Genomic DNA, 72089 nt, shown 5'->3' with positions numbered 1-72089 from the left:
CTAGCTTCTCAAAACGAATTGCCCCTAGAGGGATTAATACAGTTGTTTGATGTTGAAGTTGATGTTGTAGAAAGAAAGGCTCAAGCTGGCGGTAGGCAGAATGAGCTTCTGCACCTTGAACAATAAGCTGCAAAAAGTGAGGACGTTTCCAAGGGCACTAGTATGACAGGTGACCTCAGAGACACGTTTCTTTTAGATTGTGTATAGCTTATTAAATCATACCTGTCCCGTGGGGTGGTGTCATGGGGTCCAGAGTTAGCTTCCCTACCTTTACCTTACATCAGTGGTTCTCAACCTTTTCAGGCCGCGACCCCTCAAAATAATCATATTTGAACTGGGGGCCCTCCACCCTGACAAGCACTTGGAATTGTAGAAGTTGAAGCATAACATTTTGTTTGACTCGGTTCCACAGATACATATTTGACAATTTGGCCAATGTTTGACCAGTTTTTATAGTATAGTGTGTTGATTTATTTTGATGCAGTAATGGTCTTTTTTCATTTCATGTCTTTTTTTTTTTTTTGGTATTAAAAAGGTCTGAAAAGTCCTTACGTTATCACTTTACTATCCCCCCCCCCCACCATGTGGGGTCCAAACCCACAGGTTGAGAGCCACTGCCAATATTGGACAGGTTTCTATCTTGTTATGATAGAGACAATTGTTTTATGTCAGTGTTCTTTGGGTATCATGTATTGGTTCAGTACTGCAGACATAAGGGCAAAGAGTCACTGCACAGGCTTACAGCATTCCTTCAGTGCAAATCCTTGGCAAACAGTCAATTCAGGTCAGATATACTGTAGGCTACGTAGCCTAAAGCGAAGTTGCCAAACAAACGCAAAGTTGTGCTGAGTTTATGACCGAAAGTGGTGAGCTTATGAGCTGTTTATTTTTAAATCTAAGAAATGAATGTATAAATCAATCAATCAATCAATCAATCATTTGTGACTAATAAAGTATTCAATCAATCAAAAAATATTGATTCTAAAACGAACAGACATCCAATGTAGGCATCTGTGCATTACAGAGTAGGCGAAAACGTTCAGAAATGGTCTGGAACATCTGCCAGCTCAGAGTGCACATTGTGAACTTGTAGATCAGCTATAGATCGCACTACAGTACAATGCGACACATTGTGAACTTGTAGATCAGCTATTTTAAGCATTTTCATACGACCCAATATATAATGGGCGGCCGTAGCTCAGTGGGTAGAGGGGCCACCTGGGAAACAGAAGGGTCCCTGGTTCGCGTCCCAGCCTCAGTCTACTGTACTGTATGTGTCGAAGTGTCCCTGAGCAAAACACATACTGTAACCCTTAACTCCTCCACCAGCACGCTGTACTAATGGCGCTCACTGCTGCTAATGTAGTTATAGGATGGGTAAATAAATGCAGACACTTTTCACATATATGCATATACACAGTGACCCAAAAAAACACCTAAAGGAGTGGGGGACCTTATTGTGACACTGCCACATAAATGTGTGAAATAATGTATTTCCTGTCCAGGTATGATGAGTATTGAAAGAAAAATATACACAAGAAACATAACATACTTGGTGATAACAGGGGAATATATTGGTTAAAATATGGTTGAATATTTAACACCTAAATGTAGTGTACGGAAGAAAACAAATGTTTTGTGTAAGGTGATTATGGCCATTATGATTCATTTTCTGTTGACGTGGTTCACTCTTTGGGGGAGCTGTGGGGAAAAAGCAGCACATGTAAGAAAAGTTCCACAGGGAGTGAGGTATCAGGAACAGCTATAAAAGGACAGGAAGTGAGGCGGCCGGGGGTTCCATTTTAGATATTAAAAAAGAGTGTTTGGTGGTGTTTGAGAAAGAGACTCTTGTAAGCCTAAACTAAACCAAAATGGAATTAATTAATAAACCACTGAGTAGAGGGGCCGGAGAACTTTGGGAGCTGGAAGGAGAGAAGTTTGGTCGAGGAACATTTCTGAGGGTTTAACTCTGAAGCCAGTCAGCTTTTGGACACAGGAACCCACGCGGCCTCCTGACTTGAAGGTTGGGTGAGGAATATATATATTTTTTATGCAATGCATTGCCTTTTCATTTGATGACTTTGGGATTTACTTGATTTTCGGCAAATAGAAGATCGGCAATATCTGTTGGATTACTTTTGGATTACAATACTCATTGGAGACATTTAAAAGAACTTTGCGTTTGCGGGACTAAAGAACTGAGTTTGATCGTTTTCATTTGTATTTTTGAAGAGTACTGATCGTTTACTTGAATTGAATTATTTTGTTTGATTAAGAGCGGGTCAGATAAAGTACTACATTTAATTTCAAAAGCAACAGCTTTGTGTTTTCCTTTTGGACTGCAATACAGTTTGTTTACAGTATAAATAATTACTGCCGCATATAACTCAGACATATAACTCAGACATACAACTTTTGCAAGTGCTGACATTTTTACCATTGAGCTCTCTCCTGCCTGCTTGCTCAGGGGATGGATAGAATCTTGACCTTCAGGTGAAATCCTGTGTCTAGAGACATGACCTTTGACATGTGAAATTCCTTTCATGGGTTCATGTCCTATCTGTCTCTTGTTGGTGAAGTGGAGGATGAAACCCAGTGTCTATTGTACTGCCCATTTTTTATCATTATTTAAAAATAAACTCTCTTTGACAAAGTACATTAAGGTATACATTCGCAATTTCAACTTTTATCCATAAAGCCTGGAACAGAAAAAAAAACATGCAATTTACACATAGTGGCACTGTGATGGATCATACCAACTTGTTCTTACTGCTAAGCTTTGAGTTATTTGTATTGTATATGTTTATCACCTTGTCTCAATAGAAGAGCAGGGAGACAAAATACAACCACCCCAATTGTATCGGTTATATTGCATTAACATGCTCTACCATACAGATTGGACAAAATTACATTTTATTCATTAAAAAAAGTTACATAGTGAGGCTTTAAGTGGTCATGTCTTCAAGGATTACCCACTGTCGTATACCCTTGTCACATAAAGCTCTGATGACGTACCCTTTTGTCAGCTGTTTTCTCTCATGATTCTTTCATCCAGCGCCTCTTCAAAGCACTTAAAACCAAAAGCCGAATTCATCCTCCTTCCTCCTTCCCTGCTCCCTGTGGTAAAGTGCAGAGGAATCACAGAGTCACTAACAGGACATGTTGGTCACTTACAACGATTTTGTACTTGGCATCGTGGCATCACTCTGTCTCTATCTCAGTGGTGCTGACAATGCAACACAGGAAAAGTGAGTGCTCTGCTCCCTCCCTCTCTCTCTCTCTCTCTGTTCCTTTGAACACGGTGACCCGAAGGCTATTAAGTCCCATTCATCAATCCCGGTATTACAGTTATTGCTGTCACAGTAATGATGTGTTGTATCTGTCAGTGCGAATGCTTGGAGCAGACATAGGCAACAGACAGGTGCACATTGATTTCAGCCAGAGGATGTTCTGGAGGCAAACCTGCTGGTCTCAACTGGCACCAAAGGAAAAATGGGAGGCGCTGCTGTGCTGTGGAAATAATAATGCTCTGTAGTTGGGAGATAAAAAAGGTACCCTGCGCGTGGGCCTTTCTCTGGCACATTACTGTTCCCTACCCTCTGTACTACCCATGTTCCAAAGTCGCTTTCTCTCATGTGGAAATAATACGCTCCGTCAATTAAAGCGCATTGTACTCACCCAGCATGCAATTTACAGTGAGCACCTCCTCTGAGGTTGAAATTACAGAGGTGTGACGCCACCATCTTCTTATTCAGACGGATAAGGGTTGAATGGCGTGAACACAAACAATGGCTGTGTGCGCGGAGAGAGAGAGAGAGAGCGCTACTCCTGCAGCAGAGGAGCCTAAACAGCATTGATTGCCACGAGTCGCTCTGAGTGGTTTTGATAACATTTCAATAAATATTGAAATGAGAGTGACTCTCTGAGGGCCCTCTGGCTCTCTTGGATTGACAACGGCATGGTGTGGCATGGAGATGGCTGGGTGTGTGTTGCTTAATGATAGAACAAATCTACTGCTGGAGCAGAAAAAGTGGTTTGAATGGGAGCTTCGCCATGTGCACAGCAATCACAACACACACGCTATACACACACAGGCCTTTGCACAATTTTGTCACCCCAAGCGCTGCCTTTAGATGAGTTCAAATTTGAATGCCAAGCATCGGCCATATTGTCGCTGTCGGGCAGAAACCAGCTATATCCATTGTTCAACTTTTTCTTTTTCTTTTTTAATACATCAGTGCAATTGAGTATTGAACACCCTTTACGTTTAAATGAAAAGTATTAAAAAGGGCTTCGGACTAAACCTTCTAACTCCATTGGATCCTCAAACTGTCGTTCAAACCACCTACGTTTTTTTCTTTTTTCTTTTTGTCTGACTTCGTCATTCTAATCAATGATGTACATAACAACTATCTCCACATTAATGGTCAAAAACCTCCTAACCTAAAGCTGTATTTGGGTGAAGTGATGATAATATTAGGACACATTCTGACAAATTGTATAAAGTCACCATACAAACTTTCATGAGGCAGTATTGTGGTGCAGTTCGTTTTCACTTCCTGAAAAGTTAATATTTTGGACATAGTTGGTTTCTGCCCGACAGCAGAGACATATAAGGAACATAGAGTAATCAATTGGGGGCAGGAGAAAAATAATATGACCACTGGCAGTGAACAGGCCTTTGTGTGGATGCTTATTTGTTTCCTTGCAGCACCTACACACAGCACAGATCTGCCCGGCAGATCCAACAAGTCTGGCCTCCTCTCGGGTCATTGCTAGCTACTGAACTGTGAGCCTCACCACCGAGTAATGGAAATAAACTCCCCCCCCCCCCCAATCCATTCACGTATACATTTGTAGCTGATGCATCAGCGCAAAGTTCTCAGGCATTGTGTGTGTGTGTGTGTGTGCGCACGTGTGCGTGTGTGTGTGCGCGAGTGTGTGTGTGTGTGCGCGTGCATGCCAGAAACTGTCTGTTTTTTCCTCAATAAATTCTTTACTGGCTTATTATGGCAAGCCTGTCTGCAACCCTGTGCTTCGGCACTGATCAAATAGCTTCTCTAATGGCACTGGATGATGCCATGGAATGAAATCGCTATATTTTTTGCCACTGACACTGCTGGGGCAACATCAGTTTGTGCTTGTTTGTTTTATGGCCAACCTTTTTTGTTCCTTTGGCGATCGAGTGGATAATGGCAGAGCAAATTTAGGTAAAAGATTCAGAGGTTTTATTGTTGTACTCCGGCCATTCCTCTGGCTCTTGATGTGACAGGTTACAATTAGCCAATGTCTGTACGATCGATTTGCAACCCGCCTCTCTGAGGCAGTGTGGCTGCATTTGTGAGGCAGGTGTTTGGGTTGTCGCACCGCCTGAAGAGGTTGGCAAATAGAGTGATCAATGATTAATGGTAGTGGAGGACCAACCTTTGACAAGGAACTGGGGCTAACGTACAGTGATGAATCAAAGATTACAGGTTTTGACCTGTAGTGATTGGAAGACCGATCTGGAGACTGTTCAACCAACTTTGTGATGCGGCAAAATGTATTTATTTATTGATTTGCTCTTATGTAACCTCCTCACTCAGGTCTAAAGACTGCACTGAAAGCCTATGGCGAGTGATAGAATAAATGAAACAAAAACATATATATATATATATATATATATATATATATATATATATATATATATACACACGATACAAACATCATAATCATTTGCACCATAACATGGTGTTTTCAAAATGGCAGGTGCCTCTGGTCCTCAACAACCCATGCTTTATCATTATATCCTCAGTTAAAGATGGTTGCTCCTGACCTGGCCGATTTTAGACATGTTGTGTTATTGTTTGATATTGTATTGGTTTGTTTTTATATTTTATATTTGTTTTCTCTATTATTTAAATGTAACTACAATTCATGAGCAGCTTGTACAAATTCACCCAATCTTTTACACCTGCAAAAGTGGATTAAATCACTTTCAATGCCATTTTTTCACCAGTAAGTTTGTTTTCCAAAATCCAATCCAAATGAGTGACCTCGTCCTTGCTTGTGACTACATTGTAACCGACGCCGACTCTATAATCGTGAAGCCTGGGGACTTTTACTGAGGTTGATATTTCACCCAAGGATTCTGCTTTTCCCAAGTGTATATGTACTATTTGTTATCATAAAACCAAAGACAAATATTGCTGAGCTCAGTGCTAATTCTTTCGACCTGCAACGTGTCCTTGTCTGAAACTAGGAGTGCAGAGTTATCCACGAGTCATCCACGAACAAGAGTCAGTTACATTCTGGTTCCATGTCGTTGACATATATAAAACAATAAGAATAGCAACGGCCCCAGGATACTCCCCCGTGGGACCCCACAGTTCACTCACTGGGAGGAAGTATCTATCTGCTCGTATATTAGCCTCTCTATAACCTTTGAGATGGAACTTAGGCAGTGTTGTCAGGTTTTCTGAGAAACCAGGTCTACGAAAACAAGCCCCAAAAGAAGCAACTAGGCTACATGAGCACTTTAAACCTATTATGCATCGGATATTTGAAAAAAGGACGGGAACAGGGCGGTAGATGCCGAGGTCTATACTTTGCTTACTTCTTTTATACAGAGGGATTACTCTCGCAAGCTTACATTCTCGAGGGATGTGACACTTACTGATGGACAAATTGGTTATGTGGGCAACAATATGAGTCTGCTGTTTATTAACATTTTTCTTTGTATAACCTATACAGAATTAGGACAAGCAGTCCAGTAAATCTAATGCAATCTCGCAGCATTTTATTCTTCAAATTTTTTTAATTGCATTTCCATCTTGCCCACTCTTACCCCATTACCATTATGCTTTGTGTGGTGCAGCACTCCAATTATATTTTTTGGTCATATTTTCCTTTCACTACCGTATCTTTAGAGACATTTTAATGCATTTTAATTACATCCAAAATCCTATTAATGTCAAATGAACACTTTAACATTGTTGTGCCTGTCACTTTTAATGAGTAAAATTGCTAATCTATTATCAAGCTGAACATTTTCATGTGAACCTATTTAAGCCTCACCTTCTGAAAGTAATCCATGGCCTGAGTGTAGGGAGTATCTCTGATGTCTGCATTAATTTAGTCTTAACAGAGGTAGGCTAGTTGATTCTGCAGCATTCATCTAGTCATAGTAGTAGATTCTTCATCATTCATTTAGTCCTTACAGATTGATTCTGTAGCATTAATTTAGTCCTTACAGAGGGAGTACTAGATGCTGTATCATTCATTTAGTCATTACAGGTTGATTCTGTAGAATTAATGAGAGGCTCTGTAATCATTCTGCACTCTTATGGGTGGAAAAGGTTTGAGATAACTTCTGTGATGATGTGCTGTATTCCCCAGCATACACAGACACCATCATATCAGCGAGGCAGTTTGTTTAGTGCAGCAATGGCTGAAGGGACAAAACTCCTGCTAAAAATAACTATTTGCCATTTCAAAGTTCCATATCTTCGTCCAGATGGCATGAGTGGGAAGTGACGATGTAGGGGATGATCAGTGTCATTTGCGAGTTCTAAACGTGGAATACAGTCCAATGTCATACAGTCTTGCACATCAGTGGGTGCATGCACAATGGCTGGATGGAGTTTGCTGTAGATTTAAAATGACCTTCCCGGCAGCAGAAATAGACTTTTCAACCAGAAAACAAAGGCCACATGATGACGAATCAAACAACTAAAACAGAGGCGTGTTTATTTTGCCACTGCTACATACTTCTTATACACTATTATTACTGCATACTGTGCTCTGCCTTTGCCATTCTCCGCCCGCCTGGGACTGGGAGGCTAGCGTCCTTAAACGACTGCATCTGATGGGAGTGAGAGACTCTGGGGGAGAGATGTCCTCAACTTCACCTCCAATGCATTTCTTAATATGGAGGAGGCGTGTTCAAGATAAAAATGGGGGGAAGTTCCCAATAGCTCCTCTTGGGGGAAAACTGCTGCAGTAGTTCAACTATGACTATTGTTATTTCCTTTAATTTAATCCTTGACTCAAAATAGCATCTTACTCCTCAGACAGAATATCGCCCTACATGATTGTGCTACAGCGTCACACAAAAACATCAAAAGTAGCAGATTCGCAAGCTCGAAACGCGGTGCGGAACGACGCGTTTTGAGCTTGTAGATCTGCTACTTTGGCCATTTTTGAATTTGAATCCTGAAAAGTAACAGTTTTGGAGGTTTCCACCCGACAGAGACGATATACTTTAATTGCTAGGTTCATCTGAAAGTCATGTAGCCTACATGTACTGTACATAAATATAAAAAAAAAGGACAGACGTGGGACATTAAAACCACATAATTGGGTCGAATATTGATTCCTGTAAGAGATTTCGTTCTTCTGACTATACAGGGGCCACAGATGGCCCGTGACGTCTCATTTTACAGCGGTCCCATATGGCTGTGTATAACTGTATACCTTCCATCGGAAAAGCAATAGAGTGATTGAACTGTTTAGAGAAGGAGGACGCCACAGGAAGGGATCGGTTGCATTCATGCAGCATTCCCTGATGTGACCCTTTTCTGACTCTGCTTAAAGTCTGAACAATGTAGAGAGATGGACCATTAGAGTCACTGTAATCAGACCTTACTGTCAACAGCAAGCCATAATGTAAAGAAATGGCTATAGCCCTTTGGACCAATGAGAAGGGGAAAAAAAGCTGCAGTGTAGCCTACTATTTCACCTCAGAAATGGATGCTGCCACCAGGGCTGAACCGGGCAGATGTGTTCCCTGTGGTAAGCCAAGTGTGACCCACTAGCCTGGATGGCAAAGGATGGCATCTGAATTATCCAGAATAATGGAATATTTTGTCAGGCCTAATGGGATTATGAGGACAAACACTCAACCGCCTGACAGGATAAACAGCGATGGTTAAACCCCTGTTTTAAAAGCGAGGTCTGGTATTATAAGCTAATCCGTCAAGGAGTGTGCATGTGGGCACAGGTTCAGTTTGAGGGTGGCGGCGCTTTGGAAAACGTTTCCTTCTCTTTCCACGTGTCCTTGTATCGCGCCGATAAATTGTGCTAACAAATTGAACAAGACACATAACAGTGCATCCGCGCAGCATGCATTCCACCTCGCACACTCCATACAACGAGTGTAACCACTGCGACATGTCCTCTTTTTTCCTCTCCTGAGCTGTTTCTTTATTTTCTTTCCCCCCACATCAGACTCATTCGACGCCGATGGCCTTGGCACTGTCCCCAGGTGCTGGGGATTGCTGTAGCACCCACTGAGGGTTCCCCGCTTTGCCGAAAATACCCAACTAAGCTTGTGGAAAATTACAAACACACACAAGGTCACGGTGGAGCCGCGCCAGGCTCCCGCAGAGCCCATCTGATCCTGCCTGAAACGCTAGCAATTACCAGCCCCGCCCCCCTGCCCGTGTTTCCTCCATGTGGGGCGACAGCTCTTTCATTATTTATTTGAACAAACAGGATTACGGTTGGTCTGCGGTGGATTGATTGTGACGAGGGGATGAGAGGCTCCAGAGAGACCTGGATGCCGTGGCCGGTCATGCTGGTCGGGCTGTTTTTGATCCCCCTCCTAGCCTTGGTTTCAGAACGCTCCTGTGAAGTGCGTCTCTCCTCCTCCTCTTCCCCTCTGCAGTGGAGCGGCACTGTGCTGACTTAGAGTCTAGTTGTGTAAAAAGTACTCACACCAAACCTGCATTAAACACTAAACTGAAATTGAAGACATGAAGTCAAAATGAAACTAGAAAAAGTGCTCCTGGGAGCACAGGTTTACGCCAGGTCAGGTAGTTTATTGTGGCCTCCTGGTGGCGCTATGATAGGCCAATGTGAAAAAGGGTGCCATTTGTTCTTAGGCCTTTCACAGCAATCGGACACTGCATTCATGATTCGAGGCATTTTGTTCCAAAACTGTGTTTTGCTTAATTAGACCTGCTGGTGGCGCTATAACAGGCCAATGTGAAAGGGTTAGTGCGAACGTGCATGCAAAATTTCACGGTAATCGCATGTTCCGTTCATGATTTGAGGCATTTTGTTCAAAACGCGGACGGACAGGGTGCAAAACATAGTTTCTGCCTTTTGGCCTGGCGGAGACAATAAAAATAAAAACTAATGACATTTTCAAAACTAACATACAGTAACCTTGTTTTGCACTGAAAATAAAAGTTATGTTTGGCTGGGTAATGCAAATGTGTGTCATGAATATGAATATGTATTTTCAGACAGTTAACCACTAAATCCCTCAATTCTTAGAACACTTGTACTTGATCTGCTCTTTTTCCCCCCTACACCAAACCTCTTTGCCGAAAATAGCCGATCTACAAGCTCACTATTTTTCGGCTAATGTTCCCCTCAGAAAAGGAATTCTAGGGTTCACGTGTTTAATGTAAAGAAAACATGATCCTATCGCACAAATATTTGGTGGCCCCCCTGTAGTAACTCTGAGGACCCCCTAGGGGTCCCGGGCCCCGTGTTGAAGACCTCTAGACGAGTGGATGATTACAACATGACCTGTTAGACACATTAACTGTAAACTGTCAGACATGGTTGTTATGTGGACTTATCATTTCATACGGTATATGGAATCAATAGTGCATGACTTAACAAGGGGATGTGCAATAGACCTATAGGAATAAACAAGGATCTTGATGTATTGGGAAGTGTTACGGTGGTCGATGGTACTTCTCATTCAATACAGTACACGTTGTGTGCTTTTCCTAATTGCCTGGCCCAACTGAGACCAGTGTTGCCATGTGTGCTTTGGGCTTGATTTTCTGTACAAGTCCCTTGTAAATGTTGGTAGTTGCAGGTTGCAGGCTTGTTTTTAAAGTGTAGTTGCTTATTTGGGCTTGTTTCCTAATGTTGTTTACACCAGTGGTTCTTAAACATTATCATGTCAAGGACCCCCAAATTAATGTATTTGTCCGCAGACCTCCCCATCTGAAAATATGTTGTGCCAGGGACCCCATGCAAGATTTGGGTTGTTAAAATGTTTCCAAAAAAATTTGAAAATAGCAGATCTACAATCTCACACCGCGGCACACCGCGACGCGTTGTGAGCTTGTAGATCGGCTATTTTCGAATAGCCGTAGCCTAGTCGGTTCTTTTGGGCTTGTTTTCATAGACCTGGATGCTTATTTCTCTCGCAAAATCTGGCAACGCTTGCAGAGATTTGACCTGGCAGCTCCCTAAACCACCATCCTTTGAAGTGATGAACATCTAACTCTCTTGGGTATTGATAGTGATTCTGGAGATTGATCAAAAGTATTTTTTTTACCCAGAGAAACTCTGGAAGGAATGTGATAGATAGCTCGGTCCCCATATTTCCCTTATGGCCAATATTAGTCTTGATTAAGATGAATGGGCCTTTTCTGTCTAACCATGCAAATACTTACCACTCTTGCAATTTATCCAAGAGAGTGGAAATTAGGAAACCATGTTTTTTTACACACAATAGATCTTTGGCTGCAAAGTATTCTTGCTGAGATAAATCACCCTATACTCTCAAACCATTGCCACTGTAAACTGTCCAGAAGTTTTATGTCGAGACCGCAATAATGGAGATAAGAAAAAAGAAATACATGAAAGCGTCATTAACATACTGTTATATATGCTAAACAAGGCATTTAGCAAAGCTGTCTCTGATGACTGACCTAAGCTGCTCTAAGTGATGCTGATTAGTTAGTAGGGAGGGCAGGGAAGACCTCATCAAGCAGGGTCCGTCTCCTTTTGCTGCGTTCACACAAAAGATGCAAAGCCACACAGCATATTTCTAGCCTTGTATCTCTTTCTTTATCTGAAGTTGAAGCCAGCAAAAAAAAATGTGTGGCTTTGTAGCTGTTGTAGCAGCTACTATACACAGTACACACGTTGGATGTATCTTTGTATCTTCATGTCGCTGGCTTCCATTGAAAAATAATTGTAGCCTGTATCTTTGTAGCGCAAACGCAGCATTAGTGTCAAACTCCACTAATGGATATAATATATGCTGCTATAGCATAAACATAAATTGCATAGGCCAGTGGTTCTCAAACTTGTTCATGTCGAGGACCCCCAAATTGATATTTATTTGGTCGCGGTCCCCTATCTGAAAAGGTTTCGTGCCATGATTTCGTGCCATGATTTGTGTTAAAATAATTCAAAATTATTCAAAAATAGCAGATGTACAAGCTTGTACATCTGCTATTTTTGAATAGCCAACGTATAAATTATGGTTAAAGTGGTTAAAATGATTGTGACGCTAGATTAACACATTTAGCCGGGGACCCCCTGGTACCCCCTCAAGGACCCCTGGGGATCCCCGGACCCCTCTTTGAGAACCAATGGTATAGGCTACATTGTAGCCACTAGCCACATGGCGACTATAACTATAAATTGTGAACTTGATGTTATGAAATGAAATGGCTGTTAATAAACACATCCAGTAGCGTCAGGATTGATGACAATCAATAATGCATGTCCTGTTAAGACATATTCCACATTATAACTGCATGGCCACACGAGTAAGTTAAAGTCATACAGTGCTGTGTAACTTTGCGGTTCCAAAGCACATCCTGTGAGTGCCTGCATCATTTTGGCAGGAGTGTAGGGGGCAGACACTGACAGACACTTACGTTGCAGCTAAAAAGTAATATTTAGAGAAGTGGTCCCACTGACATATTTCTGTGGAATAGTTGTATAGAGCAGTGGAAAATGATATAAAAAAAATAACTAGTTTTTATGATTGACAAAGTGACACAGTATGATTTACTCAAAATATAGTAGATACACAGCAATGCAAAAAATGTTTTTTTGTGGAATAGCATACTTAAAGAACTCAAGTATTTCATTTGCAATTTATACACACTGTATATTATACAGTATTATATAGCTTTACATATTATTGTCGAATAGGTAGGCCAGTCGTTCTCCTTGATCGAGGGGTTCCAGGGGGTCCCCAGCAGGCTGCATGTTGGCAATTTAAAAATAGCTATAGACCAATTATTTGTTTACCAACATTGAGACTGGATGCACAGGTGATTGTTTCACGCAATCAATTCTCAACCTGTTGTTTTGGGCACCCCAACCCCCTCTTGTGTGTTGGCTAGTGAGGCGCGTCCTAGCGAGACCTGATAGAATGGGTTTCATTGCGCACATACTGGTTGCACGCATACTGGTTCTTATCAGTGTGACGTCGTCTGTTAAGGGGTCTATAGCAATTGCTTTTAGTTTTTTTTAAAGATATTGAAAATGTTAGGAACATTTTGAATAATTTTCTTTGACACAAATCTTCTATTCTGGGGGTCCCTGACACAAAACGTTTTCATATGGGCGTCCGCGGCCAAATGAATATCAATTTGGGGATCCTTGACATGTAGGAGTTTGAGAACCACTGATGTACAGTAGGCTACACTTGTGATATGATTATTTCAACCTTCTAAATGACTCTTATTCCCTGGTGAGTCAGGTCATTTTTTTCTCTAATGCTTTGCTCAGTAACGTACTGCATAAACCTGAACCTGACCACACATATATATATATATATATGTATATATATATATTTGTATTATTTTCTCAACTATCCACTACAGTCTGACGAGCTCAATCAGTTTGATATTTCACATTACTCTGCAGAGAGCAATACAGAACATGTCAGTCAAAAGGCAAGAAGGGCTCAAAACTAATCAATTCAAGCAGCCACACTATGATTTGTTAAGGGTTAACGTGGCTGTCGCCATCGGCCTGTTTGACAACGAGCTTTTGCCGGTCTCCTGTGGCCTGTGTAAATCATAGAGCTATTATAAACATGTGGATATGCTGCACGCAGGCCCCTCTGTAAAATGCCTGTGTTGCTTCTGATAAGGGAAGTAAACTTAACAACTCTGTCAGTTTCAATTGGAAGATTTCCCCCTGATATACGGATGATAATTTGATCCATTCAGACTATGGCAGTATGGTATGCTCCAGTGAACGCATGGTATTGTTGTAAAAAAAAAAAAGGCAAAGGGTTGACAAGGTGGCTCACACACACGCCCTGAACATGAATAGGGAGTCACTGGACTGGGAGGAATGCTTCAGTATGAATGTACAATGGTCTTCCTGCATAACGCACACACTCAAACCTCTCTCACACACGTTATGTCACAACTATCTCACATTACGGTTATATATTTTAAAAGAGAGGATGCTGTAGGGCCTCGTGATAAAAACAAGATGCTCAACAATCTCAATTGTGGACTCGTGAGTCATGAATATTTAAACATAATACCGTAATGTCACCACAGAGTTGGTTGTACCATCATTATATCTCTCCCATCAGGATACAATTCCTTATAAATTAAATCATGATGGTGCATTCACTCATTTTTTTCCTGCAATGGAAGCGATGCCTTCCAATCAGCAGTAATCCACTAGCAGTCGCTCAGTGGGAAGCATGGAGACAATGCCCGGGTTTTCTCATTAACCAGATGTGATTCAAAGCAAAGTGTTCGCTGGGGGTTCTGAACTTCTGTCTGACTGCAACCATATCTGACACAGCTATATCTGGTGCCATCATTATAAAGATGCATGATGATCCAGATGATTGCTTCAAATCACTATGTAAGAAGCGATTAGCATTCGCCCCCGCCGCCACTTCAAGGATGAGTGGACCAATACTGTGCCAGGAAAAAGGCCTGTCATGATTTACCATATACAGGAAATTATTTATGCTGTAACACCCTTACAAAGTTACATTTACTCAAGTTCTGTACTTTTTACTTTAGTGGAGTATTTCCATTTTTCAATACTTTTACTTATTCACTTACTTTTACTCCACTACATCTCAGAGGCAAATATTGTGCTTTTACTCCACTACAATTATTTGAAAACTTTAGTTACTATTTACTTACTTATAAAACATACATTAACCACTTCAGCCCTATTTTTTTACATACTGTAGGCTATATTTGAAAATAGCAGATCTACAAGCTCACAACAGTTGTGAGCTTGTACATCTGCAATTTCAAACATTTTAGTACTTTTACTTTTGGTACTCGGAAGTATATTTTGATGCCAATACCTTTGTACTTTTACTCAAGTAACATTTTGAACACAGGCCTTTTACTTGTGATAGAGTATTTTTATATTGTAGTATTGCTACTTTTACTTACTCAAAATGTCTGAGTACTTCTTCCACCACTGCCTTTTAGTATATTCATATACGCCACATATAGATTGCCAGCCAGCCAGCTTTACCTTTCATTTCATATGTTCAGCTTTGAACTTGACGCCCAAGCGGTGGAAACATCTTTCAGGTTTGAATTACCGCAGAAACCATTTCAATTGATTCAACGCTCCTTTTGCGATGAAATTAGGAGATGCCCTTCAAAGTCACACCAGTCCATCAAAGGGACATTTTTCTCTCCCCTTTTTTCCCCATAACACTTCCGAATTAATTAACCCATTAAGACCTGAGGCCAATTCTAAAAAATGTCTTCTAAATCCTAACAGTTTTCTGAAAAACTTATGTTGCTTTATCAGTGGTGCTTGAACTTTTTCATGTCAAGGACCCCCAAAATTATATGTATTTGGCCACAGACCCCCCCCCCCATCTCAAAATATTTTGTTCCAGGGACCCCTAGTAGCAAAGATTTGAGTAAAAAATCTTCGCTTTAAAATAATATATATATTCAAAGATTTGCACAAATTGTCACGATTTTTGAAAAATAGCAGATCTGCAAGCTCGGCTACGAGCTTGTAGATCTGCTATTTTTGAATAGCCAAAGTATAAAATAATCATTTTTTAGCTCAAATCTAAAATGACACAGATGCTTTCCCGGTTTTAACGGCTTAAAATCTAATTAAAAATCAGGAGATGTCAAGGGATTTTCTTCAAGGCTGGATCAGGGAAGTCAGCCCTTGTCTGGTGTGAAAGGCATCCTTCACTGAGGACAAGCCCTGTGTTCACAATTCAATTTTTCATCAAAAAATAGTTTTAATCTCAGTTATACTCAGTACACAGTGAACCCATCTTAGCAGGGAATCCATAGCCCGTATCATCCATTCCCTTCCCTTTTTGGTCTTGCCTAAGCAATTTTAGATTGGAAAATGCTGTGTGTGATTATGTGTTTGTGTTTTTTCTGCATCTCATGTATTTTTATGATTTAGGGGTGCGGCTTGTCCTGTTGCTATGGGGTTCAAACTGTAGCCTGGCTGTATATGATGCTTGATGATTGATATGGTTGGAAGAAGTACTTTTTTAAACTTAAGTAAAAGTAGCAATACCACCATAGGCCTACTTACAAGTTACAAGTAATGTTAAAGGCTGTATTCAAGTAAAAGGCATGTATTCAAAGTTTTACTTGAGTAAAAGTAAAAAAGTATTGGCACCAACATATACTTAAAATACCAAAGTAAAAGTACTTAAAAAAAAAAAGTCAAACCTTTTTGAAAATAGCACATTTACAAGCAATGCGATGTGTTGTGAGCTTGTAGTTCCGGTATTTTCAAATATCCAAAGGATCAAATAGGGCTTAAGTGGTAATGCATTGTTTGTAATAATAATCAAAATCTGCAGTGTAAGCTGCCAAATTATTGTAGTGGAGTGAAATATACAATATTCACCTCTGAGATGTAGTGGATTTTTTTTACACAAATCTTTTCTTCTGGAGGTCCCTGGCACAAAACGTTTTCAGATGGGGGTCTGCGGCCAAAATATATATCAATTTGGGGGTCCTTGAGTTGAAAAATAACTACTGTTTAGGCCATTCCTCCAGGTACCGTCAATGTCAGAGGAGTCTGGAAATGAAGTAATGATAAAAATAAAACTGAAAAGAACAATAAATCTCTATGACTGGCCAGATTATCCTTTATATTTATGAACTATAATGTTCATAAGCCAGTGCCTGAGAAAATGCATGGAGAGACAACATGCAAGGTTAAACTAAATGATAGGGATGGAACAAACATCAAGGTTAAATTATATTATATAGGGATGGGGGCATTCATTGCATGTGGAAGCTACGCCTTTGTCCTGTTTAATCTGTTATGAATTCAAATGAGTCAGAGCTCAGTAATTTGCATCAACAAAATAGACAGAAACAGACATTATTATAATGACTGCTTTACTGAAAATAGTAATTTGACAGAAACACAACAGCACACTTGGAAATGGATAAATGCAAATGGTGTGATAAGAATATGCAAAGAGAGAATGAATGAATAAATGAATGACTGGATACATCAACAAACTAACCGAATAGATGACCATAAGAAGGAAGAAATAAATGAATTTATAAAGCAACAGTAAATGAGTTTGCATGCCATGATTGAGGACAAAGCACCAAACTGTGCACAGCAATTTTGACTGTTGTCACAGCTAGGGATATAGCGTAGTAAAACTTAAAACAATAAGCCTTTCCACAAATTACGGTCTGGGAAATTATGCTTGTACAGGAACAGATAAGCAATTGTAACAGAATTGAACCGGAAATAAATAAACACATAATAATAAGCAATAGGCAGACAGATAATAACTGGGACTACGAAGAACAAAACAAAAACAAAAAAAAATATGACCTTACAGTTGACCTGTTGTGTAACGATGTCTGGATGTATGTTAGGGAAGCTGGGTATGATTGTCGTTCTTGTGGCAGTAGATTCAGTGGAGATGGAACCAAGTTCTCTGGTTCTTTAGGAGCACATCAAGTTTGTTTGGAGGTGAAATCTATTCGATGCGTTTCACCAGAAATCGATGTGCTCTAAAAGCATACAGTATACTCACTGTGCCGACTTCAGGCTTCTGATTTTAACATCATCGTAATACGGAGAGAGGAAATGTGGCTCAACTATACCCTGTTTGTAATTACACACAGGAAAGCAGCATGTCCTAATTCCTCTACTACAGCTACGGTACGCGGCGGGAGAAGTGACTCATGATTGTCATTCCAGAATAGGCTTTCCTGTGATAATGAAAAATTTACCACACACGCTGCATTGATACCTGCCCCGTTCCGAGGAGATGTGCAATACAATCGAGCTCTTAAACCAAGCTATGAATATTTCAGGACTCTAATTTCAGACGTCCCTGAAGGTGATTTGGTTGTTTAAACGGATCCACCTCAAGGACAGATGGAGAAAACAGACGAAGATAGTTAAAAAACAAAGCGAGAAGCAAATAAACAACTGAGATCTATAAAGCTTTAGCTCACAAAATATTCCCTGTCATTGATGAAACAGTCACTGAACAATGCCTCCCCTACACTACAACAGTTGTTCCATTTGATGCATACTGCTATGCAGACCCTGGACTGGGAAAACATGACCTATTTACTCTGAAGAGAATAAACAGCCTTCGAATGTAATTTCAATCCTAAACACTGTTGGTTTGCTGCTCCCACGGTGCCAAAGAAAACATCTCATTGTTACAGATACATCGGCTCCTATCAGTGCATTGGTTTCACTGTTTGTATGTTGAGATTACAGCTCGGCTTTTGTTATATAGGGACTCTTTCCGCCCGTGAACTTTCTACACCCCCAATACTCTATGCGAGACTGGGGTTTCATTTGACAGAGTCAGGCATGTACGCTTCACAGCAACACACATCAAAGAGCCTATAGGCAAAAAATAATCTGTGTTCTCTGAGGTGTACATTATTCAAATGGAATAAGTTCCTCCCTTTACACCGTCCTCCATACTCTACAGTACAGTACATCTCCTCTGTGTCTGCAGCTGATGGTGCTCCTGTGAAGAAGCAACAGAGCAGGAGATGTGTTTCCCTGCGTCACTCACTGCTGGCTCCGTGGTGGAAGCTGTCGTGTCCCCAAAAAGGGACAGAGAGATGAGAAGTTAATGCTCATGTACTGCAACCCTTCCTCCCCCATTGCACTGCAGAGAGAGTTCTGGCATGAGAGCACAGACTGTCTGTCAGCCAGCAGCACCAGTCACTGCTCTGTCCCTATTCACCAGTCCATGATGTGACATACTGGTCTGTCCCTATTCACCAGTCCATGCTGTGACATACTGGTCTGTCCCTCCCTATTCACCAGTCCATGCTGTGACATACCGGTCTGTCCCTATTAACCAGTACCATGACATACTAGTGTGCCTTGCATGAGATTATCACAGAAATCCACAAGGCTATTTGGCCCCCTAATTAAAATCTGTGTATTAAACACTTGGAATTGTAAGTTCATGAACAGTTCACAGTGAAAGTGTCTCATTGATTTATTTTCCGCTGCCCACGTGAAACAGATATGATTATTATTTAAAAAGGAGGAAAGCTGGGGGGAGGGGGGATGGGGGGGGCAACAGTTTCTAAAAACTTTGATAAAAAGAGCATTTTAGAGATGGGCGAGAAATCATTAAAGGAATACTACTCATCCCTAAAATGAGTAAATCAGTTACTCACCCTCTGATGCCTTAAATTCATGGAAATGTTGGCATGCATTCACGGTGAATGAAGACAAAGAAAAACTGCGAAAATACTTGATGAGTTTAAGTTAATAGGAGGCCAAGTTTAACAGCAGCAAAACTATTACAGTATAGCCTCTACGCAAAGTGTCATGTACAGTATCCAGTCGAATGCTCAGTACTTTCAAAACATGCATTTTCACGAAAACTTAAAACATTTCCAAATGAACAGCCTGGTAAAGCATGCCTGGGCGAGCAGCACGTACAGTACATTTGAACTTGGCTCCAGTTGAAACTCGCTGTTGTTAAACTTGGCCTCCTGTTAACTGCAATTCACCAATTATTTTATATTCGTATTTTCTGTAACACAATATACAGTGAGCCTTGCATGAGAGCATCACATAAATCCACAAGGCCATTAGGCCCTAATTAAAATCAGTGTATTCGACACAAGTTCATCACGAGTTCACGGCACAAAATACGTCTCATTGATTTGGTCCTCCTATTTGTACCAGAGATGAACGCCTGAGCGATGGCTAAACAAGGCAGTTTGCACAGTTTACAAATGATCCTCCTCCGCTAGAAAATCTTTAAATCATTCTCCAAAGTCATGTTTATCCCACATCCTCTCTAGTTGCAGCGCACACATTGATGCATCACACAAACATATTTACTCTCCATCTCTCTCTCTCTCTCTCTCTCTCTCTCTCTCTCTCTCTCTGAGGACTGCTTAAGCCTGATCAATGATAATCATGTAATAACTACATCAACTACTTTAAGTACTGTACCGACCAAATGGTCTTTCATCTATTACACCCATGGACAGTCTTTACTGTAATCCTATGAGGAGGCGGTCTCTCTTTACCCAGAACCACTTACAGGAATATTGCAGCTCTGGACTCGGCAATTAAAAATGCCAGCTCTCACCTGGGAAAACAACAGAACTTTTTTCGTGTTGTTTTTTGAGAATGTGCTGTAAAAAAAAGAAGAAAAAAAGATTATGTATTCTTGGAGTTGTAAATATGAAGTCCAATTGCACAAAATGCTAAATTTTGGACATGTCATTATAGGTGAACATTATTTTAACACATTTTCACAAATAGCGAAAATAGCAGCATCTACAAGATCACAGCGTGAGCTTGTAGACGCCTCATTAGAGCATATTTATTTACAACATAAAGGGTTAAAGTAAAAAGGGTTTTAACTTTCAATATACATGTACACTCCTTATGGTGTTGTAGGATATTTAGCGTAGCATATTCATAATTCGTATTCAGGGTGCTTGTTCCATCGCCAGAGGAAGGAAGGGCTTTGGTTCCACCTCCAAACAAACGTTATACTGTAGGTGCTGCTCATAACCAGAGAGCTTGGTTCATACAGTACACAATGCTATTGAACTTCCAACTCCCAGGCCTTCATTGCATTACATCTAAGTTGGGAATTATTACCGTCTGACCCCAAAATAGTTTTCAGAACTGGCTGAATAGTAGCTGGACCTATTCATCAATTAGTGAAGTAGTTCCATTACATTACATTGTTCTTATGCTATTTTAGTTAGTCTTAATATTATCTAGTACTTTGAAAGTACTTTGTATTGATTGTATTTTTCTGTGCTAGCATAGTAGATATGAAGATACCTTTATTTTTGGTTATTTCGCTAATTCAACTTATGAACGGTCACGTACAGAAGGTGCTGAAACCCATCTTTTCCAACTTGAATCAGTTGCAGCCAATCAGCTCTCATTCATCTCCATGCAGAGAAACTCAGGCATGCTGAGCAACCCAAGGCTCTGCTGGAGGAATTGGAATTCTCAGTGGGGAGTCTTTCATGGGCCTGGTTCACTCCTGCCTTTACTCCCAGCATGACACCTTTTTAATATGGACACGGACTGTCATATATATATGCGCATGACCATGTATGGGCAATGCAGTCGGATCTGCGGTTCTGCACAACCGCCTATCTGACCGACTCGACGGCGGGATTCTCAACTCCCTTGGGTCGAGTTTGAAGTCGGTCGAGATACGTGAACTACAAACGGACAGACGTACGTACAGAGATCTTTGAACAAAAATCTGAAAGCGTGTTGCGATGCGAAATGTGAGCTTGTAGATCGTCTATTTATTTATTTTAGAAAATATTTATTTTCAGTTAATTGTTTCACGTGGTTCACTCAGCAGGGACACAGCTAGCCCCATTTAGAACCTCTCCCTCCGCTATGTAGCTCCGCTATGTAGCTCCGAGATGAGGTCCTACGTGGCCCGGTGCCGTTTGAGCAGGACATTTTCGAATATTTTCCACTTTACATGTTTCTTACCCCTTTCTGCACATCGTATCCAAAAAGTAAAGGTTTTCTGAAATGCTCTCAGATGTTTTAACTTCTAGCGCGCAATAAAATATATCCAACGAGTTGAAAAAAGCGTTTAAATAGCTTCTCTCCTCACCCGGTTCCATAATATTATGCATTAGAAGATGCAATTCAACATTTGACCAGTAGGGGAATCCGTAATGTCGCCTCTGCGGGCGCAACTTCCGGGTAGGCCTATGTCTTTAAAACATTTAGGAGAGAAGCTATTTAAACGCTTTTTTCAACTCGTTGGATAGATTTTATTGCGTGCTAGAAGTTAAAACATCTGAGAGCATTTCAGAAAACCTTTACTTTTTGGATACGATGTGCAAGAAAGGGGTAAGAAACATGTAAAGTGGAAAATATTCGAAAATGTCCTGCTAAAACGGCACCGACAAACGTGGAACCTCATATCGGAGCTATACAGCGGAGGGAGAGGTTCCGATTGGAGCTAGGACACAGCCAAAGCTTTGCAACAGTTCAAACAACCAATCTGAACAGCAGGAGAAGTAAAGTCATGATGAGGGCACCCACTGCCACCTGTCAATCAACACTGTAAGAAGTCTGTGTTTGACACATCTCTGGCGGTCTAGCCTTCATCATCATCATCATCTTCCTCATCATTCAGCCTCTCTGTTGTTGAGACGTCTCTCAAGGCAACAACCTAAAGACCTCCATGCTCAGCCTGAGGCTCAAACAGCACAACAGTGATTAGAAACGTATACTGTAAGCTTACTCTAGCCGACATCATTCAGCCTTTTCATTGAGCCCTGACGTCCTCTAATTACAACGCCGGGATCGGAAACCTCATTCTTTTCCAGCACAAGTTTGACGGGAAGGGAAATGAGATGGCTGTGTTTTTGGCACACAAAGCTATTAGAAGTTATGCTTGAGCACAACTCAGAGGAGAGAGAGGGGGGGCGGATGAAAGCCTGCAGAAGAAAGGACAAACCGTGCAGGTTTGTCTGTTTACCGCCCATTTGGAAGGAATTCTCCTGTAAAGAGGAGAAATAATATGCTTACAGGAAGGGTCCAGATGAGGTACTTCAGATTTGTCATTGAGCCTACTGTTATCTATATACTGTTTGAGGAATATAGGCTGCTATGAAGCTGGAACAAATGGACAATTAATGGAAGGGGATATTTCACTTTCAAAAAAACTTTTGGTCATTTTATCGTCTACTCAGGCCTTTGTGAGCCCCCCAGACAGTTTTTAAGTTGCTTAGATATTTGATATTCATTTTATCAGACACGCCCCCTTCCTATACAAACCCATTGTAACTTCAAACTCCATTTTAACCATGTTAGATTCATCGAAAACACCCGTCCTTGGTTCTGGTGACTCACCCTGCCCACCTAATGCGTGTTTTTCTGATTCGCGTTCTCATTTATTTAATTTTATTATTGTATTTTTTTTTTCATTTTCCCCCAAAAATATGAAAAAATATGAAGTATCAAAAATATGAAAAAATAAATGAAAAAAGTAACTGAAAAAACAAGGCCCCTCGCGTATTAGGGGGGCGGTATGGTGTTTTTGATTAATCTAACATGGTTAAAATGGAGTTTGAAGTTACGATGGGTTTGTATAGGAAGGGGGCGTGTCTGAAAGGCCTGAGTAGACGATAAAATGACCAAAAGTTTTTTTCTAAAGAGAAATATCCCATTAAATGCTGGGTGGTTGTGGTGGGTAGGCTGCTATGCTCACTGCAACAACAAAAAAAGACAGTTCCAACAATGAACGTGATAAGGAAGTGAGTTAAAGACTCACTTTGAGTCCAAGCTGTCCTTAAAACTAGTAAATAAGAAACAATGGTGATTCTCTAAACCAGGGGTTTTCAAAGTTTTTTAGGCTAAGGACCCCTTGGCTGAGAGAGAAGCAGGGACCCCCACTACATATTGTATAAAATTGTGTTGCAGAAACCTTTCATAGATTTCATAGATAGATGCATAGAATTGTTTGACAGCACTGTCATCATCAGTGCTGTGTTGGATTCATGTTAATGTGTATTTTCAGATATTTAACCACTTAAACTGTCAATACTTGACCTTTGGCTCTGTACTTGGTCTGCTCTTTCTTCCCTCTACACCAAACCTCTTTGCCGAAAATAGACGATCTACAAGCTCACAACGCCTCGCAGCGCGAGGCGTTGTGAGCTTGTAGATCTGCTATTGTTGGCTAAAGTTCTCCTCAGAATAGGGATGGTAGGGTTCAAGTGGTTAATGTAAAAAAAAGGAAATCCTATCACACAAAGATTTGGAGGCCCCCCTAATAACTCTGAGGACCCCTAAGGGGTCCCGGACCCCATGTTGAAGACCCCTGCTCTAGGCATTATGTTGGAATACGTTGAATCACGTACAGTATTTTGCAGCGAGACATTTTGCAGTGTCTCCCAGTCCTCTTTTCCATGGTGTGTGTGTTTAGCCCTCGAGGGACTCCAAAATTCATGCGTTCCCTGCCTGGGACTCTGTGTGTGTGTGTGTGTGTGTGCATCAGAAGTGGTGCAACATTACATGAAACAGCGGTCCCTGTGGGATAGCATGTGGATTGTGGTGCATGCATGTGAATTAGCTATACAGGCTTTAAGGAGCTATCCATCATGAGACACGAACCCACAATCCCTTTGTGAATATCCCACTTACATAACTTTTCTTTCTTATTCTTTTTTGCTGTGTTATAGTTATAATGTGACCCATGCATGTGAAAGACATATTCAGCAAATTCCTTATACGTGTAATAAATGAACTCACACAATGAGACTTGTGCTCTGGCGAATATTAAAGAAGGGAACTGGCTAAGCCTTCTTCAGAGACCAATTCAGAATGTCTGATTGCTGTCTGGAGAAGTCAGGGATAAAGACCCTTGATGAAAGGTCAGATTGGAGCCTGAATAGGGTTGGTTGTTTTGAAGACATTCTTAATGAGCCATATCTTGTATTAAATACAAACTGCCAGAATAATGACTAACACTAAGCTGGATATAATGGATCAAATGGACTATTTATTTTAAATATTTGGCTCCCTAGTCAAAAAGGGGATGTTGCAGCATGCAGCTACATATCTAATCAGTTTACCCAACTATAAAAACTGTCTGGTACGATATAGTAACATTATCTTAAGGTAGCCTATAATAAAATCATTTAGCATATTGGGTTTAATCAGCTAGGCCTATGGCCAGGCCACCTGAACACAGACAATATGAAAATATGCTGATCAGAAGGCTACGTAAGCACTTGTGTGATTATAGGCTTCTACAGGTTTTTCATATAATTGGTATATATCAGTGGTAATTAAAAAGCCCCCACCCCCCCCCCCCCCCCCCCCCCAACACTCACACCCTACCACACAGACACACACCCTACAACCCCCCCCACCCCCACACACCCCCACCCACACACACCCCCCCCCCACACACCCACACACACCCCCACTCACCCTGTACATACTATAGGCTATATAATATACACTTTTTTTGCAGCCCATTAGGCTAAAATAACTTTACTTTAATATGTTCACGCATAACTGAGTTGAGTTAGATTTCTTATTATCCTCAGTGGTGGAAAGTACATTTACTTCAGTACTGTACAATTTTGAGGTATTTTTTTCTTTACTTAAGTATTTCCAATTTTCATTCGTTTTACATCTACTCCACATCTCTGATCTCAGAAGCAAATATTATACTTCAGTACTTTTCATACTCCACTACAATTATTTGAAAACTTTAGTTAATAGTTACTTTGTAGATTTTGATTATTACAAAGCATACATTAACCACTTCAGCCATATGAAAATAGCCAATCTACAAGCTCACAACGTGTCGCGATGCAACGCGTTGTGAACTTGTGAAATTGGGACATTCTACATAATGAGTACTTTTACTTGTTTTACTTTATGTAAATTGTGATGCCAATAGCCTACTTTTGTACTTGAACACAGGACTTTTACTTGTAACAGAGTATTCCTACATTGCGGTATTGATACTTGTACTTGAGTAAATAAATGTGAGTTATTTTGCCACCTGTATGTATGTATGTATGTATATATATATATATATATATATATATATATATATATATATATATATATATATATATATATATATATATATATATATATATATATATATATATATATATATATATATATATATACACATACACATACATATATACATATACAGTACATATACACACACACACACACACACACACACACACACACACACACACACACACACACACACACACACACACACACACACACACACACACACACACACACACACACACACACACACAGGCCTAGCTGATTAAACCCAGTTAGCTGTATTATTTTATTATAGGCTACCTTAAGATAATATTACTACATCATGCCAGACAGTTTTTATACAGTAGTTGGGTAAACTGAGTTATGATTATTATGTAACATCCCCTTTTTGACTAGGGAGCCAAATATTTAAAATGAAAAACAGCCCATTAGGCTAAAATAACTTTACTTTTGCATGTCCACGCATAACTGAGTTGATTTTGATTTCTTATTATCCTATTAATGATTTTAAAATCTATCTATTTCTCTCTCTGTGGCTTGGCTCTTAGTGGTATGAGGTCTTCTGAAGCCACAGCGACCTCTACAGTTGATACAGTGTAACATCAACAATCAAAGAGCAGTGTTGCCATGTCGGGTTAATTATAAGCGACCTTGGGCTTGTTTTTCTGTACATTTGCTTGTAAATATTGGCAGTTATAGGTTGCAGGTTTTTGGCCTTGCTTACATTTTTTTTAGATTATTATTTAATCCAGTGGCTCTCGAATATTTTCATGAACATGTTTTGTGTCCACTGCCCAGGGAGCATTTGTGTTGTTAGAATGTTATGAAAAATATTCCACATTTTATTTCAATTTTTTTTTAAATAGCAGATCTACAAGCTCACAACGTGTCACATCTCAACGTGAGCTTGTAGATCGACTATTTTCAAATAATCGATGTATCCCGTATTAATTGGGTTTAAGTGCTCATGAGGCATGTCGCTTCATTTGGGCTTTTTTCCCCCAGACCTGGTTTCTTGTTTCTCTCGCATAACGTGGCAACACCGTCAAAGAGTCTGTGGCGGCGTTCCAGTCGAGAGAAGGAGTACGCACACTTCAGACGCGCCTGGACACAACGTGTAAAACACGGGGATAGTTGTGTGTAGTGTCTGTGGTGCAATATGTCCTATAGGAGACATAACGGCTGCGTTGAGAGTCTGATCACACGGATTTTACCCACTGAGCATCTCCGAGGGTTTGGAGGAGGATCATTATAACGTTCACTGCGTTCTTTCTGCAGACAGCTGGACTGTACAATAATAAGGTCTCATTCTCGGAATACTTGAGGAGTGACGGAATACTTGAGGAGTGACGACAACTTTCCCTTTTTTTTTCTCCCTTCTGACTTCTTCTAACAGCTGTAACAGCTGGGAATTTTTAGAGCGAAACATTATAAGGACTCATAATAACACCGAGCGACAATGGAAAATGATTAATTTCCTTATTAATAAGAGCCACATAATTCTTAATCACAGGATCGGAGGGTGTCTTCTGCAGCAGGACTATTAGTGGTGGAGATGATGCGTTGTGCACCGTGGTTGATGTTCATGGATGATGGGGGGACAGCAGTGGTCGGACCACCGGACACTGACTGGGGCTGATGGACTGATGTGTGTCTAGGAGGAGAAATGTTTTGGGCAGGAGATGAATGTGAGGTACTACTGCTGCTCACAGCGGGGGGCTGCACACACACAGGCACACGCACAAACACACACACACACACACACACACATTACTGTGAGGAGGATGGCAGCGGCAGAGAAGGCAGCAGCACCGCTTATGATTATCTGATGAATTCTTCTGCATAAATATATTTTCTCCCTCCGGAAGATGCACCATCGTGTCTTTTTTTGTTTTACTCTGGTGCACAGCACGAGCACAACAACAATTCATTTGCATGTTTTGTAAACTGTTCTGATACTGTTGTGAGAGGATATGGATAGTCGTATTTTTAATATATGACCGGGGAGAACTATTGACAAGTGTCTTTTTTTAATCTTTTTTTGTGGACTGGCTAATTTTGCATCATATTGAAATATAGACTATCCAATATAGACTAATGGACTATAATACTGCCAACCAATATACACCATCCGGACTATTATCATCATACAGACTGTTATCTCCAGATGCCACATCTGAGGTTAACAATGCAAAATCTGCATAATAAAATGCAACTGTAACCTGCCAGGAATATGCATTTAAAAACACCTCGCATAATGGCTAATAATAACTGGACTGTATACCCTGTGATCTTGCTGTCAGTATTTGCAGCAGGTGCTGCTTTTTCCGGGGTGTTCAACACTTCGGATAAAGACATTTTCACTGAGGACCTGCTGCAAGTCAAGCTCGCTCCAGACAAAACGAGACTCCAGCCCACAAATTCCCACCCAAACCTGTATTTTAACCAAGTGGACGTGCTGCTATTGAGGCAAAGGTCCTCCACCACCCACAGCCACATATTTAAAGTCATCCGGACAGCCGTACTTACCATGTTATCTAACGTACCCATTTACATGCCACCTGTAAAACATGAGGAGTTTACTTGCAAGTGGAATGAGATTTATGGGAACAACCTGCCACCTCTGGCACTCTACTGCCTGCTGTGCCCAGAGGACTCTGGTGCCCTGCAGTTTCTGATTAAGTTTATGGACAGGATGGCAGACTACCCAGATTGGAAGGTAACCACTGCTCCTAACGACGAGGTGCCCATGGCACATTCCCTCACCGGGTTCGCCACCGCTTATGACTTTATTCACTCTCATCTACGAGTTGTCTAAGTACAGGGGCTGGGGGAAACAGTATCTGCAGAACCACCAGACCACTAACATTTTAGCCATCTTGACCGGAGCGATAGTGGTGGGTTCCCACGACGACCCAGAGTCAATGATCTGGAAACAGGTAGCAGTGAACTATATGGAGAAAACTATGTTTCTTTTAAACCATGTCGTTGACGGGTCCCTCGACGAGGGTGTAGCCTATGGGAGTTACACAGCCAAGTCTGTCACACAGTATGTCTTCTTAGCCCAGCGGCATTTCAACATCGACAACATGCACAACAACTGGCTCAAGGGACACTTTTGGTTTTATTACGCCACACTGTTGCCCGGGTTTCAGAGAACTGTCGGCATAGCCGACTCGAACTACAACTGGTTTTACGGCCCGGAGAGCCAACTTGTTTTTCTAGACACATTTGTTATGCGGAATGGAACCGGCAACTGGCTGGCGCAGCACATAAGAAAGCACCGGCCCAAGGACGGGCCCATGGGCCAGTCGTCCGCCCAGCGCTGGACGACGCTGCACACAGAATATATCTGGTACAACGCTCACCTCACGCCACAGCCTCCCCGTGGCTTCGGCAAGGCCCAGATGCACATCTTCTCAAACTGGGGCGTGGTGACCTACGGAGCGGGCCTGCCCAACGGCCAGGGCAACACGTTTGTCTCCTTTAAATCGGGGAAGCTGGGGGGCCGCGCCGTCTACGACATCGTTCACGACAAGCCCTACTCCTGGATAGACGGCTGGAACAGCTTCAACCCGGGCCACGAGCACCCGGATCAGAACTCGTTCACGTTCGCCCCCAACGGACAGGTGTTTGTGTCCGAAGCGCTTTACGGGCCCAAGTATAGCTACCTGAACAACGTGCTGGTGTTCGGGCCCTCTCCCACGAGCCAGTGCAACGGGCCGTGGGAGGGGCAGCTGGGGGAGTGCGCCAAGTGGCTGCGCTGGACCGACGAAGGGGTGGGCGACACCGCGGGCGAGGTGATCGCCGCCTCCGCGCACAAGGACACCATGTTTGTGAGCGGGGAAGCGGCGGGCGCCTACTCCCCCGCCATGCGGCTCAAGAGCGTGTACAGGTAGGCCTACTGTCTTATCTCAGGTGCTATGTGTAAATATGTAGATCGGGGCTCTTCAACAGGGCGTCCGGGACCCCTAGGGGGTCCTCAGAGATACTGCAGGGGGGCCGCCAAATCTTTGTGTGATAGGGACTTTATTTTTCCATTTTTCCATTAACCACTTGAACCCTCGCATTGCCTATTCTGGGCTTGTAGATCGGCAAAGAGGTTTGGCGTACAGGGAAAAAAGAGCAGACCAAGTACCGGGCCAAAGGTCAAGTTTTGAGGGTTCAAGTCGTTAAATGTCTGAAAATACACATTTAACATGAATCCAATATGTAGTGGGGGTCCCTGCTTCATCTCTCTCTCAGCTAAGGGGTCCTTTGCCTGAAAAAACGTTGAAGACCCCTGTAGATAATTTGTTTGTTTTCTTAGATTGATCTCTCTTCCCCCTTCCCCCCCCCCCCCCCTCTTCTTCTTCCCTTTCTTTTTTCTCTATGGAAATAACAAAACGATAGAATTTCACCCACTGTTTTACTTGTAAACCTGTGATTTGACAATAAAGCTGATTCTGAATCTGATTCTGATTCAGGGCGCTGGTTCTGCTCGACTCGCAGACGCTGCTGGTGCTGGACCACGTGGAGAAGTGGGCCGATTCGCCCGTCACCTCGCTCAGCGCCTTTTTCCACAACCTCGACATTGACTTCAAGTACGTCCCCCATAAATTCATGGATAAGTACAACGGGGCGCTGATGGATGTGTGGGACGCCCACTATAAAATGTTCTGGTTTGACGCGCAGGGCCGCAGCCCCGACGCCAGGATACAGGAGGCAGAGCAGGCGGCCGAGTTTAAAAAAAGATGGACCCAGTACGTCAATGTCACTTTCCCGATGACAGGCGCGGTCAGCAGGGTGGCTTATGTGATGCACGGGCCGTATGTCAAAGTGTCCAACTGCAGATTCATGGACAGTAGCAAAAATGGGGTGAGGCTCTCTTTAATCATAAACAACACGGAGAAAATAGTTTCCATTGCCACAAACTACAAAGACATTGGAGCCAGGTTAGGTTATCTGGGGTTTGGAGGTCATGCCAAAGTTGAGGACAGACATCAAACCACCAGATATGGCCTGGGGACGCAGCTCATTCCCAAGCAAATCAGCAACGATAATCAGCTGTTTGATTTTGGATTCACAGTGAATGTTATTGCAGGGGTCGTCCTCTGTGTGGCCATTGGATTTCTGACCATGCAGAGGAGGTTTTACGTGTGCTTCAGCAGGCTGATGCGCTATGCCCTCCTCTCGGTGCTGCTTCTGTGGATCGCTGAGCTGCTGTTTGTGTCCAACAGCTGTGATCAGCTGCTCTGTGGGGTGAAGTGGAAGGGTGTCAGCAGCGATGATGCTGATGCAAGCAAGCGCGTCCGCCTGTATGATCAGCATCAATTCCCCCTCCCCACGGTCGTCATAACGACGCTGCCGGGCTCCGGCTCAGAGATACTCAAGCACCTTTTCCACAACACCTCCGACTTCCTCTACGTCAGGGTGCCCACGGAGCACCTGGACGTGCCCGAGACGGAGTTCGAGTTCGACTCGCTGGTGGACGCCTGCGAGTGGTCGCGCTCCGACGCCGCGGGCGGGCGTTTTAAGATCATCCAGGGCTGGCTGCACTCGCTGGTCCACAACACCAAGCTGCACCTGCAGAACGTCCAGCTGGCCGAGGGCGGCCGGGTCAGGCAGCCCCTCAGAGCCTTCTCCTCCTCCCGAGACAGGAGGAAGAGGACGGGGGGAAGGAGGGAGCCGACGGCCCAGCTGAAGGGCAAGCTGAGAGCCAGCCTGGACCGAGACGCCGAGTACGTCCGGGAGATGAGGCGCCACGTCGCCGAGTACCCCAACACGCGCGTCGTCCTCAGCATGCGGAGCGGGAGCTGGGCGCTTAAGCTGCCCTTCATCCAGGAGGTGGTGGGACCTTCCCTGAGGTCCATCTATGTGGTCAGAGATCCCCGGGCGTGGATCTACCTCATGGTGTACAACAGTAAGCCCAGCCTTTACACGCTTAAGAACATCCCCCAGCACCTGTCCTTGATATTCAAGGAGGACGCCGCGAGGGGCGGATGCCCGACTCTGGCGCCAGAGTTCAAAACGATACCCAAGCTCCTCCTGGCCTCCCGCTCGGAGGCCAACGCCGTCCTGCTGCTCGCCCACCTGTGGCTGGCGCACACGGCGGCCACGCTGCGGGTCGGCAGCACTCTGCCCGCGGAGTCCCACCTCCGGCTGAGGTTCGAGGACGTGGTCGTCGACCCGCAGGAGACGGCCGAGAGGATACACGCCTTCCTGGGGGTGCCGGTCTCGCCGGCGGCCCTCAACCAGCTCTTGTTCACCACCTCCACTAACCTGTACAACCTCATGTACGAGGGGGACATCTCACCGGCCAACATTAACATATGGAGGGAGAACATGCCCCGAAAGGACATACGGTTGATAGAGGACACGTGTGGGAGCGTGATGGGGAGGCTGGGTTATGCCAGGTTGGCCAGTTAACAACATTACTGCTGCTGCAGGTCAGCTGCCAGACACCGAGTTGTCTTGTTTACTGTAGCTCCCCATCTCTACTGAGTTCCGTAAAAAGTCGTAAAAAAAGAAAAGAAATAAATTATATATATACGTATATATATATATATATATATGGTTATGGAAAAACAAAAAGGGTAGCTTTATTGTCTCTGTGTTCAACCTCTGTATCTTATATTGTATTTGTTTGGTTGTACATGAGCTCTTACAACCCTATCTTGCATGCCACCTTACCCCTTATGCCAGATTTTTTACTATTTTGAAAAACATTTTAAAATGGTTCAAATAGCCGATCGACACGTTGCTTGTTGATAGGCATAAGGGGTAAGGCGGCAAGCAAGATAGGGCCCTTATATTATTCTCATTAGGGCAAACCTTTGTTTGCAAAGGGAGAAATGTTTTACATTAAAATGATTCAACGGGAGTTTTAATATAATTACACTTTTTATTTATTTAACTTAGAGAAAGTTGTTTGTGTATAAAAGTGCTGATTAGGTTGTCAATGAATAATAAATGATGTGCATTCTTTGAGTGCTCCTCCCCTTTATTATGGGATCTACTAAAAGTCTGCAGTGTCTATTTTTAGCAAATCTGTTTGGCAGACGATAAAAGATGGTGGTCGTGCTTCATTGCTCAAGTGTGGATGTATGAATCACGTTGACTGTATTTTCATATAAATGTATCCTAATTAATGTGCCATGGAGTTATTTAGTTTGAAGCATTCAAAGGTACCTACCAGATGTCATGAAATTTCAGTGATTTTAGCTTTAGCCTGATTTATCTTAAATGCTTAGTTGCTTACCAGTGTCGCTCGTCAAAATAGCAGGTCTACATGCTCACAAGGTGTTGCCATGCAATGCGTCGGGAGCTTGTAGAGCTGCTATTTTTGGCACGACGACACACAACCAAGTTTAAATCAGGCATGACACAGCAAATGCTCTTGACTGTATGTTGGATATGTGTGCATTTCATAGCCTGCGATATCAATGTCACTGTATGCCACTTATAAATTAGCTTGGAAGCATGAGCCTCTGAAAGAGACTATTTCTAGAAGGGAAGAAAAGTTGGAAGTATTTATGTGGTGCACAAAAGGCAGACATCTGAGAGGATCAGAGTTGAATATGATTATTTTAACTCCCGTTGGCGTTTTATTGAGTTAGATCAGAGGGAAAGTGCTCAATAGGGATCAAACTACTGAAAACTGACAGCCTTGACACATTTCCAGTCAAAGCAATTTCCAAAGCATTCCCTTCAGCGACCCATATTAATCTGAAAGGAGAAGAAGAAGCAGCCATAACTGAGGCTTATAGGCTGTGTTTTATTGCTCTGCAATCTTCACCAGGGCCTGGAGAAAATGCAAACAGCACAAGTTTCCTATTTTCTGTCGTGCTCAATCAGATATCCAATGATCTCTTGGGCCTTTGTCTTGAAAGGGTTCAGCAGGCAGCAGACTGGGCATGCATATTAAGCACGGAAAAAGAAAATCAAAGACTGTCTACTCTGTAATGCCATGTTTTTTTTGTTTTTGTGCCAATATTGTGAGCAAAATCTATGCGCCTCGGCGACCTTTGACGCCGTCTGGCTAAACAGTTAAACCATCCTGTAAATTAATATATCATTCACAGATGATGCACGCTTATGGGCTTTCAATGTGTCTGTAGAAAATGAAAAACCAAAACATATTGCCATTTTAAAATATCCCTAATTTCTCTGCAAGAAACTCTGTTCTTTTCTTTTCTTTCTATTCCTCCTTTGTCTTTTTTGTTGTCCCTCTGAACATTGAAGAAACCCTTGACAGCTTGGAAACCCCTGTTTGATGTTTGTGGTCTTTGAACGTGTTGACTTGGCAGCCGCTGCTTTTTCACATTGCTGTTGCAATCCTGTTACCAACTCCGTTTTGTTATTTGCTGGTGGGGATACGGTTCCTTGCTTCTGTGGCCTTGAATTACAATTCCTTTCTCTTTTACAGCTGTTTTCTCTGTGGGCTCTGTGGGAAAGAAAAGGAGGTGCAGACCATGTAAAGACAATAATAAATTCTTAAATATACTGGCAACCAGGGACTCTTTTTCAATGTGTTTTTCACAGGCGCGTTGTAAATTACTGTACACCCTTTTTACTATGACATAATGCTATGTGTAAACAATGATATCGGAGCTTGATGTAGGGCAGTGGTGTAAAGTAACTAAGTATTTACTTAAGTACTGTACTTAAGTACAATCTTTAGGTATTTTTTCCTTTAGTGGAGTATTTCCAATTTTCAACACTTTTACTTCTTCTCTAAACTTTAGTTACTTACTTTTTAGATTTAGATTTGGTATTACTATATATATATATATATATATATATATATATATATACACACACACGTATATAGCTAAAATCTCAAATGAAACGGATGCTTTCCAGGTTTTCATGGGTTAATATTTCCACCATGGCTGCAGCATAGAGACGTGCCCATGTTATTGGACACGGATGACAGAAGCCTAACTGCCCATGCTTTATGGGTAACACGCATGACAAGTGTGAGAGAGTCAATAATTAAAAAGCCTGTCAGGCAAATCAAATGCTTGTTGTGTCACACTACATGCCTGTGACTCGTATGAGCACTTTGTGGGCGTTAAACGTGTCTTAACTGGAGCAGGAGGATTATGGAGAGTGCATGCTCTGTCTCATTGCCTCCATGAGTCAACAATGTCCTTACTCATTTTGTTCTTGAGCCCTGCTCTAAAAACTGCCCGGTCGGTGCTTGGCAGGGACTCTCAAACATGCCTTCTAATCCTTCCGTGCAAATGCACATTATATTCATTGAAAACCACTGCAGTGGTGGAAAGTAACTACTGTAAGTACATGTAGGCCTACTCAAGTACTGTACTTAAGTTCAATTTTGAGGTGTTTTTACTTTACTGGAGTGTTTCCAATTTTCAATACTTTTACTTCTACTCCACTACATCTCAGAGGCAAATATTGTACTTTTTACTCCACTACAATTATTTGAAAACTTTAGTTACTAGTTACTTTGTACATTTTGATTATTATTGCCAAACCACTTCAGCCCTATGTATACTTAGGCTATTTGAAAATAGCCGACCTGTTGCGACGCGTTGCGAGGTTGTAGATCTGCTATTTTCAAAAGATGTTTATACATTTTGAAAACTTGTGAAATGTGACGTTCTGCACAATGACTACTTTTGGTACTTTAAGTATATTTTGATGCCAATACTTTTGTGCTTTTACTCAAGTCAATTCTGAATACCAGACTTTTACTTGTAACAGAGCATTTCTACATTGTGGCATTGATACTTTTACTCAAGTAAAAAATGTGAGTACCGCCGCTGATGTAGCGTAGGCCTAACCACTGCAAATGCTTCATTGGAAGATGAAGGAGGGGGTTCACACAACAAGCCAGTACTTGTCTGGCTGACTTTTAAGCACCCTTGCTTTGCATCTTGAGCGTCAGATCACTCAGCAGATTAGTGGAATTACTACAGTATGACAGCCTGCTGGATCCTTTTAACACTTAAATCCTCCATACTGTATACTTAGTTCAAGTGGTTCTCGAAAGTGGAGTTCAGGGACCCCCAGGGGTCCTTGAGGGGGTTCCAGGGGCCGTCCCCAGTAAGATATTAGTTAATATGGCATCACAATCATTTTAACCACTTTATCCATTTATACGTTGGCTATTCAAAAATAGCAGATCTACAAGTCTCCCTTCCTTTTTTCCCTCTACACCATGGGGTTCTCAAACTTTTTTATACCACAACCCAACATTATGAGGGATTTTTTTTGGCACATTATGTGTGCTTTACTGAATTACGATTTTGTTAATATTTCAAATGGTGAAGAAAAACTCTTCAAATCTCATTAAAACAATCTCTTATTTTCGTTTGCTTGTTTAGTGAGTAATAACGACGTATAATTGGTTTTTCCATCTGCATCCAAAAAAAGTATTTGAGGCTGGCTCTAATTTCAACCAAAGAAATTGAACGGTCAAAATCAGCAGTAATTCATTAGGTAAAGATCTGTTAATGGCATCTCAGATATCTCAAATACCTGAAATAACTTGAGTTTCTGTGGCCATGAATTCCTGATCTGAAATCTGCCTCAGAAAATTGCACACTTTGTGCATTTCCATAAAAGCCACAATGCCTTGTGGGAATCTTTTGATGTCTGATTACAGGATGGAGGAATGGTGGGCGTTCTGAGAGAGCTAATCTAAATTAAAGTGGATAGATGCCTCGCCTCGCTCTCTCCTTTGATGTCTGATAAGTGATGCCATAATCCGTGCATTAAAGGAAGTTGTAGAAAACTTGATGAAAAGATATGGTGTGCGTAGGAAGCATCTTGTATCATAGACCACCCCCTCAAGCAGCTGTTAATAAGAGACTGAGCAGTTATATACCCTCTCCATGTTCAAGTTCAACCTGTATCCTCCTCTGCTATTGCCGGGTCTATCTGGGACCCAGGGGAATGTCTCCGGTGCCGGCAGCAGTCACTCCTAGCTACATCTCATTAATTAACCTTTAAGTGCTGCTGCCATCAGTCAGAGAGGATAGATCGAGCTTCCTCTTCTTGTAGATAAGGAGTCCGGCGGCTATCATGTTAAGGGTCTTCAACAGGGGTTCCGGGACGGTCGGGACCCCTAGGGTGTCCTCAGAGTTACTACAGGGGGGCCACCGAATAGGATATAGGATTCTTTTTTTTTACATTAACTACTAGCATCCCTGTTCTGAGGGGAACATTAGCCGAACATAGCAGATCTACACGCTCACAATGCCTCGCAGCTCGAGGTTTTGTGAGCTTGTAGATCTGCTATTTTCGGGGAATACGTTTGGTGTAGAGGGAAAAGAGGGCATGCCAAGTATAGAGTTAAAGGTCAAAGTGACTAGGTAGTGAGGGTTCAAGTGGTTAAATGTCTGAAAATACACGTTAACATGAATCCAACACTGATGATAGTGCTGTCAAAAAGTCTACGAAGCTATCCATGAAATCTATGAAAAAGTGTAATCTGCACCACAATATGTAGTGGGTCCCTGTTTCATCTCTCTCTCTTAGCTAAGGGGTCCTTGGCCTGAAAAAAAAAAACATTTAAAGACCAGCAGCTTCTTTGTTAGATTTGTAACTCGCAAGTATGAATTAGAAGCAGCACCTTGCGATGTTGTGTGTGCCCTTGAGATGACATATGGAGTGAGCCAGCATGACCATGTTATTTACATGTGGATTATAGGTATTGACAGGGTGCAAGCAGCTGTCACAGACAATTCACACACATTTTAATCATAATTCTACCATATGGCTATACTGTATAGGCAGATATTATCCCCTTAGATCCCACACTGTTTAAACGATATAAAGATGACATCGCTGTGTTGCATGGATGTGATTAATAGGAGGTGACTTGAGAGGACATACAGGGCATTGTCCCTTTGCAGTTGACCGCGTCGGTGAGCCGTTGTAGTCACAATGGAATCTTCCGTGACGGCAAAGCACATCGGCAGTGACTATAATAAAGTCACAGTGGATAGTAGTATAGTATAGGCCAGCCCCACCCAAAATCTAGTGGGGACCCCCTGGGGTCCCTACCCACAGGTTAAGTGCTATTGGCAATCAAACCTTTTCATGTCACGGACCCCCCACAGGTTAAAGGAGAATTCCGGACAAATTAAGTGTTATCTTTGATGTCTCGTTACTCACCTAGCGACGTGAAAAGTGGCGTTCTTTTTTTCCATATATTCCCCTGTCGTCATTTTTTAAACCCCCTCCGTTGTCATAAACGGAGCGCGTGGGTAAGGGAAATTCGTCTATTATAACCGACGCAAAGTTGTTTTTTTCTCTACTAGTATTCATAGTAGAGTCTCATGATAGTCAAACATGCGTTGAAACTATCTGCGAGGCTGCCATCAATGGCGAACGATTTAACACTGGTTGCTTGTTTCCAGATTCTGGCAACACAAGTTGCCAGGTTCTGGAAAGAAACAAGCATCCAGTGTTAAATCGTTCGGCAGTAGCGCTAGCCTCTCAGGCTAGCTACTCTCATGTTTGACTATCATGAGACTCTACTATGAATACTAGTAGAGAAAAAAACAACTTTGCGTCGGTTATAATAGACGAATTTCCCTTACCCATTATGACAACGGAGGGGGTTTAAAAAATGACGACAGGGGAATATATGGAAAAAAAGAACGCCACTTTTCACGTCGCTAGGTGAGTAACGAGACATGAAAGATAACACTTAATTTGTCCGGAATTCTCCTTTAAGTGCTATAGGCAATCAAACCTTTTCATGTCATGGACCCCCTAGGTTTGACTATCATTAGTCCATGGACAGATAAAAAATTGAGTCACACTCCTTTCTATTCCTTTTTTATTCTTCCATATGCCTAAAAATATAACTAATATCAAAAAACATGTTGGCTGTCCAGCCTTCATCAATGTGGACCGCCATTAATAATGATTCTATCCTATACGGACCCTGATATGAAATTATAATTAAGGCTTTAAATTAAATTTGATTGAATTGTCTAAATGCTATACTGCAAGGGAACATGAGCAATACACTGTTAGTTAGTATTTACATCATTTAGTGTTGTTAGAATAATCATTCATACTGTACATTTTTTGTATAGTAATAATTTCAGATGAATGGAATTACAGTGAAAGTAAACTTTACTCATTTAGGTGACCCTCTAGCACCTCTGTAAACCTGACTTAGGCCAAGTGACTTACTCCAGACCTAGGCCACATTCTGTCTTTGACTTAGGCCATAAAATGGCCTACAGTAGGTCACATTCTTGAAATATGCCATTACTACATGATCTTTTCAATAAGGATATAGGCGATTTTACCAGTGTGGCCAGTGTCATGAAGAGCTGATTTAGGCAGAAATATAAATTTCCTTATTTTAGCAAGGTGACAGTTTAATTGGTTAATGTCTCTCATTTAGTGTGATGGACAAAATGACAGGATATACATTCTCTGAGGATATATGCAGAAGACAGACTTTCTTCCTTAATTCTTTCTTCTCTACTATCCTTATGTCTCTCAATAACCATGTCATAATTAATTCACTTTCATTGTTATTTTCTTAACAATGAGTCATTGTTGTGACTTTATTGTACCTTTAAAAAAATAAAATAATATATATCGTCTCTGTCGGGGGAAATCTGTTACTTTTCAGGATTCAAATTCAAAAACAGCAAAAGTAGCAGATCTATAAGCTAAAAACGTGCCGAATTTCGAGCTTGTAGATCTGCTACTTTTGATGCTTTTTTATGACGCTGTAGTATGATCAAGTAGGGCGTCAGAGGAAAGTCTCTGTGCAAGCAATTTATTTTACCACTTAGTCTTATAGCACAACATTATAAGTCAGAACAATTTTTTTATATAAGTTTAAGACTTTTTTTATGTTTTACTTTGTAAAGTGAAAGCTCTCAGAATGCATCAGTACCAGACCAGTGCCCTGGCAGCTTAACTCGTCTCTCTTGACATTTGGGCCAAATACCCAATCTTGTTCTGTGACGTGTCCAGGCCTGGCTCACTGGCCCTTGGAAATAGAGCCAGTATAGTATTACTTATAGTTGAGGGCTCACTCTCTCTGATCTCCCTTGTTTCATTGAAATAAGAAAGAAAAAAGACCATTACTACATCAAAAGTAACCAACAAACTATACGATAAAAACTGTTCAAACATTATTGGCCAAAGTGTCAAATAAGAAATAGGCAAAAATGTTGAAAAAAGCAGAGCTTGTAGATCGGCTATTTTCACAATATGTATCTGTGGAACCGAGTCAAACTAAATGTAATGCCTCAACTCCTACAATTCTGTGTAGGAGTGCTTGTCAGGGTGGGGGGTCCCCAGTTCAAATATGATTATTTTGGGGGGTCACGGCCTGAAAAGGTTGAGAACCATTGGGTTAAAGCACTATATTGTGATAGTATTCATTGTTACTGTATATAGCTATTTAATACACAGAAAATACATTTTCAGGTGGGTGGCCAGTCTTCAGCCAATCAGGAGAAAGTACCCATTTATCAGTTTCAATTTGATAGTGTTCCAGTTCCAATGTTGTCTTCTCATTTCTTTGTATCACTTCCAATTTCACTTATTTATCCCGTGTCCTGTGTGAGTTCTCTCTCCTGATTGGATACAATTGGGCATCCTGACCTGAAATATGCATGTTATGTTTAATCAAGAGCTGGAGAGACTCCTGTTACTGAACAAACACTCTATGAGTACTATCAGAGTTGTAATGGAAATACATTTTAGGTTCCTATTTAGATTATTGATTATTGATTTTTTTTTATCGATCTAGTATGCACATGTCACATTGATCATTTTGTATGTATCACACTTATGATAGATAGTATGATTATATGTGAGAATGTAAAGGCTGCTAGTTTCAGTGTGTGCTTAGTACACCCTCTGTGTGTCTCTAAGAGTAGTCTGATTAAACAGCTATCCCTCTGTAAGCAAGCAGCCAGGTTAAGTAGCTGTTCCCCTGTCAGCTAGCGCAGACAGCAAGAGAGACGGTTCCAAGGTTTAGTAACCCCAGTAACTAGTATGTGTTTCTTATCAGACGACAGGGCTCCGGCTAAAGCAGTAATTGTAGCCTCGGCATGTAGAGGTGGGCCTTCCATTTCAGATCAGTGTGAGACTCCTGAACCTTTCGAGGCAAACGGACGCTGAACATCTCTCCCTCTCTCATCTTCTCTCATCACTTTCCCTTTCCAGTTTAATAGTCTTTACTCTTATTTTCTCATTATATTATCGTCATCTGTTGCATTTAATAAATCTACTGAAACCATATCAGTATTAACGCTTCATTCTCTCACCGAGGAAATATAGAATTTCCACAACAAGAATATAAAGCAATTTAACGCGTATTTTAACAAATACAAATCACTTACCCCACCTTTAACTGCAATTGCAACAATGCAAAACAAATGCCCAGACTGATGTGTATGCTGGAAGAAAAAAAACTAAAAACTAGAACAAACTAGAAAAAGGTGGCGCTATAATAGGCCAATGTGAAAAGGGTGCCATTTATTCTTAGGCCTTTCACGGCAATCGGACACTGCATTCATGATTTGAGGCATTTTGTTCCAAAAATGTGTTTTGCTAAATTAGACCTGCTGGTGGCGCTATAACAGGCCAGTGTGAAAAGGGTGCCATTTCTTCCTCGGCCTAGTGGGAATGTGCGTGTGAAATTTCACGGAAATCGCAAGCTGCGTTCATGATTTGAGGCACTTTGTTCAAAACGGAACAATCCTGCCAACCTTTGCCAATGAGGATGGAATATGGGAAATCGGACAGATCCGTGTGGATCACATGACTATAGAGAGATACTGTGTACCGATTTCCATGACGTTTGGATAAAATCTGTAGGAGTAATATCAAAAAAAGTTTTTGGCACAAATCGGCCTCCTGGTGGTGCTATAACAGGCCCATGTGAAAAATGTGGGGCAGAGGTTCTGAAATGGCATCCAGGGAGTGTGTGTGCACAGTTTTGCAGCGACCGGGCCAACGGTGCCGGAGATTAGCTGCTCGCGGACGGACAGGACACATGGACAGGGTGCTCCTTTCGGCCTGGCGGAGACAATAAACACGTGACTGCTTTCTGAAATAATTGTTAATTAATTGGGTTGAACACATGTTGTTGAACACGGCATGTTGGTATTTTAACATACTGAGCTGCTTCTGCCCATTAAGCCATGAGGATGATCATTCTACAGGAGTTGAGGCCCTCGTGTTATTCTGAGGATGAGGGATGTATTCCAGCTGGCTGGCCGACAGACAGACAGACAGACAGGCAGGCAGGCAGACAGACAGACAGACGGTAGAGGCCCTTTTTTCCTGGATGACAGACTCAGTAGTCCTTCATTACCGAGACTCAGAAACCATAACCCTGCTGTCAGAGCTGCTGTGGCCGCGGCTCTCCTCAACCAAGTCTAGGCATATAGCCTCTCCTTCCCTGTGATTTTCATGTTTTATGTGTTACAGTTACACAATACGACAAAGAGAGAGATATTGTAGACAGAGAGAGAAAAAGAGAGAGACAAAGAGAGACAGAGACAGAAAGACAGAGAGATACATATACTGTATGTGTGAGTTTAGTTTTTGCAGAGGAGTTGCATCAAGCATCATCATGAGTCATTGATCTGTAATTAGTGGAATTGATGTGTTGATCGGGAGTAGGGTTTAAATAAATACAGTACATAAATAAATAAACAAACAAATGTTTGTGTATATATATATATATATATGTATATATGTATATATGTATATATGTATATATATATATATATATATATATATATATATACATATACATATACATATATATATATATATATATATATATATATATATATATATATATATATATAATAAAGCCTTAGAATTATTGCCTCCATTTCAGATATGCTCCATCAACTCCTAGGCTTCTGATGTGGCATAAAAGGATTGCTACTAAGATAAAGCAGTGGTCTGTTCTGTGGCGGGAGGGATTCTTGGCCCGTGAAGCTTTGAGATAAGCCAATCATAAAACTATACCGCATATGTTATGCCGTCGCCTCTCTATTACTGTCATACCCAGCTTAGCTATCTACAGCTCTGTCTGGTGGCATGCCATCGAAGCATTTCAGCGCAAAGCCTGAGTTATACCAAAGACGGTTGATATAGAAAGATGGACCATTCCAATTGGAGCCACTAGAGGCGTAATGGTACACTAATCCTACAAATGGTATCCTAAGTGGGCGACGGCAGGTTGCTGGGACAGAGGCAGGTCGATAATTAAGTGGATTTTCTCCTGATTTATCTCTGAAAAAATACATTTTAGTATGAAAATCTTAGGAAGATTGTGAGGCTTGTGACGAACGGGTCCAATATTTAGTTCAGCGACCATATTGGGGCTAAAGAATGTTTCAGAAGCTGTGTTCACGTTCACTCTTCCATTGGAATGAATAGACTCCAACCTGCTTACGGCCTACTAAAAAAGGCGGTCACCTACTTCACGCAGATACAGGAAGTAAACGGGAGATGGCATGTCTTTCTTTTCTTTTTTTGTCTTGGGTTATGCCAGTGACACATGCGAAAACAGGAGATCAGCAAGTGCACAACTCTCCATTATTGGCCTGTCACGATGATTACATAATCACCTAATCACCTAATCAATCATAATTGTTTGTTGAAAAAAATAACACAACAAAAATAGCTCACAGCTGGCACGAAGTGTGTGTGTGTGTGTGTGTGTGTGTGTGTGTGTGTGTGTGTGTGTGTGTGTGTGTGTGTGTGTGTGTGTGTGTGTGTGTGTGTGTGTGTGTGTGTGTGTGTGTGTGTGTGTGTGTGTGTGTGTGTGTTATATTTTGACTTTAAATCTTCTCTTCTGGGGGTCCCTGGCACAACACCTTTTCAGATGGTGGTCCACAGCCAAATATATATCAATTTGGGGGTCCTTGATATGAACAAGTACTGGTATAAGCTCTGGCGCTAGATTGACTGTATTATTACTGATGTTTTCGCTCTGTTGTTCCCTCGTGGTGTTTTTCTGTTCCTCCCTAAAAAGAAAAAAAAAACAACAAAAAAAACAGCTTACAGCTTTACAGCAGATGAAGCCAGATGGTCAGATTCCACGTTTGTTGCTCACACTCCTCAGAGACCCACCGTTCCTATTCTGCTTGGCACAATATTTAGGAGGAGTGGGAACTGGAAAGATACTAGGAACCAGTACTGAAGAAACAAGGCCAGCTAGCACAACAACACACACGCACGCACGCACACGCACGCACGCACGACACGCATGCACTGTGACGCACACACACACACACCACACACACACACACACACATGCAACCTTGACCTCAACCTGATTCTTTTACTAATTGTAACCCTAACCTCAAGGGAGCCTGAAACATGTCCCACACAAGGTCAGTTTTGACAGGTATTATTGTCCTTCTGGGATTTTTTGGTCCCCATGCACATGGATGGTAAACTGAACGACCAAACTCACATGCGCATGCACGCCCCCCTTCAGCATGACCGGGCAGAGTAGCTTTTGTGCTGCATGGAAAAGTAACAACATCACCTGTCCAGCTGTGTTTACCAAGAGGCTAATCTCTCAAGAAGAAGAATTCAGCTAACAGCAGAATCTGTCAACACCACTGCCCTGTGATGAGGTTGTTGTTAGTAGAAATAAACACAGAAGCACAGAAGCACCAATGTATGTAGGTATGTGCAGTATACATATGTTTTAGTTTTAGTTTTTGTCTACTCTACTGTATACATAACGACTGTGACCCCCATCAAAAACGAGATGGTACATCTCACGGGGTTTATCCTCATAAAGAGACTTGAATCATCATCATCAAGCACTCGGGAGGAAGGTGAAGAAAGGGGAGGAACCAAACCGAGTTCCGGTCTCTACACAAAAAAGGAGGTGGTGCCCCCAGAGGCAAAAAAAATGTTGTTTTTTTTACCGAATGGGTTCCCCCAGATTGCCATGGAGCTAACCTCTCATAGGCCTCTGAGACACCCATATATGACACCTGGGTAGTTACACGGGTGTTTTTTTGTTTGGTGGGTGGCAGAGACATTAACACATTGACCGCCAGAGGTTAATCTCATAATGTACTCACCAGTGCCAACGTTTTATTGTTGTTTTTTGTTTTTTTCACGTTGCCATAGACCTCGTTAAAATCCTTAAGATTGAGCTCTGCACTGTTTGTAAACATCGCGGAGATCTCCCTGCGTGTACCAGTCCAAACCACGTGTCAAACGGGGCATCCATGTTGTAGTTAGAACGGTTTAGGTTAAACAGTGATCAGCGAGGAGAAAAACTACAATCGAAGAAAATGGCGTCTCAGTGTGCGCTTTAGAATGGAGTCCTATGGCATCGGCAAAACGTGATCCCGAATAATTCCATTTCCGGTGGTGTTACAATGAAATGTGCCGTACTAGAAAATTGAAAAAAGTTTTTTTTTTCGAAAAAAATGAAAAAGCACCACAGCCCGTAGGCTACGGGATCGGCGCTTTACAGTTGGATTTATCGGCCCGTAGGCTACGGGCCTGGCGGTGAGAGTGTTAAGGAGAGAGGTGTACAGTAAGTTCTGCAGAGAGGGAGTTCCACCGTGCGTCAAACAGTTCAATACATCAGCACACATCAGCAGACAAAAGACATTAACACAATTGGACAATTGGATGCCTTTTTATTTGCAAGGTGCTAAATAACGGTGACTAAACATTTCGACGCTAAGTGCATCTTCATCAGAGTTATGTACAGTATAAGTTGAGTCATGGTGGAGATACAGAGCGAAGATGATTTTGACGGGTATAGTGCTAATGGGCAGGAACTGTTAAATTGTCCTGGATGACCTGTTCTGTGACAGAATGACGTCACCAGGAGGGGCACAAGACGGATGGAAGTGGCCACCAGCCGGGCTGCATCCATCTTCACCACGTCTGTGGTGGTCACTTCAATTTATCATGTTGCATCAGGGCACCACTTATTTGCAGAGTGAATAACCAGTCTCTTAATTAGTTCATTGGTTCTCAGAGTGAGGTGTCCTTGAGGGGATTCCAGGGGGGTCCCCAGCAAAATGTGTTAATACAACATCACACTCATTTTAACCCCTTTATCCATATGTTATACGTCGGCTAAAAAATAATAATATATACATATACGATATACAAACTCGCAGCACTTGTACATCTGCTATTATAGATGCTATAATAATGATCTCGAAAGCATTGGAAAATGTTGAATCATTTTGAATTTTCTAACACAAATCTTCTCTTCTGGGGGTCCCTGGGAAAAAACTTTTTCAGATGGGGGGGTCCATGACATGAAAAAGTTTGAGAACCACTGCCTTAGTGTAGCACTACCCCTTTAACACATTGATTGCCTGAGTTATTTCAGATTTTTTGCAGTTTATTGCCAGAGATTTTTCATTGAAAAAAAAAAAGTACTCAGGAGCTGAGATACAAAATTTTAAAGTTTTAAGTTAACAAGGAAGTGGATAGGAGTCTAGATCTTCGACTAATCATATCTCCTTGGTCTTTGGGTCAAATTAAAAAATTTAAAAATTTAAAAATTTAAAAAGAAATTTTTTTTTTCTTAAAAACGAGTTAACTCGATCTAGGCAATCAAGTGATGGATTTTAAAAACGAGTAAAAACGAGTTAACTCGTTCTAGGCAATCAATGTGTTAAGAGGTGTGCATAAAAGGGGTGGCCAGGTTTGCAGCCTAAGGAGACTTGTGTAAGGAAACTTGTGAACCAATGATAATGCTTTTGTAATTAACGTTGGCAATGTGGTGACATGTTTTAATGAGTCGCATTCTATTTCCCCTTTACAGAATTCGGCAAGTGTGGCATTTTATGAGGGGGAGCTGGGACACTGACGGGATCAGTAAAGGGTAGGGGGACTGGTTTTTAAGAGGGGTTTCTTTTATATCAATGTTAGGCCTGCTGTTCGCCAAATCTCTGTATTTTCAGAGCCTCCAGGTCCTTTCTATGGTTAACTCCATTCTATCCTGTGGGCATTTATCAGTGGGAGCCTTAAGGATATTGGGTATGTTGTGTTATTTTGTAGTTTTTTGTAAACTTAGCTATATTTTGTGTATGTCTGGGATGAGCTGTATTGGGGTAACCAGATGTTTTGTGTGTGGTTTATCGTAGGAAGGAGAACAACTAACCTTTCACTGTTTTTTCCACCCGTGAGTCGTGACATACTTCATATTTGATATTAGAGACTGGGTTTTTGTCAAGGATTGACTGTTGGGTCAAGTGCAATAGTAGGGCTGAGGTACATCCTGGGCCTTTAAAACATTTTAGATGGTTTGGATTTTGTTTGCTGTGTTTACTTCATTTGCTTTTGCGTATTCATATTATTTTATTTTCTTATTTGCTGTGTAGGACTAGGTTATAGAGGCCCCTTTAGAAGGCCCTGAAGCCTTCGCCCCCTATCGTCTATTTGCCCTTGAGGCACGCGCGCGCACACACGCACACACACACGCGCGCGCGCGCGCGCACACACACACACACACACACACAGAGTATATAGTTAATGTGTTTGTAGGATGAGGATCCCTCACTCATATATGTGAGGGTGGCGTAGTCGTTTTCTTATATACAGTAGCTATGCCACATTAGTTATATTCCCAGTTATGTTTTCTTTCACTGCATATAGTGCACCAAATGCCTCAAGTTTTCAGCTTCAATGTCAGAGAATGCAAAGCTTAAAATGGTTTTATTCTATTTGTGTATTCTTTTAGATGACAGTACTAAGTGCATGCAGTTTTATACTTTGAAGCTCATATCACTCTTTGTAACTTTAATTCTGAATTGAGAGCGGAGTTCGTACTGTATGTCTGGGGGGGGGGGGGGAGATAATACTTTTAAATTAGGATGACAAAACTTTTAAAAGAAAGATGTTGGCAAACCACCGCTGTCACAGCAAAAAGCTATTGCCTGTTCTGGGTTTTTAATAATTCATGACCTGGACCCAAAACCTCTCATGAGTTCCTCAATCGTTCGTCGCTGCGGATTTCTTTTTTGCAACCTGAGCTATTTTGTGAGTTCCCCCGCGGTTTGGGGACAGAGAGGTGATAGTGGTGCCTCAGCTCCCACTGTGTTTTTGTTTATTGCTGTTTGTGTCCTTTTCACTAACAGGAATTGTCAGGCTTTTTCCATGGGGGCACACATGATGGCATGGCTTTAATAAGGGGCCTTGGCCACAGCGGCCGCATGCAGCCCTCCTGAGTGTTGACTGTATATGTGATTGAGGGGAGTAATGTGTGGATGATGTCCCTCTAGATGTGTCCCCTCATTAAATGGCTGAAGTAGAGTGATTGGCTGCAGGGGGGGATGCAATATTGATGAGAGAGCCTTGATTAATTGAAAATGTCCTCGGCAACACAGCTTGGGTGGAGAGTTTATGCACGTTGTGTGTATTTGTGTGTGTGTGTGTGTGTGTGTGTGTGTGTGTGTGTGTGCGCGTGCGGCGTGCGTGCGACGTGCGTACATGGTCGTGTATGTCTGTGTGTGGTGGTTTAGAATGGAGCGGGTAGTGGTTGCATGGTGTGAGAACAATTTAATAAGTTGACGCACACACGCACTACATAACCTGAATTATTCATATCATTCTTGCAGGTACATTATGGGTGAGAGTACTAATTTAAGGCTATCCACAGTGGAGAATGTTGATTAGCATCAATGATAACACATACGTAGACGACCGTATGGTGCATTGCCAGTGGTGGAAAGTAACTAAGTACATTTACTCAAGTACTGTACTTAAGTCAGATTTGTAGGTATTTTTTACTTTACTGGAGTATTTCCAATTTTTTATCATTTTACTTCTACTCCACTACATCTCAAAGGCAAATATTGTACTTTTACTCCACTATAATTATTTGAAAACTTTAGTTACTACCGTAGTTACTTTGTAGATTTGGATTATTATTACAAAACCACTTCAGACCTATATATATATATATATATACTTTGGCAATTCGAAAATAGCAGATCTATAAGCTCACAACGCAAGCTTATAGATCTGCTATTTTCAAAGGAATTTTTACACATTTTATACATTTGTAAATTTGTGAAATGGGACCTTCTGCATAATGAGTACTTTTACTTTTGGTACATTAAGTATATTTTGATGCTAATACTTTTGCACTTTTACTCAAGTACATTTTTAATTCTGGACTTTTACCTGTAACAGAGTATTTCTACATTGCAGTATTGATACTTTTAGTAAGTAAAAAATGTGAGTACTTTTACCACCACAGATAACACATAACATAGAGTTAGCTATATAGTGCTATAGTATAGTGCATTGCTCATCTCCTTGGAGGTTTGTTGTTGCCTGGACCGGTGTAAATAAATGATGCAGCTGTCAAGAGATGAACCACATGACAAAAAATGAATTAACAAAACATCAAATGCCGAGCAATATGTTACAGCGGTCCCATTATTTTTGAGCATGCACGTTTTAGCTTCACACTCTTAACACCAAGCTTCCATTAGCAGCCATCAACATGTCATTAGGTTACACCATGAGAAAATGACATGTCATCATGAGTAACACCCAGTAATATAACCACCGACTTAAAAGCACAAATGAACCGAGATGCAGGGACACCCTAACAACACCCTTTAATCAGCTTGTCAACAGAAAGTGTTACTGAAATTCATAAATATTAAGATAATTTGTTAAAGACGAAGTAAGCACGAAGTTTGTAAATCTTTACAAAACGGTTAAAATAAATAAGTTTTACACCTCTTGGTTTGACACAGCATCTTAGAATGAAACACGTACCTGAACTGTCTTTCATATGCAGAGCTACAGTAATATAAGACGAGGTAAAATTAACTGTATCTCATATGCAGAGCTACAGTAACGTAAGGTCAAATTAACTGTATTTCATATGCAGAGCTACAGTAATATAAGACGAGGTAAAATTAACTGTATCTCTATGGTGCATTTCAAGGTGTCTCTGAACGGAAAATTAACCTCTAATTCCTGCATATCTATCACTCACAGGTTTAGACAAGTGTGACACTAGATAGACAGCTACACAGAGGATAGATACATGTAGAAAGATAGATAGATAATCAAAAACAAATAAAAGAAATATGTAGACTTAAAGTTCCATCTAGCCATCTGCATTTGGACTGACTGGGATAGTGCAATGTATTAATAGGCTATTAATAAATATAATGTGCAGTAATGAACACCAGTAATATACATCTTTCATCAATGAATGGATATGTACAGACTATCAACAGTAGATATGAGCCTGACAGTGAATATAATGAGCAGTAGTACATATCATCTCTGTTGGGTGGAAACCTCATATGTCCAAAACTGTTACTTTTCTGGATTCAGATTCAAAAGCATCAAAAGTAGCTACAGTGCTACTTACAAAATGTGCCTGAATAAAGCACGTACGCCATTAATACAAGACCAGAACACAGGCTATGGGGGCTTGGTTTTGTGGCTTGATGGTTACAGAGGACTGACCAAGATGAGCAGTATTCCTCAGCTCATCATAGACAGGGTGGGAGGGGTCAGGGGTCCTCCTCATCCCCTTCCTCCCCTACACAACCACCTCCATATTGTCCAGTTTAAGTCCAACTACAGAGCTAGTAGCTTCCTCACTAGCTAGTTCAGTTTGTCCCTTGAGGTGATTTGAACCCCCCAAACAAACCATGGTAAAGAATAGGACTCACTCATTCCACTACATTACAGATCTCTCTCTCTCTCTCTCACTCACTCACTCACTCACTCACTCACTCACTCACTCACTCACTCTCCTGTCTGTCTCCCTCTCTCCCTCCCTCTCTCTCTGCCTGCCTTACCTACCTATACCTAAGTAGGTAGAACATCCGTAGCAGCTTAGGGGTGTGCCGATATATCGTCCCGCGATATATCGCGATATGTTTTCGTGACGATATGTATCGTTTTGGAAAAAACTAAAATCGAAAGAAAAAAAAAAAGTTTTTTTTACAATAATAATAATCAGGCTTGAAAACAGCCCCGAGGTGAAAAAGGTGACAACATGTTGTTTTTTTTCGGGTCAGGTGTCACACTATTGCCCTATTTGGATTCAAAACGGCTATTGTAGCTGAAAAGCTACAAGTTTGCGTCTGAATAATGCAAAAACATAATTATTTGTTTGCATTTTCTCTCCCCCATATATTTTCATAATAAAAAAGTGCGTATCGTATCGTATCGAAATCGTATCGAAGTTGTGAGCCAAATATCGTATCGTATCGTTTGGTGAAATTAGTGTATCGGCACACCCCGCAGCCTATTGCACACATTGAAAGGCCTGCCCTGAGCCTCCTAAGAAAGAACGGCTTGCTCTGTCCCTTCCTGTAGTGTAGAGGGTATCAGAGTTGTCGGTCTGGTCTGGTCCAGTCCAGTTTGTTGTTGATGTGCACTCAGAGGAACCGTCTCCACCTCGTCCCTACGGATGGTGACGGGCGCTGGGGACTCTTCCTTCTCCGCCAGTTGTGGTTGTTCTCCCACAACTCTACAAAGCTCTCCACCATGGCTCTGTACTCGTACTTGTCATCATCATGTAGTAGCTGACCCCACACACACACACACACACACACACACACACACACACACACACGTATATAGGACACAAAAAACTTTCAAACCAACATTTTATAGTGAGCAAGTGCTGAACAGAATGTGTTATGATGAATTCAACTCTCTCTCCCCATGGTGGTGAATGCAGTGTAATGAGTCCCACAGCTGAGGTCGACTCGCTAAATTTGTTTACATTCATGTTAAGGAGTGAAGTCAGTGACATCATTCCCCCACTCCCTGGTGATGTGGTAAACAAACAGGCAAGAAAACACTTTCTCCATAGTGTCTTGAAGGCCCACTGCAGTTCACAGTTCACAAAATGTCCTCTAAATCCAAACAGTTTTCTGAAAAACCTATGTTGCTATATCAGTGGTTCTCAAACTGTCAAAAATGTCAAGGACCACGGACCCCATCTCAAAATATTGTTTCAGGGTGACTGTGTAATGTTTGCTTGTTTTACATTGTGGAGGAATGATCTTATGCACAACCAGTATGTAGGTCAATCATTTCAAAACATGTAATGTGCATATAAATTATATCGTCTCTGTCGGGTGGGAACCTTGTATGTCCAAAACTGTTAGTTTCCAGGATTCAAATGAAAACATAGCAAAAGTAGCAGATCTACAACCTCAAAACGTGTCGCTTCGCGCCGTGATCCGAGCTTGTGGATCTGCTACTTTTGATGCTTTTGTGACGCTGTAGTATGATCAAGTATAGGGCACTAATTTATGAAAAAACACAAACGGTTACAATATGGAGGTAAGAGGTTTCTGCCCGACAGCAACGATATCCAGCATTTACATTAGAAGATTTACAGTGGTGCACAGTAATGAAGTATGTCTATGTGAGTACTGTACTCAACAAGTACCGCTACATTTTTTGAGTGTCTGTACTTGTATTTTCGAATAGTTGTGACTTTCACCCCATTACATTTAAAAGACAAATATTGTGCTTTTGACTCCACTACATTTCTAGGAAGGGAAAAAGTGCATTATTAATGAACTACTTAAGCCCTGTTTCAAATGTAGAGAAAATGGCAGCTGTGATCTGCTACTTTCACTATTATTGTGTTTTTGAAAACAATCTGGAAAATCTTTGAATGTTTTGGGGAAATGTCAAAATTATACTGTATTACAGCAATGCATTTAATTATAATTTGCACTTCTGAATACTAAAGGTAGGGTAAGGGATTTACTTTGGTTAAAATAAGTGTTAAATAGCTCTATATTCTGATAGTACTCATTGCTATAGAGTGGTGTTCAGTAAAAGGAGTCTCCCATGTCTCTCCAGCTCTTTATTAAACAGAAAATGCATTGTCAGTGCTCTCTCCTGATTGGCTTAAATGTTGTCACCTACCTGAAAATGTATTTATATTCTGTTTATTAAAGAGCTGGAGAGACCCCTGTGACGCTCTTTAGCATTGATTACAATCAGAATATAGTACTATATTCTGATATAGTACAAAAATATCACTTACCCTACCTTTAAAGCAGCACTATGTAACTTTTTTATGAATACAATTAAATTTTGTTCAATCTGTATGGTAGAGTATGTTAATACAATATAACTAATACAATTGAGGTGGTTGAATTTGGTCTCCCTGTTCTTCTATTGAGACATTTAGATTGTGTCAAAGGTCATGTCTCACCTAGACACAGGATCTGACCTGATGGTCCAGATTAAATGTTTCCCTGAGCAAGCAGGCAGGCTTTATTAGCTCAATGGTAAAAATGTTAGCACCGGGTTCACATCCGGGTTAGAAGAGGAAAGTCACATATATAGTGTAGCTTTAAGTATTAAAAAGCATGACATTTTGAATATTAGAAAATTAGTAATTAAGTAAAGTACTCCAGTACTTTAACCCAAGTACACATTTTACTGAGCAACTTTCACTTGTACTTTGACCAGGAATATTTATACTTCTGTGGTTGAGTACTATGTCCAACACTGAAGATTTAGTAAAGACATACTGTATTTCACAGTGAGAACTAAGAAATGTCCTTCCATCTGTGAAATGAACTCACTTTCAAAGTCAGAAGACTGGAAACTATGATGTCATCAAACGGCAAGGGAAACTTCCAAAGGCTTGTTTAGTTGAGAATAAATAACACTGTTCTACTGAAGCTCAGGAGGGAATAAAAAGTCTGTGGTTGTGCATTACATTGTTTCTAACTTTCTCACTTCATCGTCCTGAAATACAACGCAGGTCTGTACAAAAGTTCAAGATCATTAAGGAGATTCGCATTTTTTTAATCTCAATTCACATCTTTTTTTGTGGATTTTCCACATTGTAACATTTGGCATATCATTTTGGGTGTCCTTGACATGAAAAAGTTTGAGAACCACTGCCCTAAAAAGTGTACCAGGGAGGGAATGATCCACAGGTCTGTGGCCTGAGTAATGAATGTTTTTTCTGTGAGGTGAGTACTAAAGTACTCACATGGTGAACTAGTGAGTACAACAGTACTCACACATACTGTATGTCTGAAGCCTATTGACAACTACTACTTAGTGAGTCGCAGCTGATCAATATCTATTTATTTCAATGGTTCAAGAGAATATATATAAGGGATGCACCGAATATTCGGCCACCAAATGTAATTCGTCCGAAAAATGCATATTCGGTTTTCGGCTGAAATGATTTTAATGACGAATACATCTTACTGAATGTTTACAAGACATACAAACAGCACTATCCGATTGGTAAAACACTGTTGTTGTAGGAAGAAGTATACAGCAGCTGAGTCTCTTTCGGTAACGCACCACTGAATGGAGGAGTACACATGGTGCCTCTCTCAGTTGAGAGAGGCACCATTAGCAGCTGCATTACTCCCCGCACCCCCTCCCCCCTCACACACACCACGGCACCATCTCAACTCAAGAAGGAAGGAAGGAATACTAACTTTTCCCCAAGCTTTGCTGTTGTCATCTTGAGTTAACAAACTAAAATCCACACATGTCAGAGGTTGTAACATTAGTAGGTTAACCAGCGCTAGTTAAGAGCCTGCAAAGCAAGATAATTAACACCAGCTGCAAATGCGTGTGTGTGCGTGCGTGCGTGCGTGTTGCTAAAATGAAACTGAAAGTGACTTCTCACTTTAAGTGAGGAATGGCAGGCCTAACAGTTAATGCATTTGGCTATCTATGTGCAATAATGCAACTGCCGACCTTATGTTGCCTTTTTTATGCTATTCAATATTTGTAGAAATGTTTTGAATTAATATTTCTTTAATATGCAATAATTCAGCTGTATGGCATGCACATATTGAGACATATTGTCTTTTATTACAACAAAATAGTAAATAAATAAATCTACCCAGCCAACATGTCCACCTGGGACCTATTAAGCGTGCCAACGTGTCGTCACCAGCAGAAGGGGCAAATCAGCCTGCGGGGGCGAGGCATTGGGCGTGGCATTGGGCAATGTTAAGTCAACCTGGTTTTTACCCCTCAAAGATGTCCGCAGCTACCAAAAGACACTTGTTGACGCCCCCTTCAGGATTTTTGGCACGCTCTATATGGGGCACATCAGAATCAGGTTTATTGTCACATCACAGGTTTACAAGGTAAAAAAGTGGGTGAAATTCGTTTTTGTACATCGTTCCCATCGCAACGTTAGATTCCATAGAAAGAAGAGGGGGCGGGGGGAGAAGAAGAGGGGTGGGGGGCAAGTGGGAAGGAGATCAAAACAAGAGAACAACAGAAGGCCAGACAAGTTATCTACATATTTACAAAGTACCTGAGATAATAAAAAACTAAGGTGCCTGAGCATAGCAGCAATGTATGTATACTGTGTGCATGATATACTTATACTGTGCATGATATACTTATGGACGTTAAGGTGCTTAGAGAAAAAAAAGAGCACAATAAAAAAAGACAAAAAAGTCAGTGCATTATACATGGGATTAAAGGAGAGATCCGGACATTTTAAGTGTTATCTTTGATGTGTCGTTAGTCACTCACCGACGTAGAAAGTGGCGTTGAGTTTTTCCAGCGATTCCCCTGTTGTCATTTTTTCGACCCCCTCCGTTGGCATAATGGGAGCGCGTGCATGAGTGAAATTCGTCTATTATAACCGATGCAAAGTTATTTTTTTCTCTACTACTGCTCATTGTAGAGTCTCATGATACTCAAACATGCACTGAAAGTCCATGAGAAGCTAACGCTAATGCCGAACGAGCTAACGCTGGTTGCTTGTTTCTCTCCCAGAACCTGGCAACTCAGTGTTGCCAGGTAGAGAAAGACTCTACAATGAGCAGTAGTAGAGAAAAAAATTACTTTGCATCGGTTATAATAGACGAATTTCACTCATGCACGCGCTCCCATTATGCCAACGGAGGGGGTCGAAAAAATGACGACAGGGGAATCGCTGGAAAAACTCAACACCACTTTCTACGTCGGTGAGTGACTAACGACACATCAAAGATAACACTTAAAATGTCCGGATCTCTCCTTTAAGGTGCAAAAGGTCAGTGCGTGTCCACCTAGGGTGGACTGACCCTAGTATAATCCGCAAGTAGCTCCATGAGGGAGTGCAACAAAAAGTAATTTGTACCTGGTGTAGTCCACAGGTGTGTCCGAGGGGGAGCTAAGTCCAAGTCATTTGTCCCTGGTATAATCCACAGGTGTGTTCAGGAAGAGCCAGAAAAGTCTGCGACCAGCTGGACAGTACCTCCTGTTGTCAGGCTGCCGAACAAGGCTTATGCCTCATTCAGCATTCTGACAGCAGCCGGATTAAAACTGCACCAGTACCTGGTGGTGGAACTCTTGATACTGCGGTAGAGCCCCTTGCCCGGTCGCGGTCGTTGTAGGGGTTTGAACAGTTTGTGACTTGGGTGGTGCTTGTCCTTGATGATGCGCTTGGCTTTGACCACGCACCGCTTTTTGTACAGTTCCTGGAGCGCTGGGAGCTCGCCTCCCATTATTCGCTCTGCCGATCGCACTACTCGCTGTAGGCTGATCTTTTCTCGGGCAGTGCAGTTCCCGTACCAGGCCGTGACACAGCCTGTTAGGATGCCTTCAACAGAACTGTTGTAATACAGCCTGAGGATGCGATGTCCTACTCCGAGCTTCTTCAGGCGGCAGAGCCAGTACATGTGGGCTACATGGGTACCAAGTGGGCATGGGCTTGAACTGGGCAATTGTAGTGGGTTCCATATAGGTTCTATATGGGCTAAGTGGGCGCAGGCTTGAACTGGGCAAGTTTGGTGGGTTCTATATGGGTTATGTGTGGGCTAGGTGGGCATGGGTTAGAACTGGTCACCCACGTCTGGGTCCCAGAAGGTTTATGTGTGGGCTAAGTGGGCATGGGTTAGAACTGGTGGTCACCCATGTCTGGGTCCCATATGGGTTAAGTGGGCATGGGTTAGAACTGGTCACCCATGTCTGGGTCCCATAAGGGTTAAGTGGGCATGGGTTAGAACTGATCACACATGTCTGGGTCTCATATGGGCTATATGTGGGCTAAGTGGGCATGGGTTAGAACTGGTCACCCATGTCTGGGTCTCATATGGGCTATATGTGCGCTAAGTGGGCATGGGTTGGAACTGGTCACCCTTTTCTGGGTCTCATATGGGCTATATGTGGGTTAAGTGGGCATGGGTTAGAACTGGTCACCCATGTGTGGGTCCCATAAGGGCTAAGTGGGCATGGGTTAGAACTGGTATCACAAAAGTGGGTTCCATATGGGCTAAGTGGGCATGGGTTTGAACTGGTCACCCATGGGCTATATGTGGGCTAAGTGGGCATGGGTTAGAACTGGTCACCCATGTCTGGGTCTCATATGGGCTAAGTGGGCATGGGTTAGAACTGGTATCACAAAAGTGGGACCCATATGGGCTATGTACGGGCTAAGTGGGCATGGGTTAGAATTTGATTTTGAAAAAAGACTTTTCCAAGCCCTTGAGACATTTATTTATGATTATCTTGGCCCCTAGGGGTAATTAAGTGAATACTGGGTGGTAGCCTAGAATATTCAAGGAATATTGTGTGTGTGTGTGTGTGTGTGTGTGTGTGTGTGTGTGTGTGTGTGTGTGTGTGTGTGTGTGTGTGTGTGTGTGTGTGTGTGTGTGTGTGTGTTGTGTTGTGTTGTGTTGTGTTGTATCGGTAAGTGTGACCACTACATTGCCCAAAGTATCTTAGAATGTGATGTTTTTTTAGGTAAGACTTTTCAGAGAATCTTTTTACTCAAAATCTCCTGTTAGTGGTAGCTCAGGTCTTCTCTCCTCCATGAGTTCTCTCATGACTTTTGAGATCACTGTTCCTGCTGAACCATTTATCACAGTGGTAGGGCTTTTCTCCTGTATGAATTCTCTTGTGCTGTTTGAGATAACTGCTGTGCCTGAACGTTTTCCCACACTGGTCACAGTGGTAGGGCTTCTCTCCTGTATGAATTATCTGGTGCTCTTTGAGATGACTGCTGTGCCTGAACGTTTTCCCACACTGGTCACAGTGATAGGGCTTCTCTCCTGTATGAATTCTCTGGTGACGTTTGAGAAGACAGTTTCTGCTGAACCATTTCCCACACTGGTCACAGAGGTAGGGCTTCTCTCCTGTATGAATTCTCTGGTGATGTTTGAGATCACTTCTCGTTTTGAACCATTTCCCACACTGGTCACAGGTGTAGGGCTTCTCTCCTGTATGAATTCTCTGGTGAGTCTTTAGATACTCATTTCTGCTGAAACTTGCTCCACACTGGTCACAGTGGTAGGGCTTCTCTCCTGTATGAATTCTCTGGTGCATTTTGAGCTCACTGCTCCTGCTGAATTGTTTCCCACACTGGTCACAGTGGTAGGGCTTCTGTCCCCTATGAATTCTCTGGTGAGTTTTTAGAGAATCATTTCTGCTGAAACTTGCTCCACACTGGTCACAGTGGTAGGGGTTCTGTCCATGAATTATCTGGTGAGCTTTGAGATTATTGCTCTGAATGAACGTTTTCCCACACTGGTCACAGTGGTAGGGCTTTTCTCCTGTATGAATTCTCTGGTGATCTTTGAGAGTACTGCTATGGCTGAACCGTTTACCACACTGGTCACAGTGGTAGGGCTTCTGTCCTGTATGAATTCTCTGGTGATCTTTGAGAGTACTGCTATGGCTGAACCGTTTACCACACTGGTCACAGTGGTAGGGCTTTTCTCCTGTATGAATTCTCTGGTGACGTTTGAGAATACATTTATGGCTGAACCTTGTTCCACACTGGTCACAGGTGTAGGGCTTCTCTCCTGTATGAATTCTCTGGTGAGCTTTGAGATGACTGCTCTGGCTGAACCGTTTGAGTTGGGCAGGAAAGACATCTGGGATGGAGAATGAGGAGAGAGAAAAAAACATAAAATGTTTTGAATTAACATGCAAGCTGTGTTATACAGATGCTCCGGTCAGGTTTTTTGGGGCCGATCACGACCACCTAAGTCTGATAAGCCGATACCGATCACCGATCCGATCATGTGGGAGGGCTTTTTTTTTTATTTATTTTTTATGCATGTAGAATTTCTTTTTATCATTTATTTTTTAGCAATAAAAGACAAAACACTGGCTTACAGTTGAATTATTGCCAACTAAAGAAATACTGACAAATGACAATGCCTATGAACATTGACTTGCAGTTATTGCAAATAGCCAAAATTCAACAATAATATTAGGCTTGTCATTCAGGGTGGAAAATAAAGTTGTCCTTTTGGGGAGAAGTGGAATTTAGAAGTCACTTTAAGTTTAGCCTGAGGGAGAGGGAGGGTCTACTCTCTACAGCAGCTAGGGTCTTCAATGTGTTTCAGGTCAAGGACCCCTTAGCTGAGGGAGAGATGAAGCAGGGACCCCCACTACATAATTATATTGTATACAATTTGTGTTGCAGATGAAACCTTTCCATAGATAGCTTCATAGACTTGTTTGACCGCACTGTGATCAGTGTATCTATCAGACATTTAAAACTCTCAGTACTTAGTAAACTTGACCCTAGGCTCTGTACTTGGTCTGCTCTTTTTCCCTCTACACTACCTCTTCTAAAGTTTCCCTCAGAATATAGGGATATTAGGGTTCAAGTAGTTCATGTAAATAAAAGAAAAGGGTCCTATCACACAAAGATTTGGAGACCCCCCTGAAGTAACTCTGAGGACCCCCTGTTGAAGACCCCTGCTCTACAGGGAATTCCTTGATATCTAGGAGGCTACAGAAAACATTCAGACACACACACACACACACACACACACACACACACACACACACACACACACACACACACACACACACACACACACACACACACATACACACACACAAGACACAGACGTTTACAGCTGCCATTAATTAGTGATGTTGATTGCCTATGTGGTCAAATGCACATACAGGCTCAACAAGCCATTGTTAAAGGGATAGTTCACCCCCCAAAAATCTTATTTTCTATCAATTACACACCCCATGAAGCCTTGAATTCATGCAGATTTTTTGCAAGCCAATAATATGATGACCAGCGGAAAGATGCTAATGTCTCCAGTACCAGAGCCACCGCCAGGCGCCGGTCATCAAATTATTGGCTTATATTAAATGCGACAAAAACTAAAATATCGCCATGAATTCAAGTCTCCATGGGCTGTGTAATCGATAGAAAAAACGTAATTTTGGGGGTGAACTATCCCTTTAACCTGCTAACGTTACATACAGTAGCTGACTGGCAATAATATGCGCATTTGTGTTGAAAACGCATCCACTGAGAGATCACTCTGCTCTAATCCAAGGAAGTTGGAGCAAGACGTGGATTTTAATTTGGCTGGTCAATTTGAGATGACAACAGCGGTTAGTAGTACTGTAGACCTATATTTGAGATGCATGATGAACAGTTATTATTCCAGTGGTCTATCCAAGACATTTTAACACGTTAACAACTTCACTTTGAGACCAGGGCTGGGCAGTTCTCCTCTCTGCTTCGGCACCATGAGTGTGTGTGTAGGGGGCGGAGTTTAGCAGCAGCAGCCTGAAATACACTTTCAGAGAGAGAATAGAATACTTCTCCATTGTATTACCACCTGATAATGTTCTTAATTTAAGAGGGTAGCAGCAACTGCCAGGCACAGATTGGCCGTTGCAACATTTAGGCTGATTCCTGGCCTGCCTGATGACTGATTCTTCTTGCAGCCAGTTGTGATTAAAATGCATGAAATTAGGATCTTATAACTTCGGACCAAATCTATGCTCCTCAAACACACACTAAAATCCCCCACCCTCTCTCCGCTCACTAACCACTCAGCTATGGCCGCCCGACAGACAGACAGACAGACAGACAGACAGACAGGCTGGCTGGCTGTCTCTCTGTCTCTCTTTCTCACTCACTCCACATTTCTGTACATCTGGTTTCTATTGAAGACGAAAGAAAAGTGTACAGGGACATAAAAACAGTACACACCTATTCTGTGTAACTTTATCACAGGCTGCTTCAGCATGGCTTGCTGGTAGATCTCTGGCTGTTCCTCCTGTGACGCTGCAGCTGAAAGGCTGTTGGACGACATCTCTCTTTTAAAAAACCCAAGTATGCCTAGTTCATCTCCTTCGGTCCATTTTGATGGTGGTCGACATTTGCGGCCCGGTTTTACCGTTTGGTGTCTGACATTTTATGGTCTCGACTCTGAGGTCAGTAGAACACTAGTGACTTGACCCAGTCCTCTGCTCCGCTGCCTGACTAAACTCTCCCGGATCAATACTGGACAGAACTGTGCTTACATAACCAGGACCAACCTAGCCTGGGCACCATTCCTTTTCGGGTATATGATCCGGTCGGGAGCGGAAGTTAAAAAAATAAAAAGTGGCCGGATGGGCAGAACCGGAAAGACGTCTCACCTCAAAATAGGTCTGTCCTAATAAAATCCTTGATGCGGCATAGTTTAGCTTATTTTTTAAATGTAAATGTGCGTGCACTATCCGGAGCAGAGGCGTAGCGTCATGGAGGCCACTGAGGCCATGGCCCGGTCAGTAAAGACCCGGCCTGCCCTGTCTAGCTGCTCAAACTGCAGGGCAAGATTCCCCAGAAAAAAAGAATTCTGCTCCGACACTGGCTGGCTGGGCTGGACAACAATAGATACGTTACCGCGGTGATACATTGGCTGCCCCATTCGCACCTTTTACAAAGCTAAAGCTGCCGTCTCCTGCATAACAATGGTCCAAGTGTAACCTGTTAAGTAGTCTGTAGGAGGCATAGGCTATTGTCAGATCATGTCCAGAAGGAGTCCAAAAGAGAATGGATCCTGGAGTAGAGTAGGCTATTTCTACATTGCAGTATTGATACTTTTTACTTAAGTAAAGCATTTGAGTACGTTTTCCACCACTGAACGATGGTAGAGTGTGTTGTTAATGTTGCTTTATGGTCGTTTAATTAATTAATTACTTTTTTTTAAATCGTGCGTATATGTCCCGCAACGCAGGGGGGGGTGGGGGACAAGTTTTCAAATGTGAAAAAAAAAGTTTTCTAACCCTTGATACTTTTACTTAAGTAAAACATTTGAGGATGGAACACACTGAGGGATGGGTAGAGTGTTGTTAATGTTGTTTTATGGTCATTTAATGAATTAATTAAGCAAAAAAATCTCGCGCGTAGATACCCGCGACGCAGTGGGTGGGGGGCAGGGGGGAAGGGGGGAGTCATTAAGAATCTTGCCCGGTCCACGTTAGAACCCACCGTACGCGCCTGATCCGGAGACTAGTTAGCGTCTGTATTATCCCACGGGGAAATTCTATTCCATTTAAATAGGGATTGGGGAACCAAAACAAAGCAGCACCGCAAAACCGGATGGGCACAATCCGAAAAGAGGATTCATTTTTCTTTCTTTTTTTCAGTAGGCGTGGCCTAGACCGGATCATATGGGTCTTTAGTAACAGAGACCAGGCTTTCCTCCGAGGTGGAAAGACTGGTGATGCGAGGTTAGGACCAACCACTCTCCACCCATTGTGTGTGTGTGTGTGTGTGTGTGTGTGTGTGTGTGTGTGTGTGTGTGTGTGTGTGTGTGTGTGTGTGTTTGTGTTTTATAAATATTTAACCAATGAAAAGTATTAACAAGAGCTTGTCACAAAATCACACATGGGCAACATACGGCCCGGGGGCCGGACCTGGCCCTTTGACCATCTTAATCCGGCCCGCCAAGTCCTCAAAGAAAAACAAAATTACGTTACTGTAGAAAAGTAATAAAAAAAAGTGTATTCATTTTCTTTGTTACACCCTTGTGTTCCTGGTCAAAAATTACCGCCATAGGAAATGAATGGGACAGACTATATTATGTTCATCCAGGAGATCACACACACATACACGCATGCACACGCACGCACGCACGCACGCACGCACGCACGGACGGACGGACGGACGGACGGACGGACGACTGTTCATGTTCTATATGTACCGATTATGGTCTCCATTTTGAATTTTTATTTACAATAATAATTTTCCGTTTTTGTTCTTCTATAATCACTGGAGAGACTTCTGTTGACCACTGGTTGAAGAAAATGGTGATTTATGTGTTTTGTGTTATTTTAAGAGCAGTTAAAACAGGACCGGTAACACTGCAATATGGGGGCGGGGGGAGGGGGTGCAGCGAACACTGCAGGAGGGTTAAGTGATCAAACAGACATTGTTTATCTAGGTTTATCTGTTTCCTCTGGTAATCATTCATAGTAATCAATTGAATAAACAAAAAAAAATGTTTGTTTCTTATCCATGAAGCTACAGCTCTCTTTCAAGGTTCAAGCCCAGGTTTAAGGTTCAATATGTTTATTGACTCAAATGCAGGCTGGTAGCAGCATTATACTGCAAGCAGTGAAATTATTATAGGCCTACTTCAAACTTCCTCAACAGTGCGGATAACAATAATATAAAATCAACAAACAATTCAAAGGGTAGGAAGGTAAATACACAATAAATAAATATATGTTTTAAATAACTGATCTCAAAATGGACCCATAGTGATCATAAGTTTTGCCATAATCATGTAGCTCTACAACAGAGGCACAGCCATGACAGCAAATGGTACAAAATAATGTTTTAAACAATTCTATAAATTATTTATATATATATAATATATATAATAATTTTTGGCCATTCAGTTTTCGGCCAACTAGTGTTTCCTATAATCGGTATTCCGTTTCGGCCAAGAATTTTCCATTCGGTGCATCCCTAATATATATATTGATATATTGATGGATAACCTGTCTCCCAAGAGTGACTAAGGGGTTTTGAAAAAAGCATCAAAAGTTATGTTATAACCTTACTGTCAAATATCCTCCGGGCTAACCCTGTGCATACTGATCATGCACATGCACACTCGCACGCTCGCTCTTTTCTATCCCCCCTACTGTCTCATTCTTGCCCGCCCCCCTATTGCTTCTCTTGTCTCTTTGATGTCTTTTAGCTGTGCTTTGAGTTCATAACAAATGGGAAAATGATTGACACCCCTAATTGTGCGATGCAACACGTCAGTGTAAGAGCTTTAACTTGCCGATGTTGTGGCCTTCTAATGGATCCTTTAAACTGCAGGATAACGGCCTATTCCTCGGAAAATCAATTAGATTCCCTTTTAAGATTGTTAGCCTGTGTGTTGTTGCTTTGGCCGCTAATGGTGTTTACTGTTTACTCAGCGCTACGATTAGACAAGTTAAATGATAACTGTCGTTCTCTGCAGAGAGGAACCGCAACCCTTGATCTTGAGATTTCTACATTTAGCCTTAGAGTTAATTTTTTTATCAAAGACAACTTGAAGCGAACTGAGACGAGAGGTAAGAGAATCAGACTGAATGTTGGTGCTTAACCCATTAAAACCGGGAAAGCATCTGTGTCATTTGAGATTTTAGCTACAGTAGCCTATTTATATACTGTAGCAGCCACGTGCCTGAGCTTGTAGATCTGCTATTTTTGAAACATCGTGAACATTTGTGCAAATCTTTGAGTATGTATTTTTAAAGGGAACATTTTGAACTCAAGTCTTTGCTCGATCCCTGGAACAAATTATTTTCAGATGGGGGACCGACCGTCCGCGGCAAATTTTGGTCCTTGACCTGAAAAAGTTTGAGCACCACTGATATAGCAACATAACTTTTTCAGAAAACTGTTAGGATTTAGAAGACATTTTGTAGAATCTGCCTCAGGTCTTAATTGGGTTAAAGGCGGACATTTCTTGTTTTCAAATGAGATCCAGCTAATTAGAAAACCACGAATCCTATAATAAATGATGGATTATTTTCAGTAAATCGTTACCTGATATAAGCTTAATGAGGAAAATAATTGGCTTGGATCAACATCAAAGGATGTGGGACGTGATATTTTATCAGTTGAATGTTTTTCGTTTTTTCTTTCATCATGAAACCTATATTTTGTGTTTTGTTTTGGGGTTTTTGTGTTCGTCATCATCTTTGTGGAATGTGTAGCTTTGCTGAGATGTGATGCTGGAAGTTGGTTGCAATGCGTGGACAGTTTCTCCTACAATCATTCAAATTTCATGTTGGAATTGTGTCTTTGATACGATGGATAATGTCAACCAAACACAAACAATTAAAAAAGCATTCGGTCTTGTTTAGCAGTTTAATTTTCCATGGAGTCACACAGATTTTTAGGCTTCAACAGAAAAACAAAAGGATTGTTGTTTTTTCCACAGTGTTGTATACAGAGTATAGGGCATAGAAGTGGCGGCCATTTTGTGGTGCCACACATTATTTTTTCCCATAGAGATTTCCGAAACTATTAATATTAATTATTAATTAATTATTTTAAGCCTGGAACCAAGCCATCCAGGTGAAAACAAATATATTTATTAAATTTAATATTATTATATAATTCAATATTCAAATATTTTTTATACAGAATCAAATGTTTATGGTCATGATTCAGCAGGATCCTGGATAGCTTGGTTCCAGGCTTAAAATCATTGATATAAATATTTTCTGAAATCTCTATGAAAATTAATGGGTTTTCTATCGGTGTCACCACAAAATGGCCACCACTGCTATGCCCTATATAGTAGGTTTGAGTGAAAGCACAAAACTAGAGGAACAAACCCTGCAAACTAACTTCATAAAACCAAACGTAGAAACGTCGTCCGAGGTAACAGATGCACAAAAAATATTCTCACTCACTGACTCGGCCAGTCAGTGTAATGTGAGAATCATCCCTGAAGAGCTGAAAAAAAATCGGACTTTCTTGATTTCATGTCAGTTTTGATCACGGTTTCCAGTGTGGTATAATTGCACTGCCAGAGGTGATGTCGATATCAGCCTGGTTAGTAGCAGCAGTGTGCGCATTCGCCGGTCGCCATGCCAACTTGCTGTAGACATTCATCAAGCTTATTGGCAAGGACGTTAGGTTAATATTTCATAGGGAGAGAACGAGGGGGAGAAAAAAGACTTTGAGCTCCATCGGACCCGACCTCCTGCCCGAGAACGTTCTCATTATCGGAAGCCAATATTATGCCAAGTGATAACAATAATGCCAACCAGGACAGTACGTTCACCTGCCAATAATATATAAAGGCTGGTTTAATTCGAGGAGCCTAATTAGGGTAATGGTGGCAGTTGGACAGAAATAGAGGTGTTAATAAGCTGTGTCAAGTTCTGCATCACCTTGCCTTGTATAATTCACAGCTGCGTTATCTTAAACATAACATTGCTGTTGGGTGCATGGCGCAGTGGTAAAGTAGAAAGCACCTGTCAGCGGGGAGTGTTGGGCGGGAGGAGTAGGATGAAGGCTCTACGTCCTCCCGGTGGGGGCTCCTCACTGGTTGGTGAGTCAGTAGGATACAACAGCAGTGACGAGACAGAAATGTGTGTGGGGAGGAATCAATTGGCATAAGGACTAAATAAATGTAAAAAAAAAAACAAATATTGATGTTTTGCCTTGTCGTTTTATTCATGTTGCTGACTCCATCCACTAGGTCAGTGGTTCCCCAACTGGGGGTCAAGACCCCCAGGGGGATCCCCAAATTATTTTGGGGGGTCCCCAGATAATTAGCTTATAAAGGGATAGTTCACGCCCAAAATGACTTTTTTTCTATCGATTAGTCACCCCATGTAGACTTGGGAACGATGTCTAATCCCGCGAATTTCACCCACTTTTTTACCTTGTAAACCTGTGATGTGACAATGTGACAATAAACCTTTGTTTTGATGACCGGCGGCGGTTCCGGTAGGAGACACAAAGAGTCTCCTTGTGTCTCCTACCGGAACCGCTGCCTACCGGTTCGCTGGTCATCAAATTATTAGGAATTAGGAATGCAGCAAAAACAAAAAAGGTCTCCATGGTGTGACTAATTGTTAGGAAAAAAGAAATTATTTGGGTGAACTATCCCTTTAATGTGCAACATTGTTTTCTCACTCAACAGTTAACAAACCAACATACCGTATAAGTGTACAGAGTATCTGCACATTTGTAAAGTGACAATGTAATGACTTTTAAGACCTTTGCTTACAATATTAATCTGTGGAACCGAGTCGAACTAAATGTATGTCTACAATTCCAAGTGCTTGTCAGGGTGGGGGTTCCTCATTTCAAATATAATTTTGGGGGGTCGCTTCGCGGCCTGAAAAGGTTGAGAACCACTGCACTAGGTGATGTGCCGTTAATCTTGCTCTCTGCATGGCTGTATACAGGGATGATGTCACCCTCCCTCACTATAGTGAAACTGGCCATCCTATATTAAGTTACATAGATGAAATAGAGAATACATGATACTATCTGATCTGACAACACTGCAAGCATGTCTACGTATGAATCAAAGTGCAATATTTATTTGTTTCTTTTTATTTCTTTTTTTTTTACCAATATAATGTATACTGATAGGCATTAACTATTTCCGTTTTCTCTGCATTTTTGCTGTTTTGCTGTAAAGTGAGAGTGTCGGAAAGGGGGGGGGGCGTGGTCTAGGTGCCATCTTGGGGGTGACAGGAGTGTCTCTGCCAACTCACAGGTGCAGGCAATTAGTTACCTTAAATACAGCCCCTGTAATTGCTCCTAATTATCTGCTGTGCTGCCTGAGAGTTGGCAGGTAGAGCCACTTCCTGTCGCACCCGTCTAAAGATGGCACCTGGACCATGTCCCCCTGCCACGGTGAGCCATGTAAGTAGTGGATTCTGTTACATCTCTGACTGTTGCTAGTATATTTTAGACAGCATCTCTAAAACCTGGAACGGGATGAGATGCAGGAATTCAAACACACTAGAATCTTTCTTTTCCTGCTCCATAAACTCAGGCTGAGTTCCTGGACTCCCACTTAGCTTTGCTTTTGCTTTTAAACCTCCCTATTAAATAGTTTACACACAGACACCCGTGCTGAGTTAATGCCACCTCTTTACACTTAATGAGAAGTGATGCTTTCTGATACATCTTATTTAGCTCAGCCATATGCTGTCTGTCTCTTTCTCCCTTTTGTATCTGAATGTGGTGTAAGATTTTGGCAGTGTTAAAACATTGGCATGTATGTTTGATGGCAAACTTGCCAGAAGATGGTTCAAAACATTTTCGGGGAATCAACGGCATGTGGTAAAATTTGATGTACATATAAACGAATCCGCGGAGCGCTGCCCTGTAGGCAACCTGCGGAGTCGGTCAGCTGCAGTCACTCACGTTACTCTTTTACCTGCTTTTTACTAACTTTTACTAACACTAACTTTACAAACATGTACAGAAAATCGGGATGAACCACCTACTGTACGTCAGGTGCCAGTTAATCTGAGTTCCCAGAAGTTTTCGCCAGCTACAAACGGGAGGGGCGAGGAACTTCTGGGCCAGAGCCCTGGTATTTGTGGACGGGATGTAACTTACGCTCAGAATCTGAGCGGACACGCCTCTTACCGGTCTGAGAGCTGTGCAACTCGTCTAAACAGTCCGACGAGAGGCAAACAGCAGTACACAACAATGGCGGCCGCAATTTCTCAAGGAGAAATTGCTTCCCGTCGCTCCTATTTAAATGCAACACCCACATGTGGATCCCGCACATTTCTTCATTGGCTGTTGATTTGAATCAGAACGCAGTGGCCGCGCCCCTGCTGTCCAGGCTCTGAGGCGAAGTCTCCCAGACTAGGTGCCAGTGGGCTAGTTTATGGCTGCTCTGTAACGTCAACAGACGGACAGAACCGCAGCAGTATCAATACCCTATTGTAGAAATAATCTGTTACAAGTTCGGTATTCTAAATTTACTTGAGTAAAAGTACAAAAGTGTTGACATCAAAATAGTACCAAAAGTAAAAGTACTCATTATGCATAATGTCTCACTTCACAAGCTTTCAAATGCATAGAATTTATAATACTCCTTTGAAAATAGCAGATCTACAAGCTCACAATGTGCCGCTTTGTCACGCGTTGTGAGCTTGTGGATTGGCTATTTTCAAAGTAACTAGTAACTTAGTTTTCAAATAATTGTGGAGTAAAAGTACAATATTTGCCTTTGAGGTGTAGTGGAGTAGAAGTAAAATGATTGAAAATTGGAAGTACTCCAGTAAAGTAAAAATACCTAAATTGTACTTACGTAAATGTACTTAGTTAATTCAAATGTAGTCAAACTGCTCCCACTCTTGTTGAAAGCAGCCAAAGCCAACCGAGGCAGATCAGTTATCAAAAAAAAAGAGGAAAGAAAAGTCAACACTTTCCAAGTCGAGGTACCTAGTGCCAAAAGTGAGATCAAAGCAGCCTCCCTCATCTCTGCTGTGATTATATGTACATACTGATACCGATACTCTTTGCAAAGTTCCAGTTGTGGATTGCAGTCAGTGCCACACAGATAAGCATTTGGCAAACAGAAATGCAGAGCGTTTCCTGAGAAATAAACGTTGTGAGGAGGACCATTTCCCTAGTCCTCACAAGAACAAGTGCTTGTTTTGTGGTTAAAACAGATTTTTAGAGATACATTTACAATTAGATAAAGATTCAGGTTGGGTTTAGGTTTACGAATTTAGAGGTTTGGTTTAGGGATTCGAGAATTATGCCTGATTTACATTTAGCGTTGTGGGCTTGTTAGATCTGCAATTGTTTCGGCTAAAAGCTTATTATGGTTAAAAATGGCAATAAGAAAATGCTATTCATAAAACCACTCTGTGTGTGTGTGTGTGTGTGTGTGTGTGTGTGTGTGTGTGTGTGTGTGTGTGTGTGTGTGTGTGTGTGTGTGTGTGTGTTTTCGTTTGTTTGCTTAATTTTTTGTATAATTTTTATCCCACGATTTTGTAACCCATATTTTTTCACCCAGTGCCAATTGCCTATGTAATCCTAGGCGCTACTCTCCCTCTGCCAGCCTAGGGAGAGCCCAAGCTGAGGCTCATGCCTCCTTCAATGCATGAGGAGCGAGCAGGCCGCTTCTTATCACCCGACAGGGGGGAAGTTTCCCCTGTTGGACGTAGCGCGTGGAAGGAACACGTTATTCCAACCATTGTACATAATGGATTACAGACCTGGTTTTACGTGGGAGATTACCGACAGAGTTTCTTATTTGAGATTGGGTTAGCCGTCTGGGAAGCAGAACAATATTCGAATAGATTTATTTATAAAAGACAAAATAGCCGATCTACAAGCTCACAACGCCTCGCAGCACGAGGCGTTGTCGCGGCCTGAAAAGTTTGGGAACCCTTGATCTATGTATCTGTCTGCTCGACCCTACAGTACTGTAACTTGATATTCTAAAAATCATCCACATCTCGTGTTCACCTGGAGATAAAATCCACGACGAGCCACAGACACCTATTTTCATTTGGATTCAGCAGAGGATCCTAACTCATTCCAGATGATGATAAAGTCCAGTAGGGCTCACTAAAATGACCCATTAAGCTTCCCCTCAAGAATTTATAGGCCCTATTAAATTGTCTACAGCCGTGCATTCTTTTGGAGATGTAATTACGTTCCTCAAATAAAATAATGTACTCTGCACAGTTCGGTCATCAAGTCTATAATTATTGTGGACAGAGGAACCCCGGTCCTGTAACATTTTAATCAGGCTGAGATATTGAACTGCTCAAGTCGTAATTAAAAAATGAGCAGAAATTAAGTGCTGCCAAATATGAGAGGCAGGATTGGCAGGGATTTCAAATGTGGAAGGATGAGTACGCATCCGTTTGCTCATTTGCAATGGAGATTGCATTTTAGAGCAAAACAATAGGATTATTGAAATAGAATTTCTGACCTGATGAATAAACCATGACCAGCTCTGAAAAAATAATGGCTAAAGAAAATAGGCTAAGTAAATGTTGATGAATATAGAAAATAGAAAAAACATTTATTTTAGCTCACCGTTAAAAGGATGTGATTGCCATGCACACAGGTTGATTTCCAGAGAGCTTGGCATTTTAATCAAACATGCCATCCAGTAACACCGCCACTACCACCACACGCACACACACACACACACACACACACACACACACTCACACACTCACACACACACACACACACACACACACACACACACACACACACACACACACACACACACACACACACACACACACACACACACACACACACACATGCTGTAAGATAAGCTAATTTAAAGGTATGTGGTATTTAAGTCTCCCTGTCTCTCCAGCTCTTTGATAAACAGAAAATAAATGTTCAGGTAGGTGACAAACTTTCAGCCAATCAGGAGAGAGTACCCATTTATCAGCTTCATTTTTATAGTGTTCCAGTTCCAATGTTGTCTGATAATTTCTTTGTGTCATCACTTCCAATTTCACTTCATCTGTATCCTGTATGAGTAAAAAAAAATCACACCCAGTGTGAAGTGGGCGGTGTGGTCACAGTGGTCATCACAGTGATGGAAGTTCACTTAAAGAAAAGTAATATTGTGGACCAACCATTGTACACCCCTAACTTTAAAAAAAACATAAATGTGTTTTTTTTAAGTGCATAGTCCTATTTATAGGGCTATGCACATGTGTCATGTTTCACTAGCCAATCACAGTCCTGAATAGACTGTGATTGGCCAATCACGGTGCAGGGTTAGGGGGGTACACTGGTGGCCAATCACAGCGCAGGGTTGGGGGGGTGCAAACCTCAAACCTCACATATAGGGGCGGTTTCACCGCCCAAAAATATGTATCCTGACCTGAAAATGCATTTTCTGTTTAATAAAGAGCTGGAGAGACATGGAGACTCCTGTTACTGAAAAAAAAACACTCTATAGCCTTGAGTACTATCAGAATATAGAGCTATTTAACACTTATTTTAACCAAAGAAAATTTACCCACAAAACACTTACCCTAACTCTGAATGTACAAATGGACTTAAAGGTCCACTCAGAGTTCACTATGTTTTATTGCATGCAAAATTGCAAACCTAAAACAACACAACACACAGGTACTTGACCATGGAGAGGGTGTTATTTAGAGCACTACTGCAACTGGGGATTGCATCAGACTCCGTGGTGCTCTGCTCAGCTCACCTTTAGAGCTGTCACATGGGCTGCTATCAGCCATGCAGGCACCAAACCTCATGAGATTATTGTATCCAAGCACCCAAACATAACTGCAGTCCATAGTATGACTGTCTGGAGCAGTAGTTCCCATGAAGCTCTTTCAGCTCAATACCCAAAAGATACATTTGATGTCTCCCCGGGACCCAGACATATCAACAAAAGAAGCAGCAATACGGGGGAATGCAATCTACAATATGCCAAACACAATATGCAATATGCACAGTAAGCCAGAAACCGAATATATTGAACTTAAGAGAAAGACGGCCATGCAATTAACAAATGAGCATTCTGAACAGCTGAGCAGAGTGCTGAGAGATTGTGGATATTGTAATGTATCTCTTTATTGTGTTGTTTATACTGCATATTTCAAAC

At 41.8% G+C, this 72089-nt stretch overlaps 2 protein-coding genes across 2 annotated transcripts; one reads left to right on the top strand and one right to left on the bottom strand.

Moving 5' to 3' along the window:
* The first annotated feature begins 26872 nt into the window (after positions 1-26872).
* On the top strand, positions 26873-34258 carry LOC308077291 (dermatan-sulfate epimerase-like protein). The gene is given in 3 exon segments (XM_080417915.1): positions 26873-28560; positions 28562-29662; positions 30234-34258. Coding segments are annotated over 3 exon segments (3603 nt in total). The 5' UTR covers positions 26873-28000; the 3' UTR covers positions 32176-34258.
* On the bottom strand, positions 33580-60950 carry LOC308076900 (uncharacterized protein; the record flags this gene model as incomplete). The annotated part of the gene is made up of 3 exons (XM_080417417.1): positions 60701-60950; positions 57747-58598; positions 33580-33656 (listed from the first exon to the last, which is right to left on the bottom strand). The coding sequence occupies exons 1-3, from the start codon at positions 60801-60803 to the stop codon at positions 33580-33582; spliced, it is 1032 nt and encodes a 343-aa protein (XP_080273543.1). The 5' UTR covers positions 60804-60950.
* Between the last annotated feature and the right edge of the window lie 11139 nt (positions 60951-72089).

This window comes from Gymnoscopelus braueri (genome assembly GCF_963280865.1).
Source record: "Gymnoscopelus braueri genome assembly, chromosome: 21".
Classification (NCBI taxonomy): Eukaryota; Metazoa; Chordata; class Actinopteri; order Myctophiformes; family Myctophidae; genus Gymnoscopelus; species Gymnoscopelus braueri.
Note: the sequence above shows the minus strand (reverse complement) of the source record. Positions and strands in the feature narration are given on the sequence as shown.